The sequence below is a fragment of the Aythya marila genome (genome assembly GCF_965140915.1).
Source record: "Aythya marila genome assembly, chromosome: 1".
NCBI lineage: Eukaryota > Metazoa > Chordata > Aves > Anseriformes > Anatidae > Aythya > Aythya marila.
In genome coordinates, this window is record NC_139042.1 from 140,497,557 (window position 1) to 140,569,645 (window position 72,089).

Genomic DNA, 72,089 nt, shown 5'->3' on the forward strand with positions numbered 1-72,089 from the left:
ATTTTATTCTTCCCAATGGCATTGAATTGAATTTGTCTTCTGATTCTGTATTACAAGACAGTGAGAAAATAAGCTCTCTATATCTTAGTTACTGATACACATATTCAGGATTATCCATTTTATAAAGCACAGCCTTATTATCCTTATTCAAATAAGACACAACAATTTCAGGGATAGATGCAACGACTAGGAGATGAGCCATGCATACATTTTAAGCAACATCACCAGATTCATTTTCCTCCTTAATATTTGCTACTGTCACTGCCAACTTCCAAGAAAGTCTTACATCTACTGTCAGTGACCCACCACTTTACCCTTGCTATAGTGAGCCCTTCTCCTCTGACAACACTGGCTCCAAAGTCCAATAGAAATGTGGAAAGATTCCTATTGATTTCAAAAGCCTGGAATCAGTTCATGGTGGTGTAGAGCAGTTTTAAAGGGACAGGTTTCTTTTTTTTTTTTTTTTTTTCTTTTGTTTTTCTTCACTCTCTCTGTCCAGGATTTAGTTTTATTAAGGTGTGTAATGAGCTCTGCACTGGGAGGACAAAGGAAATACAGCTTGATGGCTGATGAATGTTTGAGTCTTTCTTCTTATGAGCAGGACTGTGATTTTTCTGTATTGCAGTAAAATGCTTAAAAGCTAATTTAGTCAGGATGTTGCTGGTGGTTAGATGTGGATGCTTGACCACTAAAAACTGAACTGGCAAGCTACACACTCCTTTCTCCTTAAAGTCACTTAAGAGAAGGAGAAATGATTATCTAGAGTGAGCTGTCAACCTTTATGCCAGCTTTCCTCCTGATATGATTTATAAAACAGCTAAGATAACCTCTTGGGGGGAGCTTTGCAATGGAAATAGCAAGTGATTCTTATTCTAATGAACATAACGCTGTCACAAGTTTAAAGTTCAAGTCTGAGGTATGAAGGTTTGGGGAAAAAAAAGAGCCCGTAAAATATGAATGTGACAGCATATGTGTTCATTGCCTGAACAGTGTATGAAACAGGAGAAATAGGCAAACTTCATATTTCTAATGAGGTTTAAAATATTTTTCAGCCTTTATCCAGCAGAAGTTCCTCAATACTGCCTCTTTTTTTTTTTTTTTTTTTTTTTTTTTTTTCTTCACACTTTCCCTTATGGAGACCAGGCATTTTTCTCAGAGCAAGTTTTGCACCCTTTGGTCCCTCAGCATTGCAAAATGTGCTGTCACGATTGGCACTCATTAAATAAGCCTTTGTTGATAGCTTCAGGCAGAGGACTGAATGGACTTTAAACTTGTGGAATTTAAACTCCTGGAGAGGGCTTGTCCTCACCAGCATTTAGAAACACCAGATGGGGATTTTTTGGAGAACTTATTTCCTCCCATTCTACTGGAAAACAACAACAAAGGAAGAGAAAGAATCCCATTATTGGGTGTCCATCATTAATATCTAGCTTACTTCAGAACTGCTTTAAAAGATGAAAGCAGACTTTTATAGAAACTGTTTCAGGCAATAAACACATATACACACACATATATATATACAAATATATACATATATATATATATAAAGTTTATGAGTCTATGGCAAGTTAACCTGCCCCCAAACTTACCCAATATATTTCTTATGACAAGAGCTGTATGAATACAATTTAGGTAGCTGGTGAACCATAGTATCCGCAGGTTTGCAGAGGCTGATAGCTTTACACTGTCTGATCAGCATCTTTCCAGCTCAAGGCTAGAGTTGCACTAGATCCTCACTGCCAGCTGGAGTAGAAAAGTTTGCGCTCAGTGGTGGTGCCAGGCACAGGATGGCCGTGATCGTATAGTGGTCAGTACTCTGCATTGTGGCAGCAGCAACCTTGGTTCGAATCCGAGTCACGGCAAAAATTTTTTGGGTTGTAAGGAACAGGTCATGTTGAATGCAATCACGCAGCCTATGTGGGACAGCTGGGGTATCAGGCCCAGCCAGCATGGATTCATGAAAGGCACATGTCCTGTCTGACCAACTTCTTCTACAACCAAGTCACCCAACTGGTGGATGAGGGAGAGGTTGTTGACATAGTCTACCTAGACTTCAGCAAGGCCTTTGACATGGTCTTCCCTAGTATTCTTCTGGAGAATCTGGCAGCCCTTGCCTTGGACAGTTACGCTCTCTGCTGGGTTAAAAACTGGCTGGGAGGCTGGGCCCAGAGAATGATGGTAAACAGAGTGAAATCCAGCTGGCGACCACTGACCAGTGGTGTTCCCCAGGGGTCAGTGTTGGGTGCCTATCCTCTTTAATATCTTTACTAATGATTTGGGTGAAGGAATTGAGTCCACCCTCAGTAAGTTTGCAGACAACACCAAGTTGGGGGGAAGTGTCAATCTGCCAGAGAGTAGGAAGGCCCTGCAGAGGGACCTGGACAGGATGGGTTGATGGGCAGAGGCCAATGGGATGAGGTTCAACATGGCTAAGTGCTGGGTCCTGCACATCTCCAGGAAACCCACACGTCCTTTTTGAATTTTTGAGAAAAAGGAACTTGAAGAGATCCTATCATACTCCAAATGACAGACACTGCCTCAGAATTAAGAGATTTTTATTTACTCTGGGAACCTGGTTGCATTATGGGATCTACCTGACTGACATTCAGGGAAAAATAGCCAGGGGACAAGCATCCTGTCCCTCAGTGGCAAAAAATGCACAGTGAGTAGAAACGATATAGCTTCGTATATCTTTTTATAATGACTCCTGAGATATGGTCAGCACAGCTGTGGATTAGGCAATAAAAAAGCTCAGTATCACAGCTTGTAGAGATTTTGGAAAAACATTGGTGAATCATTATTTAGGATTGTAGTTTCTCCTCTGATCTTATTTAAGATTCTTCATTTATATATGTGTCCCTGCTGTTGGTTTACAAGGGGACCACAAATTCTCTGGATCATAGTTGACCCATCTATAACATGGGAAATGACATTCCTTGCCTATCTGACAGAAATGTGCCAGACTTAATTAGCAACAATGTTTTGAAAAGTGACTAGTTAGAGATATCCTGTGAAAATTGAGGCTCTTGAAGACTATCAGGTTGAACCTCTGGATATACATACACATTAATAAAATCACAAGTAAATTTTTGAAAAGCAGTTGGTGCTCTGATAAGATGCATTTAAAACACTACTATAAATCATAGCAAATATATTAATGGCTACTTTCATACACATGTTCCAAAACCAAACTCTTATTCTTCCCCTTATTCAGTGCCAAGGACTTAAAAGCCTACCTGGTCTTAGTCATTGTATTCCATTTTCTCCATCTTTTGCAGGGAAAGGTAAACTCTGTCATACCTGCTGAGGCCAACCTCCAAAATCCAGAGGTAAAACACACTGTGACTATAAGCAGAAAAAAAGCTGTAAAACTTAAGATTCAGTCTTAGATCTTCTCAGGACTCTACAACTCCATGAAAGCATGCTTGTGTGACTGCCAAAATCTTTCACTGGGAAAAAAAAAAAAAAAATCATCATGATTTCATTACTGAACTGGAAGCAGCAGCCTCTTGTACAGCACACATATGTGCTATACAGAATTTTTCATTATGGATCTCTTGCTTGGTGACCTGATTTCAACTGGTGTCAGCTCAACACAGCACTGTAAACTTCTTTGGATGATTAGAAAACATTCCTCTGAAGTATGTGAACAAACATGAGCTGCAAGTACTGTGTTGGAGATTATCTTACAAATATAACATCTCTGCATCTCTGCATATAACATTGCTATTTTTTCCTCCATCAGCTGCCTGGATATTAACAGTTAGTTGCAATCACATTAAACATCTCCTCGCCATTTTTTCAGCAAGAAGCATAATTCTTTTCTCTTGGAAGAAGCCAGACCAAGTTATACGTGCTATCAATGATAAATAGATGTTTAAAAAAATCTGAATTCAGTGTTTATTTTGCTGTAGTGAGGTATGGTAATTTGGGAGACATAAGTTGCATATATTCCATGGAACCTGAAGCTGAAATTATGGAAAGTTGCTGGCACCAGCAGAGCTTTCCTCATCCCTTGAAACACTTGCCAAATATGCTAAATATGTGGCTGTACTTAGTAACTGTATAGTCCTCTGAAATCCCAGTTTTATATGCCCAGGAAGGATTGCTGGATCTTCACCTGCATCTTCAGAAGTTTTTATTTGCAAAGAATACACCCCATCCCCTCCCTGATCCTAAACATGTACCAGACCACATACAGCAGCTGCATGTGTTTTTGCTGGTTTTACTACTTCTGACCATCAGAAGGTGATGGAGCTCTGGGCACTGGAACACCGAGGAGGAAAACTCCATTTCCCAACTGTCCCAGATAGCACCCATGCAGCCTGCAGTGTGGAAAGGGTTAAAAAAAGTAGAGACAGAGTTAATCAATATTTTTGAAGTTGTGTTTGTGACAACTTTGAAAGACGGCCCCAAAATTTTAAGTTCTCACTGATGGAAGCAGCGTTCCCATCCTGGTGTGCTCCAGCTGTTCCAAACTCCAGCGGTTGGTCTGAACCCTGGTAGATGGTTAGAGCGATGTAGGCTCTGGGATATCTGTAATTCTTGACGGATAGAAGGCAGTCCAGCACCAGGCTGCCACAGGAGTGGCAGACATTGTTCTTAGAATTATTCTTTACAGAACTAAGAGAGGCCTCGAGATTAACTCCCCTTGTCCTTATGGGGGACTTCAACTTGCCAGACGTTAACTGGGAGTGCCACACAGCTGACACGAGCAAGTCCAGGAGGTTCATGAAGCACCTAGATGATAACTTCTTGGTGCAGGTGCTAACGGAGCCAACTAGGAAAGGTGCCCTCCTAGACCTGTTGCTAGAAAACAGAGAGGGTCTGGTGGGAGATGTGGTGATTGGTGGCCGCCTCGGTCATAGCGACCATGAAGTGGTTGAGTTCAAAATTTACGGTGACAGAAGGAAAAGTGCCACCAAAACCTCATCCCTAGATATGGGGAAAGCGGACTTCAGGCTGCTCAGGGAACTAGTCAGCAAGGTCCCCTGGGAAACTGCTCTTGAAGGCCTCGATGTCCACCAGTGCTGGTCATTCTTTAAGCGATGCCTCCTAGAAGCACAAGATCAGGCAATTCCTAAATATCGCAAGTCAGGCAGGTGGGGCAGGAGGCCGGTGTGGCTGACCAGGAACATTCTAATGGAGATTAGGCGGAAACAGAGAGTGTTTCGCTACTGGAAGGAGGGCCAGGTGTCATGGAAAGAATACAGGGATGCTGTTCGTGTTTGTAGGGAGAAAGTTCGTGTGGCCAAAGCACACCTAGAGTTGAAGCTGGCTGTGTCTGTGAGAGAAAATAAAAAGGGTTTTTTTAGATATGTGAATGGAAAAAGGAGAACTAAAGAATACATAGGGCTGCTCCTTGATAGGGAAGGTCTCCTCACAGACAATGACATAGGCAAAGCAGAGACGCTTAACACCTTCTTTGCCTCTGTCTTCAATGCCGATGATGGGCTTCGGGACCCAGGATGCCCTGAGCTGGAGGACCGGGACGGTGGGGATGACAAACTCCCAGCCGACCCTGAACGTGTGCGGGATTTGCTACTCCACCTGGATCCCTACAAGTCCATGGGTCCGGATGGGATTCATCCCCGGGTGCTGAAAGAGCTGGCGGATGTCATCGCGGAACCTCTCTCAATTATTTTTCAACAATCCTGGGAATTTGGAGAGGTCCCGGTAGACTGGAAGCTGGCAAATGTTGTGCCGATTTTCAAGAAGGGTCAGAAAGAAGACCCTAGCAATTACAGGCCTGTCAGTCTCACGTCAGTGCCTGGTAAAATCATGGAGAAGATGGTTCTCGAACTTATTGAGGCGCACCTGGGGGACAAAGCGGTCATTGGTCCCAGCCAGCATGGGTTTGTGAAGGGTAGGTCCTGCCTAACTAACCTGATTTCCTTTTATGATAAGATCACCCGTATGGTGGACCAAGGGAAACCAGCTGATGTGATTTTTTTGGACTTCAGCAAGGCTTTTGACACGGTTTCCCATAGGATCCTACTGGACAAAATGTCCACCATACAGCTAAATAAAAACATCATACGATGGGTGAGCAATTGGCTAATGGGCAGGGCCCAAAGGGTTATGGTAAATGGGGCTGCGTCAGGCTGGCGGGCGGTCACCAGTGGGGTCCCTCAAGGCTCCATTTTAGGGCCGGTACTTTTCAATATTTTTATAAACGATCTGGATGTAGGAATAGAAGGTATTTTGAGCAAGTTTGCTGATGACACCAAACTTGGAGGAGTTGTGGACTCGAATGAGGGTGTAAAGGCCTTGCAGAGGGATCTGGATAGGTTGGAGAGCTGGGCGATCACCAACCGCATGAAGTTCAATAAGAGCAAGTGCCGGGTCCTGCACCTGGGACGGGGAAACGCTGGCTGCACGTACAGACTGGGCAATGAGACGCTGGAGAGCAGCCTAGAAGAGAGGGATCTGGGGGTCGTGGTAGACAGCAAGTTGAATATGAGCCAGCAGTGTGCCCTGGCAGCCAGGAAGGCCAACTGTGTCCTGGGGTGCATCAAGCACGGCATCGCTAGTAGGTCAAGGGAGGTGATTGTCCCGCTCTACTCTGCACTGGTGCGGCCTCACCTCGAGTACTGTGTGTAGTTCTGGGCACCACAGTATAAAAAGGACATGAAACTGTTGGAAAGTGTCCAGAGGAGGGCTACAAAGATGGTGAAAGGCCTGGAGGGGAAGACATACGAAGAACGGCTGAGGTCACTGGGCCTTTTCAGCCTGGAGAAGAGGAGGCTGAGGGGAGACCTCATCACAGTCTACAACTTCCTCGTAAGGGGGTGTCGAGAGGCAGGAGACCTTTTCTCCATTAACACCAGTGACAGGACCCGCGGGAACGGGGTTAAGCTGAGGTAGGGGAAATTTAGGCTTGACGTCAGGAGGGGGTTCTTCACAGAGAGGGTGGTTGCACACTGGAACAGGCTCCCCAGGGAAGTGGTCACTGCACCAAGCCTGTCTGAATTTAAGAAGAGATTGGACTGTGCACTTAGTCACATGGTCTGAACTTTTGGGTAGACCTGTGCGGTGTCAAGAGTTGGACTTGATGATCCTTAAGGGTTCCTTCCAACTCAGGATATTCTATGATTCTATGATTCTATGACATGAAAGCAGGCAGGTTTTGCATGGAGTCTTGCCTGACAAGCATAATTCTGTCAGATTTTATACTACATGGACAAATATTGTAATCATTCAACTTTTAAAGTATAGTTATATTTAAGAAAATTAAATTCTCGGCAGCTTCTCTCTCTCCCTCTCTCTTTTTTTTTTTTTTTTTTTTTTTTTTTAACCTCTTTCTTTACCTCTCCATCCCCATCAAAGAAAAAGGAGAAATTCTGGATGTAGAATCGGAGAATTAAGTAAAAGGTAGTGAAAGGAGGAAGAAGGAGTCTGGGAATAGACTGAAGAGGAATAATGATGGAAAAAGGTGGAAGGTGGAAGGGAAAGATGGAAGTTGACTGGATCTCCTTAGTCAGAGAGTCAGTCCTTAGGGGTAAACCTTCCCACATCCTGCATAAAATAAAGTTGAGTTTTATAGAAACTCTAATTTCATGCCAGTTATCTTCAGAATAAACCCATCTTGTGCTTTGAGATTATTAAGAAATTTTATTCTTTAATTAAAAACTATTCACAATTTACACCAAAAAAAAAAAATCTGAACATATTCTGCACAGGTCATCCAAAGTTTAGCGCTTGCTGCTTCTAAAGTACTTGACTTAACGTCTCACTGTTTTCTTATGTATGTTTGTAGTGCTTTGTTTGGGCAAAAGGGACTGAAGGGGACTGAAGATAGAGAGATACTGCGGTGGTAAAATGAAACATAGTCTTTACAAAAACTCTGTTTGCAAGATGCTATGGTACTGGTTCCTTTTATACATGTACAGACTGATTTCTTGGGTCCCTTCCTGGCATATTTTTCTTACAGCCTGAGGTCTTACCTCCAAAATTCATGTGCACTCTTACACATGTAGAAAAGCAATCATTTTGGAGATATGACTATCATTACTGAACACTGTAGCCTATGTGATTCCTTTGTGCATTGCATTGCACCTAAGTTTCTATTTGACTTTTCCAATTTGGCCAGAGGAACTGGATAAGGAAATCAGAGGATCCTTTTGCTCTTCTTTCCTTGTTACATCCTGGTGTGATAACCAAAACCTGGTTTGCATTCCTCCACCTTCATTTGTTCAGCCACAAATAATAATTACTTGAGGTACGTCTCAGCAAGAGAATTCATATATAAAATCTTCAAAAAGTCTGTCAAGGAGAAAGCAAGAGGGAGGAAATCTAAGAAAGAGAGATGTGGTTTTAGGTCAATATGTAGTATGAACATGACAAAACTTTACTGAGGCACAAACACCTGTGTATCTAATTGTAAAATGTGAGCACCCAATACCAAATTTATTTCTCTTTGTCCTTCTTTTTCATTTTTTTCCCCTGTAACAGTATCAATTATTTTTCAATAGTGTCTTGCATCCCACTCTTTCTCATCTCTTTTTCAGTACTACCCTTTTCTCTGCTAAATCATCAAAGGTATTTTTGTTCCTTTACCTATTGTGGCAGAGTCTGTAAACACAATCTTACAAAGAGAATTTCTAAGTGTAAGCATTTGCACTAAAAGCTTTGAATTGCTATCTTTGATAAAGCTATTTGGTCTGATTATACTGTTTTGGAATCACACGTTCAAGCACACCTCTCTGGAAAAAAATAAAAAAGGGGGGGGGGGGGGACTCAAAATGTACTATACTGCGTACCTCAGGGTATTATTTTTAAATATTGTGTCATCCATGTAAACAATTGTATTTCTATCCTGAAACACAGAATCAATTAAGAATGAAAGTTAAAGTTCAGTGTTTAAAAACCAACAACACTTAATCTTAAGGCTGTATCAAACATAAAAATGTTAATAATAATTATTCCCGGTTTCATTCTCCCAAATTGCTTCCATGCTTTGAAGACTGAACAGACAGATATTGCAGGCAGTTCTTGTATCAACCATGACAAGCATTCTGCCTGAGCACTCAATAGCAGGTGTAACAGTCATTGATGGTTATAGTTTATATTTAAGCAGGAGATGAAAAAAAAATCCAAATACAAATTCAGATCTCACAGAGTGGAATTTAAATTGAAGTAATTATACGTTGGAAATGCAGTGATATCTTTCAACTGCTGTAAGTAGTCAGGAAAGCGTGCATTCAAGTCATCAAATAGCAGAGGCCAGAAGTACAGCCTGCTATGAAGTTACACGATGTATTGGTTTCACCATTTTAGGCATGGACAGATGTTCCTTTCATAAACCTTTGCAGCTGAAGACCTCACTACCTGGGACAGACATCCCAGCACCCATCGGTTCCACCAGTGGAAAGGATTATGTCAGCCTTCTTTAGTCTGTTTCAGTCAATATCAGCCAGGTTATGCAGTAACTGAAGCTGGAAAAGTTAATCCACTATGTTTAGGTTAAAATTTATTGTCAGGTTATTTTTTTCCACCTGCCATGTTCAGTGGCAAGACATCCAGAGGTATTAAATCTAGATACTGCCCATACTTACAAGTTAACAAAATTTTCTCAGTCTCATGTATCATCAGTGCAAACCACTGAACATACTGTCATAATGTCCACTGATTTTCAAGAGCACATTCCTGCTGGAGTTGAGCACACCTTACTGAGAATGCGAGGGTGCCTTTAAAATCATGCATTTGCAATAAGACTGCTTAGACATGTACTTATTTATTTTTATTATTTATATACTTTTGATAGCAACTTACTATTTTCCCTCTCTACTAACTTGCTGTCTGGCACTACTCTTCTGTTTCTACGTATTGATGATTTCAAAGCAAAGCAAATGACCTTATTTTAATGAAAAAGCGTGCTTTGGTTGAAAAGATAGCCAAATCACTTTTAGCATGTTACAGAAACTATTATGTCAGAGATCAGTAGCACACATGCTGCCTTAAAGACAACTCAGGTTGCTTTTTTATAAGCTTAGTTTTACTCCAGCTAACTAATGAAAGCTAGAGATCAGAGTGAATCGAAGTTTTTCTTCTCCTTTCACCTAGGTACAGTGTACTCAGCCTCCCCACTGAAATCTTTTTGGAGAACTGGAGGAAGAAAGCTTTAGATGGAATCAGTGACAGCATTTCAATATGTCATTTGTGAAACTCATAAACAATCAGCAGATGACTTGGTTTGTGTTGAAATATGGAGGTTTAGGTGACAAAAGATTGGTGTCTAAGGGCATCCTGTACCTTTCTGTGGGCACCAAGCAACCATTGTTTGGGTTTTATGTGAAAACTAGAAGTGCTTGAGTGCCTCTGACAAGGCAAGCCAGTTCCATGTTGAGGGTCATGCTTGGACCAAGGACATTGCCTTTTGCTGAGGTTCTTGTGTACAACTGGACTAATTTTTTGAGGCTGTAAAAATTCTAGAGGCCAATATGGAGAGATCTAGGCCTCTGCACAGCCCCTATCTCACTGTGCCATCCAGGGAGAAGATGAGCAGGAAGAAGGCTTCTTGTTAGAATGCATGTATATCTACATCTAACCATACAGGAGTAACATGAAACAAAACTCCTCAGCAAGTGGAGAAACTCCCAATGATCTACCTGTTGCAAATGAGGAATAAGCCTCATTCCCAGTCTCTGAGGAGTTTTAGATATAGAAGTTTTATTTGAGTTTATTTTTCTTCACAAGTGTTTCAGAAACACTGGATTAAAAACAGGAAAAACTCAACCTGAATTGTATTGTCAATAGTATCCTAACAGAGCTTTTCATTTCTTGTTTCCATAAGTAAAAGTATAGCTGTAGCTACATATTTACCCTTCCTTACACTGGATTAGATTCTATCAGTAGTATTTTGTACTATTTGTAGCTTGCTAACTGGGTGTGCTGGGACTTCAGCCAAAGGTCATGACAATAGTTAAATAAAGGTGACATAACCGTGTGCCAGAGAAACTTAAGAAATGTGCCTTCTCACTTCAGAAGCATGTAGTTTCTACATTAAATACCAAATATAAGAGAAAGCTTAAAGAAGTGCCTGCACTTGGAAGACTACATCAGGATCCAAACCTACCGAGACCGGTTCAGACTCAAGGTTTCAGTTCAGACCTAGATCTAGAAGATTGATCTTGAAACCATTAACGAAAAAAAAAAATAAAATCTGTGTTTGGATCACGCTTGGTACAAAATTTCAATCTGTTTGCCTTTATTTAAACTGTAAAAAATGCAGAAGCAAGAATAAAAGCTATTTTTAAAACACTAATAGCGTATATATCCCCTGATTTGGAGTATAACTTCAATGTCATTAATTTTAGGCAAATTTCTGACAATGGAGGATCTTGTACATAGTATGACACATATGTCCTTACCAGAGCTGAGCAGAGTGGAAGGACCACCTCCCTTGGCCTGCTGTCAATGCTGGCACCTTTCATAAAAACTGAAAACTCTGTTTTTCCATTAAAAAAAAAAAATAAGAAGAAGCAAATATTGGCCCTCATAAGAACAAGCATTATCAGCTCTGCCAGTTTCTTCCAGACCGCACAAGGTGCTACAGACAGGGTCTGTAGTAATTCACACAGTTTTCAGCTTTTTGGACATGTAGCATTGCAGCTGAATAAATAAGTTATGTGACGTTCTTTTCTGTATCAGTTTACAAGGCTGAAATGTGTATGAACAGATGAGGGAAACAAAATAGGTTTCAAGATGGCTATCTATCTGAAACATTCTGTTATCAACTTCTATGTGATCATCTGTTCATGAGATTTTCTTATGGACAGATGATCTGGGTTTCATATGACCACTGTCCCATCCCATGAAAATCTGTGAGATTCCAAATATTATTTCACAAACAAAACTGAAAACTTCCAAGTATTCCTTTTCCTTTTGTAAAAGGATGCTCTGCTGGCTCTTAGCATTCAGCTCTTATTTTCTACCATTCTCCAATGTGCCAAACTGTGTTTTTCTTGGATGGTGCTTTCTTGCTCCTGGCTGTTGAGGACTATTAATTTTGTTGACATAATTAACTATTCATTGACACAGGACCTTGAATTTGCTTCTCCCCACGTTACAGGAGGACAACCCTAATCTCTAGGTTACAAAGGCATCTTCCCTACCACTCATAAAGCTTTACTCTTTGTGTAACGGCTCCATCAGGAGAGGTTAAGAGACTGTCTGGGCAGTGTGGTGTTTGGAAAGCTCTTCAGTGAGGTGGGAGATCTACTGCCAATCCCCTATTCTGATGAATATTTGCTCCTAAAAAAGATGCTAACACCTTTTAACGGCTTCTCTGAAACCAGTTAGATTGGATCAGAGATGAATTTAGTGCAGAAACTCTCCCAATATGTACTACTTATACATGTATTTTAGAACACTAACCACAGTCTACTAAATGGACTTGAATATAAATGAACTGTCACTATGGGAGAATAGTTGAAATAATCTTGGATGTACTGATAACATTGTCTCTACTGTGCACACTGCTTTAGAATCTCATTTCAGTCTGTACCTAAAAATCTATATGTCAAAAGAAAATATCCTGAGTGCCATCTTCAAACTATAACATGACACAAAAAAGCCATCTTTCTATATGATAGAGCTACTTCTAATTTTCCCATTAGACCAAACGACATCATAAAGAATATCTGCCAACAACATGATATAAAACTGTACCATGCATCATGAAAAATAATTGCAATTCAATTACTCCTGAATTATAAAACCGTCAAATAGGTGTAATAAGACAAGAGCCTTAGAACATATGAAAAACTGCTTAGCATAGATAATTATATATGTTTGAACAAAATCCCCAAAATAAAAGATGTGCAGTTTGAAGGAACAGGGTAATCATGCCAAACAATTCTCATTTATAGCAATGGTTCAAGAATCAGCAATTTTAAAACCATCTCCCTGGGGAAAAAAAAAAAAAATAATAATAATAATAATAATAATAAATTAGGAAACCTTTCTCTCCATTTACTTAGGCCATACCCAACAATGGGACAAGAACCTATTTTCTTGCCTCCATTACCCTCTTCCTCAGATTCTAGTTTGGCAAAGTATTCAGTGTTGCTGCTTTGAATCACAGGATGCATAAGGTTGGGAGCACCTCTGGCAATCCTCCAGTCCATCACCCCCATCCAAATCAAAATCACCTGCAGCAGGTTGCCCAGCACTGTGTCAAGTTGGGTTTTGAATATCTCCAAGGATGAGGACTCCGCATACTTTCTGAGCAACCTCTTCTAGTGTTTGATGACCCCAGAAATTTTTATTTATTTTAAAATGAGTTTCCTGTAATTTAGTTTATGTCCTTTACCTCTTGTCCCATCACTAGACACCACTACAAAAAACATGGCCCCATCTTCTTTACATCCCCCACAACACACATTTATCCACCCTGATCAGATCCCCCTGAACATTCTCCAAGCTGAATAGCCTCTTTCAAAGAGATATGCTTCTCTCTCTTCATCCATCATCTTCATGACTCTTCACTGGACTCACTCCAGTATGTCCACATCTTGTGCTTTCTTGCATTTGCACTTGCTTAAGTACTTAATGATACATCTTGTCCGCTCTTTGACTGCCTTTGCAGCTTAGGCTTAGCATTGTTTATTCATAAAAATATTTTGTCTTTCCTTAATGCTCTCTATCTAAGAATTAGAAGGCCACTGTAAGTTTTAGTGAATTCAACCCTTAGCACCTCTGTGAAGTAATTCAAAGCAATTTCTGTTGTCAAGATGGAGAGAGCAAGATCCGAGCAAACTAACATGGCTTGTGTACAAACGGAGAGGCAAATCTGTGGAAAAAGCTATGGAGGTTTTGCTGGCTGTCAATTCTATCCTTTAGTCACACTTCATGCTTGAACAGGGGAAGAAGAAAGAAAAAAAAATAGACTAGGTAATATGTAGGACTCAGGGAGAAATGGCTGCATCACTCTTTCATAGAACAAGCAGAGAACAGTAAGCTTTTTGCAACAACGAGAAAGCTTTCTGCACTCCTACACATTCCTGAGAGAAAGGTTCAATTCACTTTCTTGGGGTGTTACCTTCTGGCAGAACAAAGAAAAAACATCTTTCCTACATCCTATTTAATTATGACTACAAAAGGAAAAATAAACAAATATACTTCTTAAAACATAGCCTTTCCATAAATAAAATTCTCATGCTGGTCTTGCACTTTCACAGACAAAAGTTGCCATGGAACAAGACAGTAGGAGTTACATCTCTCCTGCAGCAAGGCAGAACTGGGCTTGTGTTCCACGCTGCATCTCATTAAAGTGTGGAAAGTTTTACAAGAATAATTACTAAAGGGAGAATAAAGTTATCCAAGTGTGATGTGATACCATAGCTCCAGAACTCCCCAGAGAATTCCTCAAATGATCAAAAATTTTAATAACTGGTTCCTTCATTAATGCTATTTTTCAGCCTTCAAGGCATACTTTTACAACATGTAATACATCTTCATGAAATACAAAACAGTTTTATAAAAGTAGATTTGTTAATCTAACAGATTTCACAAATGAACTTTCTAAACCTCCTCATGACTGCATTTCAGTTTCTTAATTGACCTTTTACATTGTTGACAGAGCACTTGGGTTTTGTGTGCATTTGTTCTTCTAGTATGTAGTCAAGCAAATATTAGCCCACATTTTTTCTGATGCTCACAAAGTTCTTCAGAAGCATCAGATTTCAGATGCTGTGAACTCCCAAACACTATCATATTCTGGAATTGGTTCCTGCTCATCCCGGTACTGACTTATGGCTATCTGCACAGTAGTCCTCCGAGACTGCAGTGTAAGCCAGAGCAAAAATTTCTAAAGTGGTTGTCCAAGGAAAGATTTTAAGTAGAAGAAGTTTCATTAACACCTTGTGAAACAGGATATAATAAACAGGATATTGACCAAAGTAACACCAAATATTTTATTTTTTTTTTTTAGAGTTCGTATTGGAAGTTGAATCTATTTTTTTTTTTTTTGAATTTTTACTTTATGTAGTCCTACTGCCTCTTTTATTAAGGACAAGTGATTGCCAGGTGATTAAACTAAAGCTCAATTAAAACCACATCAAGGAACTAGATAACCTATAACTGCTGTAAAAGTGATTAAATAAATAAATCAAGAAAGATCACATTGTTCTAAGAAGTAGTACATGGTCTTAGCACTTAGGATGTTAACTAATTTATTGATTGTGATCTGTGACTGAACCACCACACCTATAACAGCCACATGCAAAGGTAATTCAAACTAAACAACAATGAAAATCACCCAGCTCCTCCTTACTATGTCATTTATAAGGATCAACCAATTGTTCCTTTTCCTTTGTTTGCTACCCAAAATTAGAGTAAATGCAACCACATGAGAACTAAGGTACAGTCATCCTAGCTAGTAACTCTGCTGTCTCTAGGGGTTCCCATGATATGATTCAGTTTGAATTGCTAACACCCATGAGAACAGGTAAACTTTACACTTCTAAAGAAAGCTATTTTGTAGGAAAACAGACTATTTAATGTTAAAATATCTATAGGAGTAAGAGTATAGTTATCCCAATTTTTTCTATCTGATTCTAAAATATAATCATACCTTCTTTTTAAAAAATAAAGGTTTTTCTTCATGAACAGTTAGATAAGAGTAGCTTCATGCAAAAAAAAAAAAAAAAACCAAAAAACAAAAAATCTACCTGCCTCTTAGTCAAAATGTTGTTGTCACTTGTATTTAGATTTAGAGTTTGCTTCACTAGGCTTTGATGGAGAAACTAAACTGAGTTATAAATGATTTTTAGGTTGGATTTATCTGCTTTGTTGGTCCAAATGATGATCACATCATCTTCTACAGGTGAGAAGACAGAAACAGTTCTTGGTTGTGCTACAAGCTACAGCCATTTTCATCCCCAACTGGATATCCTGGGGGGGTGGGTAAGAAAAGAAAAAGGAAATTATTTGGTGTCTGAGTTCTAGCTTCAGGTTTTATTGGATTAAACATATATTATTATTATTATTATTATTATTATTATTATTATTATTATTATTATTATTATTAATTTAGGGAACCATCTTTTGCTACTTTAGCCTAGGTTTCAGAACTTCCACTTTTTGCATTTGAGTCATGGATGCTTTAGAAACAAGATAGGGAAGTAAACCAGAACTTGACAGCAACATTCTGAGACTTTTTTGGAGGTAATTTTGGAATCTGTCTTTATCCATACTGAATATATACTATTGTGCATCTATTTTGGGATGTAGAAATCCTAATAGATCTGAGGATGTAAAACTTGAGTAGTTATATAGATGGATGGGAAAAAACAGCAGAGATGATATTTAAAAAATGCCATCAGTGGTTTTGAGAGCTCTGTTCAGAGAAGCAGGCCTGATCTACCGCTGCCTTGTATGCACTTATATTTGTGCAAAATGGATGCAAAATACTTCTCGTTCATATTTAGGACTATTTTGAACAAGTGTTAGTGATCTCAATGAACTGCATAAAAAGGAAAAAGTGATCTGGGAAATCTGCAAACTTCTCTGTGGATAAAATATTATCCACAGAAGCATTAAAAAGCATTATTTCTTTGGCTCTTTCTAATTTCCATTCAAGCTGGTGATTGCTTTTTGTTGAGTGTGTTGTTTGTGCTTCTGTCCCGTATAATGCATTGTAGCACAATATCTGGTTTCTAGAGAAATAGTTTTGGTTTAGTTTATTTTCAGATTGCTTTTTCTCTTTGGTAATGTATTTAACTTATTGTCTTTTAAACTTGCTTCTCTAATTTAAATGTAGTAGCATTACTTATTTTTACAATTAACTTTCTTATCTGAATTTCAACCAAATATAACAAATGTAATAGATTAGATGCTGTTAACCTTAAAAAAAAAAAAAAAAAAAAAAAAAAGTGCTTGCTTTTTCATTTGTTGTCTAATTAAAACACCATCTTATTTTATCCAAATTATTTTCTTGATCTATTATTTGAATTCCACTGAAATGTTAACTTTCCCATGTATTTAGACCTTTATCTTTAACATATGTATAGAGTTGCACATATGGTATCGTATTCACGTAATTTAAAGGGTAATACAATTTGGGGGAAAAATCTTTTTCATCCCCACATGGATTAATTAAATAAACTAATTGAATACCTGAATATTGCTAAATGTAGAAATTGAAATGTTGGTAGAGATCATTTACTTATTTAATGCTCTTTGATCCTATATGTAATGTCACAAATGTGACAGGTGCCTAGGAAATTGTAGTGGTGAAGTGTGGAATTCAAAGCGAGAGCCTTAACAGTTTGCTAATTGCAGTGGAAGAGAACAGAAGTATACCTGCAACTTAAGCTGCCCTACTCGGTCCACCCTGAAAAAGTCAAGCATGCCTGGTGCAGACAGTGGAGAGGTTCAAGAGAAGCAGCTTTGGGATGCTGCTGCTGACAAGGAGCAAAGACTGACACCCAGTAGACACAACCATGCTAGAAATGTGTCTCAGCCTGAGAAGAAACTCCAAGAGGCCATTTGTGTGCTGCTGGTGGAGCTGTGTGAGAGATTCACATTCTTTGGCATTGTCTGCAACATGATCCTCTTTTGCACTGTCAGACTTGGCTATCGCAACTACCAGGCAGCTATTGTCAATATGTGCTTTGTAGGCACCTCCATGTTGACGCCAGTGCTGGTTGGCTGGCTTGCCGAATGCCTTGTGGGAAGGACCAAGCTTGTGTGCATCTGCATGTTTCTACACTTCCTAGGTAGGTGACAGCCCGGTGACTATTTAATGTTTTAATAATTGTATTATAGAAAAACATTGCTGAACACTGTTTGAAATGTAATAATTTTCTCCAGCCTCATGGGCAACTTCACTAATAGCTAATTACTTCATTTTTCCTCTACAAACTGTCTTGTGGCTTTTTGTGTACGTCATTTTGTGTGTCAGTATTTTGAAAAAGACTAAGAAACATTTGCACATATGGCTTGTGGATAGCTGGCACATGAACTTTCCTGCTCTGAATTGGCTTAGCTATTCAGAGCAGAGATGCTCAGCTCTTTCTTAAATTGGTCATGATAACAAGCATACATTGTTACTAGTGTAACTAGTGTTTGGGGGCAAACGTGAGATATAAGTCAGTTTGAGAGAGAGATTGGAAATGGTTTCCCAGCTGTTGGTACCAACATTTTTATTGTATGTAAAGGTATATGACTATTGTAGTTGGACCAGTGGGAAAGATGCATTTAAGTACACATCGGTATAAACAAACATTGCTGTAAGTAAAGAGGTTATATCCTCATACCTATATTGAGAGTCTGGTTTCTGATAAAGTATTCTGAATCCTCCCCACCTGTTTTTCTGAAGATCTTTTGTATAAGAGCACTGCTTAAACTAAGTATGACTCTTCTGTAGCAATTAGTGCATTTCACAGCTGGTGGTTGTTCTGTTGGGTTAAACTGAGCAGATAGAAATTCGTCTTACTTGCACCAATTGTTGAGGATTAGCAGGTGTGACTTTTGCAATAGCCAGCCATGTTGTTTAGACATGCAACAAACTAAAGGGGAAGAAAAAAGTCATTCCTGAAATCATCTTCTCTAGTTTCCCAAGTGCCCTTGAGTTGACTGAAAAACCATTGTGTAAGCAGCCTGTAAAAATGACTGCAATTATGTTCCTTTGTTTGTTTGTTTTCCCTATGGGCTTCTGGGTTGGAATCTTCTGCAATTTGTCCTTTCAATACGCATCTTGAAGTAGGAGACCAGTGACACTGACAGAATTTGATGATTTCGGGTGTTGTTTTAAACTGTACTTTTGATGAAAACTTCTTTTTTTTTGATAGACCATTATATATTTCTGATCTGTTTGATGCACAGTCATAGTCTTAGTCTCACTAACATTGGTGGTGTTTGCACATTGCTATATTTTGAATTTAGCCTCCAATTAAAACTCAGAGAATCTGTAGCTGACCAAATCTGAAAGACTTGCTTTGCAGTCTAGAGCTGGTAAAAGCAATTCATTGCAGTGCTCCTATAGCTAAAGTTCTTGCGGAAGGGGCGGGGGAAATCCCCTGAAGCTGCAACAGAAAACGAGAAAATTCTCTTCCATCAAAACAAGCAAACAAAACAAAAACATGTTTGAGAATTTGTTTAAATTATAGTTCTTATTAAAAGTCTGGGTTAAAGAAGACACAAAACAGATTTTTGTTCCACAATGAGGGGCTTTTTGGCTGTTTTTTTTTTTTTGTCGGGCAAATTACATGCCTCAGCTGGTCCATTCTGCCAAGTGGAGAGCTACTGCCCTCTACACGCAGGCAATGGAGAAGGCACAATGTGAAGAGCTGCATTTCCAGAGTAAGCTCTTCCAGAGTAAGATTGGAGGACCTGAGTCCTTACAAGCATTTGGGGCAGAAAAGTGCTTTCTCAGAGGCCCTTAGTCATCTTGCCTTTCTGTATTTAGTGATACCCAGAAAGGTTCTAGATCTGTATGGGAGTAAGACCCTTTCTCTTTGCACTCATCTCTTGTCTTTGAATTTTTTTCCATGTCTTTTCAACATAATTGCTTATAAATTCTAATTTTTCAGTCTGATTTTAATCTATTTCAAATAATTTCCTTCCCATTCCAGGCACAGCCCTGCTACCTGTTGTGGCTTTCCCATTTGAAGACATTTACATTGACAGACGACACATTCTTCTTCATACGCTAACAAAAAAAGAGCAGAAAATAGTATTCTACTTTGCACTACTCACAGCTAGCCTGGGAATAGGAGGCATAAGAGCTATAGTTTGTCCATTAAGTGCATACAACCTTGAGGACTGTGGACCAAAGGAACTTCTTTCTTTTTTCAACTGGTTAGTAACTAAATGTTAGCTAAATATCTGTAGAGAATGATACAGCATTGCCTTGAAATTTATTTGCAGACTTACAAGACAGATTCCAAGATGGTGGATTTTGTTTTGGGATTTCTGTTTAAACTGCAGAAACTTTAGATTTTTGGAATAATTTCCAAGAGTTTCTGAAAAAAAAAAAAAAAAAACACCTTTTGCTATAGTTCTCATTTTGCTAAAGATGATCATCTATTTTGGCCTCCATCAGAAATCTTCAGTTGGAATTAGGATGAATTGATTTGCCCAAATATTCAGACTCAATAAGCTAGCTGCTGTTAGGAAAACCAAACGGAATACAATGTTCTACCTTTAACATGTCTATATCTTGAGGATATTTTGCTATTACTCACTGATGATGGCAAAATTCAATAATACGTTAAAATTTGCATAAGAATAAATTTTTAGAAGTGACAGCAGTAGTTCACTGGTTTATTGGAACTAAGAATTGTTAGTAGCCTCTAACTACTAAAATAAGTGTAAGGATTTGCTGTATTATTTCAGCTCAGCCACTGTGAAGATTTAGCATGAGATAAGCTATTTGACATTGGTGTTTCATTTGGAGTATTTCATATTTTTTTCAGAAAAACTTTGAGAAAAATTTCTGGGAGGTAAAATGCTTCCTAAAAAATCGGTTTTTTGTTTGTTTGTTTCAAATTAACTGTTCCTCTCTGTGTGTCAGAGGGGTCAATTTTGGTCATATATTTGTATTTATTTACCACTTTAATAGCACTAAACATTCACCTTTACTTCTGATTAAACTGTGGAATGAGGATCAAAGAAGTATCAGTGGGAACTTCTGGATTCCTGCTTTAAGGCAGGGTGAAACAAGCTCTAAACTGCCCCCTTTTCTTTCCCTTCCCTATGCATGCACACTTTTAGAATCAAAACTGAGCACATTTGCATATTGACAATATAATGCTGAGGAACCAATGAAGATTATGAATCAGTTCTCTCTTACTTTGGGGATGGCTCTCCTGGCTATTCTTTTTTCCTCCAATTATGTTAATATCAGAGTTTCGAATTAAATTCAAACTTGAGTGAATAAAGCAGCTTTACCAAAGGTGGATGAGACTATTTAGCTCCTTAGAGCAGATTCTGCCTCCTTGACCTGCCCATAGGAGAGATGGGAAAAAAAAAAATCCTTATTTTTTACTCTATTCTAAGTTTTAATCCTTAATTAGCAACATCATTTTGATTAAATAAGACTCTGGGAGATTAAGACTGGAGAGCAATCAGTTGTTCTGAAAGATAGCTCTAGAGAATTTAGTGTACTGTGGTCTTAGCCATTCAGAATTGTGTTTAATCAAAGTGACATTTCTCAGTGTTGATTACAAAGGAGACATAATATGAATAAAAAGTTCCTTGGGGGAATCCAGATGGGTCAATTTTGGGGGCTTTGGAAATATTAAGAAAGGCATGTGTGCGATTTTAAAGAAATAAAATAATTTTTGTGATGACATCCACAGAAGGGCTCCTTGATTGCAATCTCAAGATATTTTTTTTTTAAATAGGGTTATATTCCTAGTGATCTTAATCTTGTTATAATCTCTCAGAATATAATCATTATCCCTTGGTACCCTGTTTTCTATTGGTAGGTGTTTTTCACAGGATTGAATTTTAAAATAATAGATGAAAAGAGAGTGGTTGCATACTCTTGATTAGCCTATGTTCTTAACAAGTTCTATTTTTTTTTTTAAATCAGATATACTGTGTTAATGATAAAAGAAATAGTGAAGTACAAACTTGTAATTACCTATTGTCTTTGTGAATGGAATTAAACAACTGCTTTGTACATCAGGGCCTGGGCCTAACCTCTAGTATGATCTATGGCTGTGGCCACCTAAACAAATTGTGTCTACAGGAGTAGAGAATAAGTGCAAAGGATACAGTCCGAACTAAGGATAAGTTGTCAGTGTTGTCTTGTCTTACTGATTTGCTGAAAAACAAAACAAAACAAAAAAATCAGACAATATGGGACCAGTAGTGTTTCTCTTCTCTTTCATTCTACTCATTCTGTTTGTTTGGTTCACCTTGTCTTTTCAGAGAATTCCATAGTGCTTCTGAAAAAATTTAACCACCTCCTAAAAAGTTCTAGTACAGAAAAATATGTAGCTTGGATACTGTCCCATTCTCATTCTAGGTCTGAGTCTAGATAAATCAAAACTTAAATTGTTAGAGCTCAATGTGCTTAAAAAAATAAAAGCAAATAGTATTTCAAGTAGCAGGAATACTTATTCAGTACTCAAAATATATACTTATTCAGTATTCAGAATGAATCCAAAAAGTGTTGAAAATTCAATTTTAGAACATTTTCAAGGCTTTTTAAAATATAGATCTGTTTTCATTCATTGAGTTCATCTTCATTGTTTTATTAAGTAAAAAAAAAAAAAGTCCATACTCTATAAACATTAACAATACTCTTAAAAGTCACATGGATAATACTACTGAAGTTACCATAATGAATACATTCCCATAAGACATTCTAATAAAATTATTTTCTTCTGGGCATTTCACAATAACATTTCAGTTTGTATCAGAACTGCATTTTTGAGGAGACCTCAGAGTGCAGAAGTTGGGTACCTTTTAGAACACCTAACCACAACAATGATGATATATTTAGTACCCTCAAGCCACTAGCAGGCTTTGAGTCTGTAGGATCAGATTACAACAATAGTGAAGTAAAATTCTCAATGTATATAATGTGGACACTGGGTCCCTGATGCAAGGTAAATGGCTCTACAAATCCACTCCTTTTGTCTTGCAAATAAGATATAACACCAAGGATTTTCCAAAAGTATGGTGCAATATCTGAAAAGGGGTATCCTCAAAGCAGAAGCTTTTCACAATAAATTAATATTTTAATCAAAGTCCTCCATGGACTAAGGCTTTTTTTTTTTTTTTTTTTGGACTAAGACCGAAAGTGAAAGTCTACTACCAAGTGATTAAACTGTTGCATGACATTCACAGTACACAATTCACTGTTCCAGTCTGCATAATCCAGGCCAATAGATCAGAGCTACAAAACAATTCATACCCCAAGCAAGTTACCTGAACATTAGATCACTGGCTATTCTAAATATATGAAGTCCACCTCCCCCAAGTAGGAGGAAATATTTTATTTCACACCAGAGGAAATAATTGAAGGGTTGCTATATACACTGTTATTTCTCTGTTAAGCTTAAAATGTGGTTTCATTATTTTGCATACATACATCTTACATTATCAGGTATTAAAAGTGTAAATGGTAAATGCTGATTTAATTCTTCCTATCCAGAAGGATATTTTTGGTATCAGACTGATAATTTGTTCAGCTCCACTACCCTAGTACAGTTAGTTTAATTGTTTACCTCATGGACCTGAAACATTGAAGTGAAATTTGGTGCAACTTCTGTGTCAATGTGTGATGCTGTCTACAGTTGCTATATTTACTGTGCATTTAATTTATTGTTTTAAATTTTATATTCTGTAAAGTCTAAATTATTCAGCTTCTCCAATTTTGTCTCTTCTCTCTTTTTGTGTGTACTAGGTTTTATTGGTTGATTAACTTAAATTCAGCAGTTGTCTTTGTTAGTATCTCTTATATCCAGCAGTCTGTGGCTAGGAACCTTGGTTTCCTTATCCCTTTTGTGTCCATACTTATGGCCATGATCACAATTCACATGGTGCGTGGTGAAATGATTTACAAACCCAAAACAGGTAAGAAGCAACTGTCTCTTAGAAAGTATCTTTGGAGATTATTTTCATAGAAGAGATCACCTTGCACATATAAATAAGCTCTTTGACAATACCCTGTTTGGCTGTAGTTACTTGGGTCTCTATGTAACTGACAATATCCTCTGTAATGACAGACATGCAGATTCAGTATAGGCTGAAAAAATTGAGTATGGTGTCTAGTAAATTTATGTACACCTTCTGCAATGTCAAGACAGCTTCAGACCAGTTGTCTGTACAGGAGCAGGTACTATATGCATGCAAGGGAATGGATGCATAAACCAAGTACCTGGGAATATCAGAGTGATAAACTAGAAAAATTTAGTCAAAACAAACAAACCCAAAGAAATGAATTCCCTCTGTGTGCATGCACACACATGAAAAAAAAAAAAAATCATGATAATATCTGACTCAGGTCTCTACTTTAAAGGCCAGCATCAAATTAGGTAGCTTTTTGTAGAGAATGGTGGTTGTCTGGCTCTCTAGGACTCACTAAGGGTTTTACGACCTGAGAAGCTAAAAACATTTAGTATCTATCCCCAGGCTAAACTTTCATATGGACTAAATCTGTAGTAGTTTATCATCTAACTAGTTCAATTTTACTAAGTGAAGTAACAATCCTGAAGATAAGACATCATTAATCTGGATGACACTAATCATCCATAAATCAAGCAGAATATTTTTTCTCAAGAAATTTTTTTCCCCAATGAATTTTCCCTATGAACATTGTTCAATTTTTCATATATTTTCCACATTTCTGTAGAATGCCTATTTCTAGACTAACATCTGCAAAGTTTTTATCTTCATAGTCAAAATAAAAGATAATATACTTTGTAACTTCCAATAAGATGGTTAAATATGAAATTCATCATAACTGCTATTAAAATCCATAAGTGACCTTACAGGATTCTTATATATGCTACCTTTTTTATTTTAAGGTAGCTCTTCAAATATGGATCATGCATCCAATTATGTTCAGCTGTCAAGCATGGACTTCGTTTGCATTTCTTCCCACTGCTATAATTTTTAGGATTGGCAGATGACCAGAGATGAGGAAGAAATGTGCATCTACCATCTAGGGTGCAATATAGGATTCTTTATTTTTATTGTAATAAAGTAGCATAGATATTCATATTACATCAAGGTCGAAGTAGCAGAACATTAGAACCAAGGTCTGAAGTATAATGGAGAAGGAAAGTTGCTTTCTGAAAGTTTTTATATCTGTAGAGATGGATATTTTTAAGAAAACATTTGCAATATAAGTATAGAGTGCATGTTTAACTACTCAGTGTGTTCTTGAGTAATCTGAGTAATTCACTACTGTGGAGTTCTGTGGGATTTACTTATTTGCTTTTAAAGAACAGGTGAACAGTTAGAACTTATTCTAACTGTATAATTGGCAAAAACCTCTTGATATAGATTAGGTCTATGCATCGCTCAAGTTGCTATCTGAAATCTAATATCAAGCAGTTTATATCCTCTAGTAAACGAGGAAGATAAATCTGTTTAGAAATCCATGTTAAGAAATGCACCTAAATAATGTATTTTCCAGTTATAACTCATAAAAGTGATGTTTCCTAGGTATTTGACTGAAATTACATTCAAGAGGGCCCCAGCTAATCCATTAGGAAAGGCACTGATATGTCAGGATTTTATTTGTATTTTAGCCTTTCTTTCAATGAGAATAAGTAAGGAAGAACCTGTCCTACATATTCCAATCCAAAGGAAAAGAGATGGTCATAACTGTATTTGAGACTAGGACAGAGCTGTTGTATTGCTTTGTCTGAGAGATCCACTGTATCTGCTTGGGGGTACTCTGAGCATGTCCTAATTTCAACTCTGACTGGGTCCAAATATTCATAGAGTGGTAATAGCACTGCATAATTTCATTTAATTCTTTCTTCATGAATGTTCAGCCTGTCACAGAGGATGAAGCAAGAGATTATCACTCCTTTGACCAAAACCATGTAATTACTAGCTATGCCAATAATTTGAGTTGATACAGATTTTTTTCTGCTACCATTTTTTTTTTTTTTACTTCTGAAAACAAATTGACTTTGATAAGATCCCTAAGTCCCACTTATTTTCTGATTATCTTCTTAGTCAATTCACCCTGGAAGTCTAAAGACTACTTTGTCTTCAGGTTCATTCTTGAAAGGTTCGTTTTTGAAATATTCTAGATCCTAAACTCTAGCAACATTTACAGTGAACAGTAAGAATACTTGCCTAATACAGTCACAGAGTAAAATCTGTATCCACTTTTTGTTTTGATAATGCTCTCTATTTCAGATTTCATTCAACAACATCAACAGTCCACAGGTTAATGCCAAACAGTTAGTTTAATTACATTTATATTTAATTTCCTTACCTTAGTACTCTCAGTATTTGAAGAACTTACAATAGGTGTTAGATGGACACTTCTAGAAAATATATTCTCCACCAGAAATAGTGTAGACGCTTTTTTTTTTCTTCTACAATCTTTTTGGTTCACCTTAATGTTTAGACAGCATGTATTAAAAAAAAAAAAAAAAGTTACTGTAGTGTTTAAACACTTCAGAAACGCAGAGAGACATGCTACAACCCCAACTCTCACGGATGGGCAACTTACCAAAAGTAAATGAGTCTGCATCTTTGAGCCCAAAGCTAATATGTTTTATTTCTGTTTCTACTGTCTCAGGAATAAGTAAGCAATTCCCAAGCCCAGTAACCTGTGGGCAAATTTTAATATGAAAAAAAAAATAAAATAAAATAAAATAAAATACATTGGAAACTTTTCCTCTCCCACTGCGTGCTACTTGGAAGTCCTGAGATAACATTTCTGGCTTTAAAATGCATCCCTCAAGATTTTCTATCCCATCAGCTCTGTTTAGGACTCCCTTTCCTTCTCATTTTGTTACTGCTGTCTCCTTGCTGTACTCCAGCAGATATGCAATATTTCATTGTTGTCTTGAATTGAAAACTAACATCATTCAATCGATAGAAAGCAAAAGCAAAGGAGGGTAATACTTTACCTTCTCAACCACAACAACAAATTGCCATGGTGCCTTAAATAACTGCTAGTAAAAGGCACTTTCTTCTGTCTCTGTGGATGCTCAGCTGCATTACTTTTTTTTTTCCTCTTAAGTAGTGAATCAAATGATTTCAAAACAGAATGCTTTTGAACAGATCCAGACTTATTTTCTTCCCCCTTTCCCAAAGACATAAGGGCAAATATGTTGGATTATATTTTCTATTCCAAAGTGATTTGTTTGTCTTGTTTATTTTGACATCAAATAGAAATAAACCAATGGCTAATATCTCTGTTTTCAGACAGTTCCCTTCTGACGACTTTTGGGGTAATTGCTAGTGCACTGAAAACTTGCTGTGTGCGGTATCGCTACTTTGGTGGAGGTGTAACAAACTGGCTAGATCACGCCAAGGAAAACTATGGTGGTCATTACAGCGAGATTCAAGTGGAAAGCACAAAGTCACTTGCCAGGCTTTTCCCACTGTTTGCTTTCCAAATTTTATACAGAACGTGTATTATGCAGGTGAGTAAACAGATTAAAAAAAAAATAAAATCAAATTGATAAAGATTAATGTGTTTAGTACAGTGTTTCCAGGCATGTTTTTTAACTGTTTCTTTGCCAGCTGAACCACTTTCCAGAGTACTATTGTCTGAGATGATACTTTATTTCCTCTAACCTCATTAAATAAGCAAAATCACCTTCATCAAGACTTGTGAAGGAGCTTGTTTGGCTTCTTGCTGCTCATTTATATGCATCCTTATTGGTTGAAACATCTAGTGCTAGGGAGTCTTGTGCTCCTCATACTGCTTTGTTATGTTATTGGAGACTCAGGTTCAGCATTCTTCTAAGAAACTGGGAAATTATGTTTTTCAAATGTTTACTCACTTTGGGGCAAGACATAAATCTTTCTTAGCTGTTTTAGTTGCATATTTCATCTACTGTTTTGGTGGGATTATGCAGCTGGTGTACCTATGCTGTATATGGATGGTTTTCCATCTGTGGAAAGAAACAGTCCTTTCAAAGCCTCTCTTCCAGGTTATGTGACTCTTTCCACTTTTAAGTCTTACCACTTTTGAGTGTATGTAATGTAAATGTGTCAGGAAGTTACTTAAGCTGACATGATTCCTTCAGATTAATTTCTGACTGGATGATCCTGGCTAAGCAGGAGTTTGAAGCAGCTTACCTTTTGGCAACTGGCATAACAAATTTGAGCTGGTTTAGTAATTCATTTTTACTTATTTGTTTTAAAATGCGTGCATAGGCTGCTTAAGGAAATTTTTACAAATATGTAACACATACTGTTTTATTGACACTTTCTTGACATCATTCTACATTCCTATCCATCTGCTTCATTCTTTCTTCTTTTCCCCCATCCATGCCAGGAATTTAAAAGAGAGGAAAGGGAAGGAGGAAAAAAAATATATATATATATATCCCTCCCCATGGCTGAAGTGATGCATTAATGACTAGATAAAAAACAAAACCAGGTATCAATAAATCAGAGCTGTAATATCCAGGAATATATTTCAGAAAGAGAAGACTATTTGCACTACTGAAAGAGTACTTTCAGCAGAATTTCTGTTACGTCTAAGGCTCTTTCTTAAACTAGGCAATTGATCAATGTTTTTTTCATAAAGATTAATATTTTCTACATATTATTAAGTTAACAGATTTCATTGCCTGTGATTCACATTGATGATAATTTAATTCCTATTAATAAGTCAATTCTGATTTGCAATAGGAAATGGAAATGAGGAATCAGCAAAATTTGACTTGGTTCTGATTTTTCACAGTTCTGTTGCCATTTATTCATCCTTTTTACAATTTATATTTCTTTCTAGAGGTGAAATATAAGTGAAAATATTTTTATTAAGAGCTAGCACTTGAGTAATTCTTTGTCACTGAACAGACTTCCAGTGACCAGGGTTGAATATAGCTGTTGATGGGTAACCCTTGATGAACTGCATTATAAACTATACTTGAATTTTCAGACAGCTATAAATAATATTCTAACTGTATTTGTCATTGCCAGTCATGCTGAAATGCCATGCAGGATACTGCAGAAATCTATAGTGTACTGAAAGCAGAAATGAGAATACAGAAATCAGTTCTACATCCAGCTCTGTCAAGACTGAATTGCTCAAGTTACCTCTTTTTCCCATTGGTCTGTGAAATGGAGTGGGTTGTAACTGTGTGTTTCACATGGTGAATTAAGCATTGAAATTTCAAGCTTCCTCAAACACAAGCAGAAAAATTGGTTGGTAGAACCAAATGTGGGCTTTTATACATGTATAAATAAACTCAACAGATCTGTAGGCTCACACAAGCAGGAAGAGCTATTCGCTCTTGGAATGAGAGAGGGTCTCACAAGTCTACGTAACTTCATAGATGATTGCCATTGGTGGGTTGCTCATCTTCTGATGATTGGTTTCTGGTTTTAAGTTCCAGAGGTAAAATGAAGCCCTTTGTATACCTGCTATGGCTGTCAGTCACACTAAGCTGCTTCTAAGACTGTGGCCAAATCCATGTAGATTTTAAAGCCATGTGCTGGCAAGAGCATCTAAAAATTTCTCTGACCTAGAGCACACAATTAGAAATTCAAAACATCTTTGTATCCTGTTATTCTCAAATGAAAAGGGAATTCTGTTCTGTTAGTGACTTCTTCACAGAGTGTTTAAAGCACTGAGCAGAATTATTTAGTGTGTTAACTGATAGCTTATTTGATCATTCCTAGTTAGAGCTAATATGAACTGACGGGCTGATGCTTAGATTTTTTTTATTTTTTTTTTTTTTAAGCGAGGAGTAAAGGAAATAAGTTAAAAATGTTAAATCCTAGCAGAGAATGAGAATATTACCATTTGAAAGTCTTTTTATCGTGAATGGTTGTTCCATTTGGTCGATAGGTAATTGATTTTCTGACTTTTTCAGAAGGAAAAGGGTTAGAGAAGTTTCAAAACATAACAATCCTATCCATGAAAGGTAACTGGTATACTAATGAAGTTGGTTTGTATTCCATAATACAGATTCCGTCAGGATATTATCTTCAAACCATGAATTCCAACTTGAACTTCAGTGGATTTGTCTTGCCAATTGCAGCAATGAATGTAATAAGCATCGTGCCACTACTGATTCTTGTTCCTATTTTGGAATGCATTAACTCATGTCTCTTCAGTTCCAAGGGAAGTGGACGTTCTCCTACAATTTATATTGGTACGTTAGAAAACCCATGTGTTTACACAGTTTTTATATGCATTGTTTCTTGGAAGAGAAACTTTGTTAGGTGATAATGATCTTATACAATTATTTCAAATTATAGATATTAAGCTAGACTTGTTTGGGGATGGCTTTGGGATGAATGTTTCAAAGAAATTTTAGTAAACAGTCCTATTAAAAAAATATATATATTAAGGAAAAAATGCATAACTCTTGTTTAGGAAGGTGATAAATACTCTTCTGACCAATACAAGGCATTGAAACAAACACTTGAAGATAGTTAGAAGTCATCTTGAGGAGCTGGTGAGAAAAACAGTACTAACCATTTTAACTTGGGACTTCAACTTGGTTATCTTCTACGTGTTTACATAGCCTTTAACTTTGGAAAGTTTATTTTCTTCAGAAGGTGGTGTGTTTTTTATTTTTGATGGGGAAGGGGTTCTTTCAGTTAGTAGCTCTCTGATATCTTAAGAAAGGTACTGTTCCTTAAAATGGTGAATTTGATTAATTAAGCTACACAAAGAGGCTATCTTTGCATATTTTATGCTGACTTTATATTAGGAGTGCAGCTTTTAAGAAAGAAACTGTTGTCACCGCTATAGTTCATTCCAGACTCTTTAGCTGAATCCAAAGTGTGTGTGGGGGGGGGGACGGGGGGGGACGACTTTTGTCTAGTTCTGTCTGCAATATGTGTTTTTAGAACTGGCAAGCAATAGTAAACATACAGACAGTTGTCTAAAACAAACCAATGTGTATCACTGGGCTGCTGTTCTCAGTGAGCAGGCTCAACATCTGAAATGGAAGTGCTTCTCTAGCACTATAATTTTAATTTGAATATCCAATATGGAATACTTGTCTAGGTGTCCAGGATTTTAATAAACAAAATTATTAAACTGAAACTTAACTTAAACACATCTTGCATGCTTCACTTCCATAACGTGAAGCAGAGGGGGATCTCCAGAGCTGAAGTGTTATCTTTTTCTCATAGAAATAGTGTGAAGTCTTCTCTTTTATTAGTTCCAACATTTTCATCAGTAATCATGTAAGCTCAGACTTGTGGATTGGAGCTCATCTCACAGAAATTCATAGCCTAGAAGCAATGATGGCTTTAATATGGGTGGTGCCCTACAAAGTCGGGCTTCTTTCCTTTGACATTACTGTCTTTCCATTGCCCTGTCCCTGACCCCAGACCTCCGATGTTCTGGGATCTGGAGGGATCCTAAACATTTACCTACTGATATCAGCTACATCTAATTGTACTAGAAAAGCAGCTTCCATTCTACGTTTGTTTAAAACTATTCTTTTTTGGAGATACTCATTAAACTTCCTACATGTTTTATCATCTGGCCTGCATTATAAAACTCAGACAAAAATATTTATAAACGACTATTTTCTCAGTGTGCTACTATTAATTCTGTGCCCCATGGCAAGCAGCACAGTGAGTACTGACACACACAGGTATTAATCTGACTAAATTAGCCTAATTAAGAGTGTTATTAAGTTTTATATAAACCAGATGCATATAACGCAGCAGGTTGCAATTACCCTAGTTTTTAAAATAACATCTGCATTAAACCACAAAAAGCACATTCAGATTATAGTTTTTTCTTAAAACCAAGGAAACTTCAAGTTACTATTAATGTTGTATCCTGTTATGTTAAACAGAAGTAGAATATATGCAGTGGTTTATCCTTAATAGCTTCATTTATTAAAATACCCTCCTGTTAGAGGTGATAAATTACCTGAGGCATAAAATATACCCATGAGTACAGGCAATGCCTTCAGATATCCAAGCATATGACTGCAACTGCAAATATGGTAGACCTCTAAGTGCCAGTATTTTTGCCAACAGTTAATTAGGTTCACAATTATTTTCAGGAGAAAAAAAAAAAAAAAAAGAAATTATAAATAGGATGTTGGTGTTAAGCCAGTTTACAACTACACTTTAATGCAAGCTTTGAAATAGAGGGAAGTTTGAAGACTTATATTCTTAACATACTGAAAGTTTCAGGAAATTATTCAAGGATGAGCCATAAGACAATGTTGAACTATCTGATTGCTCTGTAATAAGATCCATGTGAAAACTGCAATCTATGTTACTTTCTCTGAAATTGCTGGTTTATTTGTAAATTTGGTATGATACAACAAATATGAAAAATCTTAAAGTGAATTTAGATTGTGTTGCAAATATATTGAGTACTTGGACATGAAAAATTAGTTTTTGGAAAATTTAGGGCTTTTCCACTTTTTAGATTATTATGCTGCTTGATTTAACCAGCAGTACAGAAGATTCAGCAGAGAATGGATCGTGTCTTTGCTGGATAGCTGTCCATCAGTTACAGTCAATTTGTTCACTAAGGAGGACATGTTTGGTAGCTCAAAACCACAGGATACTGGACTGCTGCAGCTTTGCTCTTCCTATAGCCAGGCCTTTCATTGCTTCCCTACAGCCAATGTTGATGCTTTTGTGATTACATGGAGAGTTAAGGGAGTAGATCATTCTTACTGAAACTGTAGCTAGACATTTTAAAAACAAAAACAACCAAAAAAACAACAAAAATTGTGGGAGCATGGAGAGATTTATTAGTACCAAGTGAGAAGCACATGACTTCTGACATGGGAACTGTGGTCTCCATTGTCTAGAAATGACAAAAGGAGGGAAACGTACAAAGTTCCAATTCCAGCAGGCTTTCTGATAACACAAATGTAGCTGATATATTTTCCAGGCTGATGGTACCCACACCAAGGTGGCATATAGCTAAGGAGCCTTAGCCTTGAATTTTCTGCCCCTTCTGTCCTAATGCCCAAAGAGTCAGACTTCAGTACATAATATAAATATAAAATGAAACAAAACTTTTGATTGTCAATGTCAGAGCTAATAAGTGTAACTGTTACCAGTCATGAAGTGAGATGAGTCCTCTTAAGAGGGAAACAATATGTGGTCTGGGTATTTGAGCCAAAGTTGTCAAAAGAAAACAAATCCTCATGTCTGTACTTATATCATAGCTTTTAAGGGCTGAGGAATTGCAAAGTTATTCAAAATCAATGGGAGATCAAAACATTAGAAGGTTAAATGTTTCAGGTTAAAGCAATTCTAGATCCTTTTGGTAGCTTATTGGAAGTTTTGTCTTGCACTGAGGCTACACATGCAGCTTTTTTCCCTGTCCTTTGTTCCTGTGCTTGTGTGGTGCTTATGCCTTACCACTAAGGCAGCTGGTATCACTCCATGATTTGCATGTACAGTAATATATTGAACACGGTATTTTGGATCATGCGCTGATACTTCAGCACAACTGAAGAAAAGAGGCAACTAATGTCTTAGGTGCAAGCACTTAAAAAGCAGAAGATTCTCTCTTCTAGTAATGCAGCTGATCCTAAGATGTTAAACAGCCCATCAAATGCATTAACACTTTCAAACACAGGTCAGAACTCTAGTGGAGGGAAAGGGAAAAATGTAGGAACACTTGATCTCCTGATATGTGGTCTGCAGTGATTAACTTTTTCTCTCCCACCTACAATGGCGTGCAACTCTAGTAGCTTAAGTGACTGGACTACTATTTTTTGTACAGAAAACAAAGGGATAAAGCATACAGTGTATATGTATATTTCAGAATTTTACAGCTGCTTGAACTGGAGAATTTCCCTCTGCTTTTGGTACCCAATCCTTTGTGATATCTGGAAAAACTGCCTTCCCTTCTTGCTCTCTTCTCTTCTTAACTCACATAGTCTTTAAAAATTACAGTTATGAAATCTTCTTTTTGAGTTTGTTCTTCAGAGAGGTTTTTCCTCTCATGTTTGTTCTGCATCACTACATTCTTTGTGTGCTGAGCTGCTGTCCTTTTATCATAGATTTAGAATTAAGCTTGCAGATGTAGGACATACTTTCTAATCTGTTTCTTTGTGCAGAGAATTAAAACAAAACCAACAACATAAAAAAAATATCTTACACTACTTTTGCATGCACTGGGTCTCTGACTCACTGTAAATATGTGGTAATCCTGTAACTGTAAACTTAGTGAATACTCTCTGTGCTCTTTACCCAGTTGTAGGTCAGTTATCTGCTGCACTTTCTGTGATGGTTGCTGGTTTCTCTGAAATACACCGAAAGCATTTCCCTCAGGTGGAACAGACCCTTTCTGAGGAGATTCTCCTGGTCTCCTCCATGCCTTGCTTCCACTTAACTCCTCAGTATGTCTTACTCGGAGTGGCAGAAGCCTTGGTAACACCTTCCTGTAAGTAAAAATTAATAGGTTATAGCCAGTGTGTCCTGGTTCTCAAAGAATGATATCAATTCTTAAAAGTAATTAGACTATCATGTAATATTTTTATCCCTGACTCTATTCCACAGGCTTAATGAGCAGATCTATGCTCTACCTGCTTGAAGTAACATGGTTTGTCTTGCTGGATGTAATGCAGAGTGAGCAATGTTGTTCCAAATTAACTGGAAGGTTCTGTAGCAGACCAGCCAGATGTAATCCACCACTGGGGGGGGGGGCAGAAGGGGATGATGAGAGTGGTGGGATCTGGAACTTGAAGTGGAAGCTGGTCAGGCAGTGGGATGATTCAAATGAGCTCCTGAGGTCTCTTCATCTTGTCTGTTCTCAACTATTTTGTAACTGATTTTCCTGAGACTGAACAAACACATGTGTGACAATTGAGCTGTGGTTATAGTCTTTGAGCCCTTTCAGGCCACAGCCAAAGCAAGGTGAAGTAATTTAGCTTAACCCTTTTCATTTGAGAACCCAGCTAATAAAATTACAGTTTTTCATTAACATAGAGCATATGCAGGTGGGTACCACAATTCAATTGACGTGGACTTGAGGAATATTGTAGGTAGATGCAGGACTTGTGTTTGTGCTACAGTCAGGAGTCATGTAAAGATGCCTACACAGAGCATGATGTCTTAGTTTATGTAATGGAGCTAGAGATAAACATTCCTGTTTCGCAGAGCACAGGCACAGCTTATCTCTCACTTACCATCCATAGACTATGTAGACATACTCCTGATTACAAATATGAACCTTCTTTTCCTTCTATAACTTATCTTTCCAAAACTGCACTGGCATTCCAGAGATTTGTTTCCTAAGGAGCACACAGTCTTTACCAGTGTTCTACCATCCAGAGGTTACTTTTGTAATACTGATCTCTTTTTTTAATCTAATCAACATTCATTTAAATAGACACAGGTAAAGTTATGAACTAGCTGATTTCCATAAGCATTTAATTTTACAGGTTGTGTCTGTTGTTCCAGTACAACCACAGAAATATTCAAATCTATTTTCTGCTCTTAAAAAAATCTTAGCTTCATTATTATACTGTAAGACTACTTAGAGCAGGTCATGGTCTGCCACTAAAAGGGTAATTTCCCTAGTTTTAAATACTCAACACTTTTCAATAATGCCTCTTCATCAGATAGCTCTGAAGTACTTAACAGAGACAGGTTTCTTGACAGGTTATGTGGTTTCTAGGTTACAGGCTGAGTTTAAAAAAAAAAAAAAAAGTGACCACTGTTTAGCTTAACAACAACAAAAGGTAGGAGGTGGCTTGCTTACAGTCTTCTCATGCTTCTGCATGAAAATAAAATTTCTGTTAGAATAAGGCTCTTATCTAGCACAATGGGACAGAACAAAAGTTCAATGACTGGAAGATGACGTTAGCCTTTAGAAGAGGCTTGATACTGTGTTTTTGTTGTTGTTTGTTTGTTTTTTAAAGATGATCATTAGAGTGTGGTAGGAAGCAAAGTAGTGCATTCCCTGTTAAAATAAAGACTAAGCATCTTATGAAATGCTGCAGTTATAGGTGTGATTCAAGAACACTGTGGCTAAGTCTGAGTTTGAGATTTGCATGGAAAAAAAAAAATAAAGGTAGGTACCTGAAATTTGCTACTTCTGTAGTAGTACTGTGGTCAGTGGAGATGCAGGCCTACATTAATTTGCCCACAGGTAGATGTCTGGCACCTTTTATGATGGAGCATCAAAGATGTGCACATGGGGCAAGCAGGTTCCTGATGTTACTACCTTGGCCTCCAGCTGCTGCTAGAGTAGAGCACGGTTCTGCAATACGTTCTGCATCTTATGGGGCAGCACCATGCAGATGGCTGAGGCACACTAGAGCATTTTGGGTAGCAGTGGGCATCTGTATTCCTGCAACTAAACTGAGCTCTAGTTTTCTACTTCAGTTTGAACTGAATTGCTGTTGAGGAACCATTCACTGAATCTGCATCAATGTTAATGACAGCCTAGACACTGAAATAGTTGTTTCACCTTTCCTGACATTTTACTGCTGTATTATGCAGAAGGTCAAATTCAATTATCATAATAATTTACTTGGCCTGGAAGTACATGATCCAAGTTGAAGACAGAAATGTTCGCACCCGTAATTAGAAGGAAGTGAGGAAGTATCTTGGTTTTGAAGTGCTTAGTTAGAGGAGCTAGATTTGACATATTGAACTCTTTATCTACATTTGAGCTCTGATACTTACAATTGTGTTTATATGATTTATTTCATTATCTTGTTGATAGGAGGTTTGCATAATCACCTGCCTTGAGTAGCATGTGTATCTTTAAGAATACATAATACCAGTATTTTAATGTTTTGCTAATGCTGAAGTTCTGTTATAAAGAAATAAATAAAATGATAATAGAACTCTTCTCCTGCACAGTGTTAGAATTTAAGATAACACAGCTTGAATTTGCAACCATAGCTTGTTTTGAAGAAGGAAATTACTTTCCTGAAGCTTAGTGCTTAAAAAAGAGGGGGTTGAGGGAGTGTTGTCTGTCTGGTGGAACACTGCAGCAGGCATTTGCTACCACAGTGCATGAGGTTGGTGATGTGGAGCTGTCCTGCTGGCCACAGCAGCTGTGGTGCACTGCCAGTATTCAAGCAATCAGGTGCACTGTAGCTGCTTGCCCTACAAAGGGTTAGCAGGTTTCTCCAGAGAGAACATTTCTGCCTGTCATCATTCCTCAAAGCAGTTAGAAATGGGAAGCCTTGTAACAAAGTGCTCTGTTAGTTAAAGGATATATTGGGGATCACTTCACCCACCAACAAAGTGCAATAATCTCCAGGGTGAAATGCAGCAGCTGGTTAATAGTTCACAGCAGCACTGTGGGAGAAGTGAGGAATAGAGCATGCAATTGAAACAGCAGGGATAATTTACATAAGTAGGATACAATTACCAAGCAGAACTTGGTCAAGATGAATGCTTTGCACCCCTGGTTTGGGGGAGAATGAGGGAAACAAACAAAGAAAAAGCACAGCCCAGCACCTTCTAGGCTCTTAGAGACTTTTAAAGTAGCTAGGACACTGACTGTCCAATGTTTCAGACCGTACTGTTGTTCCTACAGATGGTGTCCTAGGCTCACCTGTTTTCTCTTGTCCTCAGGCTTTTGGTTCCTATTATGAATGAGGAAAAAGCACTGCCCATGGTACTTTTGAAAATTTTTTTAATGTTTCCAATGCTCTCATTTGGACATCCAAATTTAAAAGGGTGGGAGATGGTAATTTTCAAGTTTCATTTGTATTCAGTAATGCTTCAGGCAACTCAGCATCTAAATAGGCTTTTCTGCTAACAAGTTTCTCAGGCTGGAGGTCATTCAAAGTTGAGTAATAAAGCAGATTGGGAGACACTGGGGCTTGGGGCTTGGAGAGCTAGTGTGGTTGAGAGCTCAAGGTGTGAGATAAGGAAGTGAGAGGCTTTGACCAGGGAAAGCTGCTCAAAGAGAACAGCTGTTAGAAATGCTTACTGTTACTCTAACCTAGTTTAGCCAAACTACAACTGGTGGGACTATAGTAATCCATACTACTATTGCATGCTACAGCTACCCCCCCCCCCCCCCAGGTTGGTGCTTTTTCAGGTTTAGTCTTCTGACAAGAAAGACAACAGCTCTTAAAGTAGCTAGTGACCCGTGGGGGTTCTGTATGGGATTTTTATCCAGCTTTAACTAAGGCAAATTAACTACCCAAGTTAAGGCATGCTCTGAACTTCAGAAGCATTCACCAGTGGCCTTGCTGCATTGGCTCTTGCATGTAAGGTCCTGTAGTTAAATATGCCATCTGCTTTCTTTACCCCTCATGACTGTGATGGTGGTTTTCTTCGTCTTCGTAAGCTTCAGGTTTTTAAAAGGTGAAAGTGAATGGGTGAAAACTTATGTGCTTGTGAATATCATTAGTGGTATATAGGGTGGTTTATTATGGAGATTTATTTGAACAGTTTAGATAATCCATTTTAATAGTGTACATACCTACACATGACTGCCCTTCTGCTTCAGGTAGGTTCTATTGGTAAAATGTCGGAAGTCCCCACTTTGGATTTTTTTTTCCTCTCATCGATCTTCTACTATCACTTAAAACAAAAACAGCAAAAACAACCTGTAACTGTATTTGCTTCCTTTTTAAAGGTTCATTGCTATCATTCTGGCTTGTGCCAGAAAGAATTCGAGGTATTTCCATGCATTTTTTAACTCTCTTCAATGGAGCTGGCTGCTTTATGGGAGCTTTCTTTGTTCAGACAGCCCACACAGGCACTCAAGGTAAGAGCATGCCCATGACTGGTGTTCCTGAGCAGTTTGCTAATCCCATTGATTATTGATTTGGAGAATTAGACATCAGAATTAAAGGAGATGCCAAAGTTGATTTGCTTTCACAATTAAGATGGAATTAAGATAGGAAATAGCCTTGCAGCTGTATTCATCCAATTTTAATGAGTTATCTTAGTTTTGGTAGGTGGAGTAATTAATGAGTGGCACCATGCAGGAAGCCCTCACCTCTAACCTCTATACTTCTCTGGAACACAAGAAAATAAATGTTCTTGTATCCATCTTTTTATGTTCATGGCCAAGTATGATCATGTTAGCCAGGCTCACATGGAAGTTTCTGGCCACAAGAGCATGATTACTGCTTTAGCAAATGGACTCTTTTCCCCAGCTACTGGAAGAACAAGAATCTGTGACAAGATAGTTTCACTGTTTTCACCCTTCTCCAGACAAATATCTGCCATTCTCAGATAAATTGATGTTTCAAGATGAGTTATTTCAGATTCATCCTGTTAAAGAGTATTTAATGCAAGCCCTGAACTAGAAACTTCTCTGGGTTGCTGACTTTGAAGAAAGGCAAAGGGTTTAAGCTTTTTTTTTCCCTTGCTGATAAATCTTCTTTCAATACATAGAAGACTTGTTTCAGAAGTAAATTAAAAAAATAATGCACTTGAGTCCTTGAGCTGAAGGACAAGGATACCTTTGTTTACATATCTGAAATAGGGCCTGTTCTTAAATTCACACTTCAATTAAATACTTTAAATACCAGGCACAAAAGCGTCACCTGGAGATGGTTAAAAAGCAGGAATGCTTACCCAAATGAATCAGGCAAAGAACCATTAAGTACTAAGACATTATGGCAGAGAGCAGAGCTGCTTGAATTTCCATAGTAGAATAAATTTTTCATTGAATAATGAGGGTTCAACAAAATTAACATTTCGAGAAAGATTGTGTTAACTTTTTTCCCCTCTATTTTCCTCTCCCCCAAAAGTAAGGAAGCTATTAATTTTGATAAAATTGAAACATTTTGTTCCAAAGTTGATATTTCACTTCATTTTTATTTTTGATAGAATTAAAAATTTTTTTAAAAAAAGCATGATGTCTGCATCAAAACATTTTGACTATGTGGTGCAACGTATGTCATTTATTCTTTCATAGAATATTTATATAAAGCACCAGAGGAAACTTGGCATTTGTATTTGGTTTACAATTTGGTAGATTTTGTCCAACTCTATATCATTGATTTTTTTTTTCCTGTAAGTCTATATGAAAATAATTATTCAAAAAGAAAATGTTTCTTTCCAGAAGAAACATCCAGAGCTCTCGAATTTTTATCCTGAGTGAGGCCAAATAAACTTGTCAGAATGCAATTCCATGTTCTAACCCTTTTTGCTCAAGATTCTCAAGCAAACTGGGGAAGTTTTTTTTTTTCTTTTTTCTAAAATACTTCTCACTTTTAAGAAGTTGTATGGCAAAGATCTCCACTTAGCTTATAGGGGGAAAAATGAAAGATTTAACTTATGCCTTTGGGCATATATTGGCAGACATGCCCTGCTACTCCTATATTCCTATCCACTACTGTAGGTGGACTAATCACACTGTCATCCTGAGCAAAAGTCACTCTTAGAGTTTCCAAAGATATTCAGCAATAGTTTGTATTCAGATTAAGGTGTTGACTGAATAAACCCCTAAACAGAGAAACTCCACTGCAAAACATGAAAAGTTACAGGGAAAATATAATGAAAGATGTTTCATGATTGCTCTGTTCCTCTAGTTAGGAAAAGTAACCTCTAAGGCTTCTATTAGTATGTAAACAAACATATTATTGGCCTCTTTTTTTTTTCTAAAAATATATAGAACCTCACTGGGTATCTCTTTCCTGGTTTGCACCTGCTAGAGTGAGATAAACTGTTCCAAGCTGCCACAGTTCACAGCTTGATAATAGTGGAAATATTCCTGTATCTTACTTTGTTATAATCCTCCAGACTGAAGAGATCTCACCCCAAGAGACTTTTTGTCTTGGTGAGTCATAGGTCAAAGTAGGCCTGGGATCAGCCTTCTGAAGCTGGGTAGAGTGTAACAAAACCAGAGATGTTTAGACTTGGTTTTGTTTTTCTTCTAGTTTGAAAGAAAACATTTCCTATGAAATTCACTTGTTCTGTATTTCTTCAAACTCTTCCATTGTGCTTCTTATGGGGTGTTCTTTGATGCTTGTGGTGAAAATCTTAACATGAGCAAAGTAATAATTATTTAATTTATAAAGACTAATGGTTACTTAACAAAACTTCTTAAAGTCACCACTTCAGAGAATAAAATGGCTCTCTGAAGCCAGATAAGGTCAAATGACATAAATTAAGCTCTTACTCTTTGCATTTATTTTTCCAGCTCTGTTTTAAGAGCTTCTAAAACACTCAGTACTTGGACAATTTATGAAACCTGGGTGTAAGAAAACCATTCTGATTTTTTTCTGAAAAGCTAAACTGTTTTAATTATACCGAAAGATCAAAATGATCCTGAAAGAAGATGAGTGTTTATGCAATGTTTTTTTTTTTTTTTTTTTTTTTTTTTTTGTTGTTGTTGGTTTTTTTTTTTTGTAAGACTTAACAAGGCTTAGCATGTGACTCTTGGGCTATGGGTGCTTTTGCCTCATCCAAAGATTCTTGTTTCACTAGAACCTGAGCCAAGGCTATTCTTGGTTCTCCCATATCTAAGCAATGCAACCATGATTGCTATGAAGCAATTCAGGATACAGTGAAGAATATCCTCCTGTGTATATTTTGAAGAACAGCATGTTGAGAAAATTATTTAAACCTTTTTATATCCTATTTCATGTCACTAGTTTAGAATTTTATTTAGGTTTTTATTGGCAAAGTTGATCAAATATCAGTCACAGTCAAAGCTGCATTAATCATTTTTAACGCATCTATGGAGGATGGTGTGAATACGATAAAATAAGACTTAAAAAAAAAAAATAATCTGACGAGTGCAAACAGATGATGGGTGACAGTGATATTTTCAGTACAAGCTGGGAAACTGCTTTCTTTTGGATCTCTTACCTCTCCTAACATTTTAACAGAAGATGCAAGACACAACCTGTCCTGCTATGCCAATCATTTCAAAATACTTTTCTCTAAAAATATTAATGTAAATATGGGGGGGGGAATGTCAGAGGAAGGAAACTGCCCCAGACACATTTGTATGTAGATAAAGTTTTTTTTTCTATTTCCAGTTTGGAGCCTTGTGTGATTCTAAATACCAGTGATGATATTGCTTGCAGTCCAGATGGTGGTGTCCACTGGTGCCTATTTAGCTATTAAGGATTAGAGGCAGACTGAGACTTTAATTTGGATATGATTAAACATGAAATATATACCTGCTAACTTGTTGAAGTGATGGAAGGAGATACAATTATTTTCTAAGACCTGAATTACATTTTTCTATAGTTACAGTCTAGGTTGCGGGATTATGTTAAATGTGGGAATTGTACATAACAGGCTAACCTCTGCCTTATGTTTCTTTTGCTGTCTTCTCAATTTTTCCCAATGCTAAATATGATGATATTCAGAAAGCGAACCCTTTCTTATGTAACTTTGGGCTTCATTATGAATCCCTTGAAAACTTTAAGGGTGTCATCATCATAACAGTTCCCTTGTGTGTACTAGTATATGTGGAAAAACTGGGCTATGGTCATTTCCACAGAACTTTTCATGGCTTATACCAGTATCTGACTGTCAGTATTTGTCATCCACCACCAGCAGCATAGGAAAATGCTCTTGTGTTTGTCCCAGTCGCTGCTTCACCTACTTCTCTGCCTGTGTTGGTAGGATCAGGTGTTTTTTTCAGTGTTGTATAATATTCTTCCTTGTACTGTCTGAGCATTTTTGATATAAAATTGATAGGACTGCTTAATGTCAGTGGAAGTTTACCAGGCATTTTATTTTAACAATGTATGGTAGCAGGCTTGAGGAACTTAGGCTCTCCCCAGGCTTAGTCTTCTAATTTATTCTAAATTTGCCATGAAATGCATAACCAATTCACCTCTAGCCAACAGCAAAAGGCTCTTTAAAATACTTGGCTAAAGGAAACTTCTGATTCTGTGGTGATTCATGCTACTGAGCATTTCCATTGTTGGAATAAAAATGGAAATCAGGAGCTTGTTGTAGAAAGTTTAATTCCCAGTGAGCAATTATCTATGTGACAAACCAACCTTGTAATTGGCACTTCTGTTGGCAATCTCCATAGAAAAGTAAAGGATTGACAGAACCCAAAGGCAGTGTCTTTTGGGGAAAAGTGAATTGTTAGCATATTGCATGCTGATTGAAGGATGCGAATGTTCAGAAATCTTCAAACACAATAGTGTCAAAAACATCTTATTCCATCAAAAACAAACAAACTGGCCCAATAAGTTCTTGATGCTAATGGCTTAGAGTAAAATCCTGAAAATACGAACCAAACCCCCAGCCAGTGACCCATAAGGTCTGCAGATGGCTTGTGGAAGCTTTTAGTGGGGCAAGGAGTAAGGTGCCTAAATGTAGTTTCACTGCCTGAAACACCTGGTTGAAGCTGCAGTGTGGATGGCTGTTCTCCCAAGGCTTCGTGCCAGCAGAGGATTCTCTGCGCAATGTATCTAAGTAGAAGAAAATGTAGTCCAGGTCAGCCCCCTCTTCTGTGGAAAACCAACAGCCTTTAAAAAGAAAAAGATCGGAGAACCAAATACTTTTGGTTGAAACCTGGAAATTATTAAATTTATCTTGTCTGTACCCACTGATGAAAGTGCCTATTGATCAATCATCTTTGACCCAGGTCCTGGAAGGGGCCAGTGGTAAAGCGGGGGCAGAACCCAGATCTCTTAACGCCCAGGCTGCCATTTCACCGTGATAAAAGCAACCAATCTCCCTTTCAATGTTTCAGTGTGGCACCTTTCCTAGTATTAAAACAGTTTCCAAGGTCCATTTCACTCTGTCCTCTTAGAAGCTGCTAAATATATATATAAATATATATAGCTCAGAACTATTTTTAACTGCATATTTTCCTGTTCAGATTCCATTGTAAACTCCATTCCATTAGGAAACTCCTGCTGCTCATATAGTTAGGCTAGCCAATGTAAATAACCTAGCAGACAGTGTGAACTCTGCTTTGACAAGCTGTAGCACCGAACCCCATGCATGCTTTCCCTTTCATCAGATACACGTGCTCTCTCTGTGAGCTCTATTGGCCACTGGGGGATGTGAAATGAAAAACTGCCTGATTGTGAATTATGACAGTACAAGTTTATAAGCTACTAAAATGAAGTTATAGCACATAGGAGCTCAGTCGACTGACAATGTTAAATGATACGTTTTAAAACTGGCTTTGAGATAATGCTACAAAAGACACTGCACGCGCAGGTGAGGTGGTGCTGCACTGTGACAGGCAGAAAGGTGACATGGCACAGAGCAAGCTGCGGAGGAGTTGGGAGAAAACTGCTGCACTGATGGCAGGTGTTCCCTGTAAATCCCAGGAGAGCTAGAGGTAACTGCTTTGAAAAGAAATGTGTTTACAATGCCAAGATGTGGAGGAAAAGAGAAGAATGTACATGTGTGTATGCATAATCCTTTGATTGCTTTTTCTCTCCAAATCTAATTAGAATAAATTGACAAGATAAGAATGGCATTGGATAGCTAAAGATGGTATTAGTGGTCCAAAGATTGGTTAAGACTATTTGATTTTTATGGGACAGCTATGCCATAGAAGGCTATTTTTCTTCCTCTCCCTTTTAAGCTAGTTAAAATGGTGAATAGCTATTCTAAGTAGATAGGAAGGACTTGGTACCAGAATTTGAGGGAACGAAGAAGGGAGTCTTTGGGTGCATCAGTGCTAGTGTGTTAGTTCAGATCAGGAGTGTTCTTTTGATTTGAATCTCCTGATGATGTGTTTGTGCATTGATTTGCATCACTGTGGTCTTGAACCACAAAAAAATCTTCTGGATGAAACGAAACTCCCTAAATGTCTGTGCTGGATGCGTTCCAGCTGTTAACAGGAATTAGCTTGATACAACCCTTCTAAGCTGTGTGTAGTGTGGACATCAGATTTTCAGCTCCAGCCGATTGCTCCTGTTGTACTTCACTACTTGCTAATGAAGACAGCCTCTCCTTCTTCAAAGGCAACTTGTACTACCAAATAACATAAGTTGTTATGGCAGTGTACACCTTTCTCTGATGTTCTGTATCTACTGTAGTTTCTTTTTCACCTTGGTTTTGTTTTACTGTAGTTGATTAGAGTACTTCAGGTACTGATCGTCTTCAGATGTAGACAGACTGGGGATTGCTTTCCTGTTAAGCATCTTGATTTCCATTGTAATCATTTATCACCTGAGCTTGAATTTGTAAGGAGCAACATGGAAAGCTGACAAGAATTTAGGTATGAGAGATTCTGGATGTATATATAGGTATGTGCATATGTATATGTCACTATCCTCTGCTGAAAGGAGTCTATGCTGCCAGAATGTCACAGACACTGTTGCCTAAAGCCTTGGTAAGCAAAAGGTCTGTGATTCGTGCAAAACAAATGTGTGGAAGACAAGCACATGTTGCAGATTCTCAGTTAAAGGCAATAAAAGGTAAAGTAAAATGTCAGGTAGCATCTTGGTAATGGAGTACCACCCAAGGCACTAAAAAATGCTTTTTTTTTGAAAAGGGGCCTGTTAAAAGCATGGGAGATGTAAATAAAGACCTTAATTCTAGCACTTCTAAAACTTGTGTATAAATAGGTACAGAAGGGTTCAAGACAACTGTGACTATCTTATACAGACTTATCTTCATGCCTTTCACACAAGCCACATCTTATCCTGCAAGGTAAACTAATTCTATTTCAAATGTCTGCTTTGCCAGGCAACTGGTTTCCCCACTTGCTACATGAAGGTAAATTGGAGAGATTCTTCTTCTTCTTGGCTTCCTTAATGATGGTGAACACCCTGGGGTTCTGGACCATTGCACACAGGTATGTGTGAAGAAATGAACACTTGATGTTTCATGTGTAGATAGGGGTAGAAATGCTTGTGAAACCTCTATGTTAGTGTGTAATAAGGAAATGGTAGTGATAGATCATACGGTGATGTTCAGGATTCAGTGTTGTTTTCTGCCTTGATGGCAGAGAGAGAGAGATCACAGTAAAAATCACAATAAGACTTAAAAAAAAAAAAAAAAAAAAAAAAAAAAGTAATTGGCTTTAAATATTTAAGAGGCCTTACATGTATTAATACCAAAATAAAAATACCTCCAAGAAAGAAGAGAATTCTTTCCTTTCCTAAAGGACATAAATATGTTGTCATGAGATTAAAACTACAGCACTTGGCACTGTACCAAAATGTGGTAAACATTGCTATTGCCCCCGTGAGCTTGCATCTTTAGCATTGGACAGTAGGTGAGGGGCTTGCAAGAAAACATCAGAATGCTTCTGGTTAATGCTTTGTGCAGTGGTATCAACAGAGTGATGCTGAAATATTTTCTGATGCTCTGCTGGATAATGAGATAAATGCAACTTTCTGCTGCAGACTGGAATTGCTCAGCCCCCATACAGAAAGTAATTTTATGTCACCTGTGGAGCCTATTTTTAAGGCCCACTCTTTGCCTGTAAAATGCAAGGAATTCACATTTGTATTCCCCTTTTACATCCAAAATGGCTTCTGAGTTGGCCTGCCTCCTGTATTCTGGAATATTTAATCATAGCTAACTTTGTTGTCAGTGTTATAAGCAATACTTGTGGCTAAGATCAGAGAGGGAAGCAACCCAGGTCATGTGCAAGTGGCATTCTCTCCTACACGCTGGGCTGCAGTTCTATGAAAATATTTCAGAAACCTTGACAAAGTAGTGATTTGATAATGACAATAATAGAAAATTTTCAAGGGCGTTGTACTTCTAGAACTCTTTTTAAAAAAAAAAAAAAAAAAAAAAAAACACAAACAAAAAAAACACTTTCCTGTTACTTATTAGTCTAACTTTGCAGCAGCAAAGATTACTGTAGCATCTTCTCAATCACTTCAATGTAACCTGAGGCTCAAGTGTTCATTTATATAGTTAGCTAGTTCTCAGTTCTGCTTTTTAACTGTGACCTGAGTCATGGTTAGAAATGTTTCTCTTCTGTGTACTTTGTCTTGTCCTTTTACAAAATGGGTTCTTACTCTTCTGTAAAATTAAATTTTCACTTATCATTTACCATTGAAAACTGAAGGGTTTTAGCTGTCAAAAAGTGGTCATAAAATTAGGTTGAGCTCAACAAATAATTTTGCCACAAATTAACATGTTTTTGAAAGTCAACAAATTTCTTTGTCTTCCTATTTTATCTATATCAAGTTATTTACATTTTATTATATATTTTTTAAAAAAAATTAATTTCAAATTGGCACTTCACTTCCTTACTTACTTTTCAGTAAGGCAACCAAAACCAAGATAATATATGTCTTTTAAGGTTAAATGTTATTTATCCATTTTGTACCAAGTAAAATTCACCTGATCGCAGTTTTACAGAGGGGAGGAAAAAAAGACTCTGAGGAAATTATCCTTTAAAAATCAGAATTACAGTAGACTAAAACTTCTGAGTAAAGCATGCTTGCAAAACACTGAGTATCTTTTGTATTACTCCAGATATTGTTGTTTCTTTTTATAATCTATTTAAATTATGAATTATTACTATTATTAAAGTGCATCCAGTTTGGCACTTCTCATCATGATGTTCTGAACAATTCTAAGAAAGTAAAATAAATAAAAACAGGGTAACAATATGTACTGCTTAGAAACCCAGGATAGAGATGGCACTCTAACTTGCAAAATATTACCTGATAAACAATGAGTGAAATTGATACCATAAATGAAGATTGTTTTAGCATTTTCCTTCCATATCCTCCCTCACAGATACAATAATCTGAATCAGGAATCCACCAGTGAGTTCAGAGAAGCTCTTCCTGAGGAAAGACTTCTGAAGCATGACAAAGACATCAAGCACTATGATAGTATCCTGGATTGCTCTCCCATTTTGTCTCCTGTGGAGACAACTTGATCAAGTTTCCCCCTTGTTGAACTCGATTTTGATTGTGTTACCTACCAGCTTTCTAATGATAAATTATCTAGTGTACCTTAGTTGAATAGCTAATGTATTTATTAATCATGTTAGCACTAATAGTATTATTTATAAATTTATAAAAGAGCAGTTGGCATTGGATTTGGCCTTGTAGGATGCTGCACTGTCGTAATACATGTCGAGGACAATGAGAGCTCACTGCTTGGCATGGTTGATGGAGATAGGCTTTTAATCTGTACAGGGAAATAGATGGGTATTCACACATTTGTACTTAGTTAAAAAATTAATAAACTCATGTATACATTTGTTTAGCAAATTACTTTGTGACAATATGATTTGAAAACAATTTTGGAGGCAGTGTCCACTGGTTGATATTTGAGAAGTGGGAGCCTCATGTGTGATGTCTGACTCTATCTGATGTCCAGCCCTCATCAAGTTGCTTCTTCACCTTAGTTTCCCCCCGCAGGAAAATGGCCACTGCATACTAACATTCTTGGGAAATTGCCTTGATCTACTAGAAACATGCTGAAATTTGTGAAACATTTGTGAAACATATGTGCTGAGGTAGCCTTTGCTTTGTCAGAAGCATGATGAGATTTGTCATTCTTAAAGGATGATATACAGGAAACTTGCTAGTGGGAGAACAGGAGACTAGAAATTTTTTAGATCAAAATTATTAATTGTAGCACAAGTGAAGAGGATGAAAGGAACTGAGAAGAGTAGGAAAGGGTAGATACAGTTGGAAGTGGGGGAAGAAATAATTAGCATTCCATCTTAAGAATCTGCTAAGTTACACATTCCCAAAATTGTCTCACTTGGGCATTGTGAGTGATGCTAATCAAGCTACTAATGCTTTTTATAAAAGTCATTACTAAAGAGAATGAAGAAAGAATTAGGGTCCTTGTCTGATAAAGAAGCATACTGAACCCAAAAACTAAAGGAATTCTTAACTGTAAAGATGATTGTATTCTTAACTCTAAAGATGATTGTATTGGAATAGAAGTCAAGTCAGACTGCTGCTAGATATGAGGAATGCTCTACCACAGAAGAAACTACACTGAAAGCATACAACTTGCTGAAGTGATCCAAAGAGTAGTTTGAGCTGAAAATTATGAAATCATGATGATGAAGGAAATCAACTCTCTATTGTTAAGCATGCTGCAACTATAGGATGGGAGTTGGAGTGGGGGGAAGCAAAATGTAGTAACTACATCTAAGAAGCAGGAAGGAAGGCAGTTAGGACAGCCTCAGAGCTGTTAGTTTGATCTCACTAGTATTTAAGGTTTTGTAAAATTTTAAAAGAGAATATTTAAAGTCATGAGATAAAAGGAAAATTGAATAAAATACAACACAGATGTATCAAAGGTAGATTTTCCAGGCTACCTTAATGTCTGCATGTAATGAGAATTCATTTTCTAAACAAAACATAGTAGATATGATCTGCCTTGATTTCAGCAATGCTTTTGACATATGTCTCAAGGGAAATAACTTATGACAGTGGAGATGAGGGTCAGCAGAAGGTGGCAACAGATAATGCAGAAAGGGGAGGCACCCATCTGGAAGCAAATTTTTTGTGGAACTTGTTAAATATCTCTCTTTGTGGTAAATACAAATGTGATCCTGAGATACACTGGTGGAGATGAAAGAAGCAAGCATCTTCGTACAAGCTTGTATGAAATGATTGTTCATGTCTGAGATGTGCATTCTGGCCAATGTGGGATTCTGACTTGATAACTTGATAACAGAGCTGAGAAAGGCTGCCTACTTCCCTTGTCCTGACTCCTGTCCTGCTAGCCTAGCAAGAGACAGTCTCTATCCCCAAAAGTGTCTGCGTAAGTTGGGCTGGCACACAAACTGTGGGCAGTGGGTGGGGAGTGGTGCTCTGGTTGAAGCCAAGCTTTCAGCGTAGAAGAGGAGGAGACTCCAGGGGTCCTAGAAGAGACCTTGGAGTTTGCACAACCAAGGGAACATTTGGCCAACAAGGACAGTAAGGCTAAAAGAACTAGCCTCCAAGGAGAGTAGAAACTGGCGAAGTAGGCTAATTTTCATACACAAGTAAATCTGTACATCCTACCTGGCAGTTACTTGCTTGTAGCATATCGTTTTCTAAATAGTATTTGCATTGCGATAAACCCACCTTTAAGCCACAGACACTCCAAGCTTCTTACTGTAAAGATAAAGCGGGAAACTCCTGAATCCTTGGCTTGATCTCTGACTGGGCAGAGAAAAACTGTAGAAATGTTGAATGTAGTTTGCTGGAGAGAGGTATGTGGTCCTTGTCAATGCATTTTAGGGTTGTACACAACAGAAGGAGAACTATGTAACAAGTGGATAAAATCTAAGATCTGAGCCAGTGTGTAAAATTGGTCTGGAGACGCTTTTAATACTTAATGGTACTAATTTTTTTTTTAACCTACAAAAATAACATTTTACATCAAGAATAGAAGAACAAGAAAACTAACTTGTTTTTAAGACAGAAGTTAAAATTATTATTGGAGACTTGTTTGGTGTACTTGCCTCTGGCAAAGAAGGTTCTTTCTTAGGCTTTTAGATGCCACACAGCTGTGCTGAGCACATGTGGGTATGCTCTCAAATGACCTGCATGTCCCTTTGTCCCTGGAGTGTGAGACTGGCATATCACTGGTTAGTACTTCTCCTCTTTACAGTCTTTGAACTTCCTAGGAAAAACGTTTGATGGTAAGAAAGCTGAAGGCACAAATACTGTTGGGTCTAAGATAAACAGTCTGAATAAGTTTTCTTCTGAGTTTTATATTTTTCTCTGGTCAACTGTGTGAAATGGAATTTGACTCACATTTTTGAATGGCGTAGGATGAGAATGCTGAATTTGCATAGTATGGATTTAGGAAAAAGGTGATTTTTTTTTTTTTGTTTTTGTTTTTTTGTTTTGAAATGGAACTCAATACAGAATTAGACTCTAAAACTTGGTCATGTCTCCTTTTGAGACCTGACAGCAGACGGATTTCCTGGGTCATCAAGTCAGGTTCCTAGTTGGTGAATTTCACACAATCTCATTAATTAACTTAGCATTTTATATTATAAAGCCATGAGTCTTAGTTGGACTACTCCACTTTGTCATTGTTTTGATCGGGTTTCTCCAAGGAGAGAGAGCTTTCCAACACAGAAGATAATCTTTTTAGGTCTCTGGGACCTGGTCTGTGAAATTCAGTTTTTGTGCTCATTTGTTCTTGAAGATTAAGTGTAGATTCTGCATGTTAGGGGTGTGGGCATGGCCTTCTTAATGTGTTAGCTTAATGGTTTCTGTCCAACTAATATGTGGAGGCAAAACTTACTTAGCTCCTGTGGTGATAAGATCAACTTGTAGAAACCTGTGGTCTGGCGATCCTGAGTTCAGTTCCACATTCTGAATATCTGCATTTCTTCTGATCATGCTTAGGCTGAATGGCCTCGAACTTCCTAAGACTGCTTTTTCTCAGAAATCAAAATATGAATACAGATCACAGCACAGAACATAAAAAGTTTAATTGTCTGATGAAGATCTGTCATTCTGAATGCTGAAAAAAAAAAAAAAAGTATTAGCTAACTCCCTGTAAAGAAGGATCTCCCTAGAATGCAGTCATGTAAAAAAGCTTTCAGCAATGGAGAAAAAACAGATAGGGCAGCCTTCATAAAGATGTATTAGAGTTGTATGGATTAGAATGGGCTTTGGGATGAATATTTGACAACTGAAAACTGCCTTTTTCGTATGGACTGGAGGAAAACTTTTTCTATCAGACTTAGTTAAGTATTTGGCCTTTTGGGTGGTTGGAAAGGGCTACTGATTGCTGGATATTGACTAATTTCAGCTGGTGGTGCAGAGGAAGAAGTATGAAAAAGTCTATCGATCATGCTCACTGTTATGACAGAGCAATTTAGCAGTTATACCCCAACAGACAGGGATGCTTGTTGAACTGGAGCATTTGGCACTGTATACAAACCTAATGGAATTCTTTGTACTTTCAGAACATTGCCTAAATCTTATAAATCTTGTCCCAGCACACAGAAAAATTAATGTAAAGGAATCTGTAGATTCAATCTTGACTTTGAAAGAAGCTGCTTTTTACATCTGGGTACATTAGAGGAGGAAAAAAAAAAAAAAAAAAAAAAAACACAGGAGGAGAGAATAAATAAGGTAGTGTATATGCATATGAAATAATGTAATAAACAGCTGCAAAATGTTGAAATAGCCTTTTTTTCAGTATTTTATTTATCTGTGACAGTTTTGACAATTTTCACGAGAGAAAAACATTCAGATTTCATTGTCTGTGCTTGAGATCACCTGTTCATGTTGAATTGTACAAAGTAAAGGCCTATATATGTTTTAATCCTTATCAAGGACTGTAGTTTTTGAAATAGTGTGGAAGAAGTTACCTCTGAAGGGAGACTCACAGGCTGTGAGTGAACAGAAACATCCCAGTTCAGTTTTGTAGTTTGAGTACTACCTAAGTTTTCCCAATCTTGCCTCAACACACAAATTAGTATAAAGGACTCTGTAGTCTTGACCTTGAAAGAAGCTGCCTCTTTACTGTCTACCATCTCTGGTTATAACTATTGGAAACTATTGGAGTAGTTGTATTCCATATAGTTATATAACAAGGTGTTGTGCTCAGAGGAGGTCATTACTAATATTGAATAGCCATTTGCATTGCTGATTACTGGCATAGCTGTGTGTTTTGTGTTTGTTTTTTTTTTTTTTTTTTTTTTTTTTTAAGGGCTAAATGTGTTTTTTATTCTGTATTCATGTATGCACATAAGAAAAAAAAGTTCCAGACAGTTCACTGAGCACCCCAGCTAAGTCTAAATGTATGGGACACAATTTTGAGTACGGGAGGGTGAAGAAAGCTTTCTGGTGAGAATTAAGATCTCCATCTGTTAAGTTTGCATTGATGATAAAACACATGCTCCCAGTTGGAACAAGATGCATTAAAAGAGCAATTTCACTTCTACTGCCTAGCAACAATGTCATTGAGCACCTGCAATAGTTTAAACATTAAGCATAATTGGCTTTGCTTGATATAAATCTGTAGTTTTGTAAATAAGAGCAGTTGAGTTTCCATGTAATACCAATTAGCTATAAGGAATGCTTTGTTTGCTGAAGCCTGCAGCTTTGCAGAGGGAAGAGGGAGCTGTTAAGACTCAGCAGTATTAGTCAGAAGATAGAACCCAGATCAGACATTACATAGACTTCACAAGCGTCCTTGTGCAAATTATTTAATCTGATTTGGGTTCCCTGTTTGTGAAAGGAAGAATAACATTTGGAACTTTTTTTGTAAAGACCCCTGTGTCTGATTGTAAAATTACTTGCAAGTAATTTTACAGCATTAAATTGAGCTCTGTGGGTCTGTGCTGGATTTCTTTTCCATTCTTTTAGATGGAGCTAATATTGCTTCTGGAAAGGTTGTGTAACTTCTCTAGAATTGCTCGCTTTCTGCCAATTTCAGCAAAGAGAGGTACACAACCCACCTGATACGAAAATCAGTCTTGTTCAGCATCTGTGGGAAATCATAGTTTGAAAGATGCAGCCTTACTCATGTCGCCAAAGCAGAGCTGCGGAGCAGAACTAAGTCTTTTAGGCTTCAGCTTGGTGTCTGTTTGCTTCAACATAAACTAAGTGTACCTTGGTGGGAACAAACATAACTTCCAGAGGGTATTTTAAAAGACTGCTTGTATTTAATCTTTAAAAACAAAAATAGGTCCTCAAATCTCCTCACCACATCTCTATTCTTAACAGAGTAAAAAATTACCTCTTGCTTTATTCCTACTTGGTGTCTGTGAAGTCTTACTACAGAAGTAATATTTCATTGCTTTAGTACTTCAAATTATTCCAGCTTTGGTCTTTATAACCCTAAGTATAGATTTTCTTAATTCAGAGAAAGTTGACATCTGAACGTTTTGTAGTCTGCCAGTACTGGTGCTGGATTAAAAAAGTTAGTTAATCAGTTCTTATAAACAGTGGGAGCTGAATTAATGGGAGCCATTAATTTCTCTGATAATGGTTCTTCTGTGTTTTGGGGATGCTTCATCTCTGCAGAGTTCTAGAGAATGCACACAAAGAGAAACAAATTGTAAATACAAGCCATGCTTTTGTTGGGGGTGTGCATGCTCTCAAAAAGAAAAGCAAAAATGTTCTTAAAGTGACTTAAATGTTCTTAGGTGCAAAAAAAAATTCTTAAAATATTCTTATTTTTTCAAACAAAAAAAAGTATACCTACAGTTTGACTGGAGAGTAGTTTACCCTCTTTCCAAACACCAGGATTTTTGTGTAGAGCCAATATACATGTATGTTCAGTTCAACCATCTAATACCCTTCTGAGGGAAGAACACATCTCTACAAAGTATTTCAGTTATTAACTTTACAGCTTGGGAACTAGCATCCTTTCCTGTTACTCCTGAAACTCCTGTTAGAGTTCTTGCTCTGTCACATCTGGTACAGTATAGATTAGAACAGTGGTTGGAAACTGAGTCTTATACCAGTTGGATGAAGATCAAATGTGGGTGTGTATATGTTCTGAGACTACTCTTTTATTTAATGAGAAATAAAATTATTTTTCCTTTGTTCAACTCAGAAGAAATGTTTTGAAATCTGAAACAAACAAAAAAGCAGTGACCAGGAAACAAAGAAAGAAAAACACTAAGCAGTCAACACTTGTCCTACCTGCTTTTATAGCCTGTGAAAAAGCATCTTTTGAAAACAGATCCTGAATACTTTCATTGTCATGTCATGTGAACTTCAGAAGCAAGACCTCTGATAAGGTTGGGGATGGTAGTTATAGGTGCACTTTAGTCTGCAGAAAAATAAAGTAAAAAAACACAGCAAGATCTTTCAGCTTTGCTTTTGAGATGGTCAATGAATGCAAGATGAAGATACTGTCTATTTAGCTAGCTGGCAGGAAGAAGGAACCTTTCGTATCAAATGAAATCATAAATTCAAAGCAAATCTTGAACAGAACAGCAAAGGTTGCCAGAGGGTGTTGCTTGAAAGCTAATCCAGTATTACCTGCAATTCTGAATTTCTTTACATTGGCTCATGGTATTTTCCTGTTGTCTTAAAATTGTTCTTTTTAAAATGTTCAGTATATCAGTTAAATGTAGAAGCCTGAGATAATTTAATAACTTGCTGACAGATGATAACCCCTTCGACAAGCTTTGTCACTGTTTATAAAGAGTTGTCACTTAATGGAAACTCTTCTTAAGCTTCAAATCTTTAAACTTTAGTGTTGGGTTTACTGTATAAAACCTTAAACACCATGAAGTTCTGCATGTATATTCTGTGAAAAAGAGGTAAAGGAACATTCATCACTTTAAGGGAGACACTTCACAGAAGAGATCCAAATACACAAATTATGCAGGTTTTGTAAAATAAGCAAATACCTTCAGCAACAGCAGCATACTGTACTAACAAGAAGAAGAGGGTTATTACTGATTCACAAATGATGTTGCTTCATTATGGAAGAGCTTTCAGTGCTGTTTGGAATAAGAGATTCATTTTTATCAGAGTACGTGAGAGTGAATGAAGGTTACAATGCACAGATTTTATTATTTTTAAGAGTAAATACAGTGGCAGTGAGGGAACACAAAATATATATTTTTTATACATGAACTTAAGAAGGATAGTTTTGTAGTGTTGCCTGAAATAGTTGTAGGGTATACCTTAATTTAAAAAAAAAAAAAAAAAAAAAAAAAAAAAGTTGTATCTATTTATTTTAACTTTTTCCTATGGTTCCAATGTGAATTATCAGTTAGGAGAAAATTCTTCACTCAGAGAGTGGTGAGGCACTGGCACAGGCTGCCCAGAGAAGCAGTGGATGCTCCATCCCTGGAGGTGCTCAAGGCCAGGCTGGATGGGGTTTTGAGCATCCTGGTCTGGTGGGAGGTGTCCATGCCCATGGCAGGGGGGTTGGAACTAGGTCCCTTGATCTTTAAGATCCCTTCCAACCCAAACCAATCTGTGATTCTGTGACTGATGAACAAAGTTTGTTCATCTGATTAATAGCTTAGGTGAACTGTTCTCTGCTCAGTATTTACAGCAGTTCCTGTTTTAAATATAGTTAACTACATCACGATGACTGTTTTGGTTCCTTCTCCTAGTTAGCTTGTTCAAGCAGTCTTCCCATGCAGTAGTGATTGTTACGCCTACCTTTCAACATTCTTTAGAAAACAATTCTCACTTTCATCAAGCCGTTTTTAAGATGCAGTGAGTTTTAAATAATCACTTCTGCAGGTACTTAATTTTTTTTGTGATATTAATGCGGTTCCAAAACAAGCTCAGGCATGTAGATCCTTCAAAAATGCTCAAAGTGGCCCAATTTAAATTATCTATTGAATGCTCAAACACAAATTGCACATGAAATCCCCAAGCTTCAAGGATCTCTGGCAGGTCACATCCTACCAGTCACTCAAACGTTTAGTCAGTGCTACCCCCATGCACCTATGAAACTGAGGCTGTTTGACACCTCTGAGAATATTTCTCATGTTAGATCTGTTGTAAATGAGCACATGGTCCAGAATAATTAATGGTAACACTTCAGTCCTTTTTTGACAGAGTTGTGTTTCTTATGCAGTTTGTGCTGGTCTGTCTATTTAACTGCAATCAGCCATGCCTGAAAGACAGGAAAGAACAAGACGGACAAGTGTGTCAGTGAGCGAACCTCTTTTCTGTAATTAGAAATGCACAGGGAATAAATTATTCTCTAATTCAAGCTGTCCAGCTCACACTAATAATAACAACCCAAGAAGCAATCTGTTTATAAAAATTAAATCTGAATTTGTGAGACTAGTGCAAGACGGGTTTTGCTGTGTAGTCTTGTTCTAGTTTATCATGCTTACAGGGCTCTGTCAGGGCATTATAAGTGCTGCTGGCTGCACTACACCGTGATTTCATGTACGCTTTTTCTACCATGTAAGATTAGCTAAAACTGCTTTAATCAGAGTTTAGCTCTAGCAACTCTGGGCCAAATTCTTCCCTGCTATATTAACAGTAGGTAAGGAACAGCATTTGAGCATACTTGGCCGAAGTCTTTTTTTCTTCTTTTGTGGACATCTTTTGATACTACTGCATTCATTTGTCTTCTAACTTGTATGGTGCAACATATTTTTTGTGGAGGTACTGCAAAGAAGCCTAGCAATGGTTCGGTTCTTACTTAGTTTTGTTGTCATAAATATAATTTATCTGAGATTATTTGTATCTCTAATGACTAAGGGTTTTATGTAAATTACTCGAGAGTGTGCCTTACAATGTTTCAGCAAATTCCTCAAATTAAAATTTGAGGAATCAAGGAGGTTCTGAAGGCTACTAATATCACAGCCATAAGACTAATATATAAACTCTTCCTTCTCTGGGTTCTTCAGAGGGTCTTGAACTTTTGGGCCCCAAAGTATTTGACTCATTGGACTTCAACTCTTTATTTTTTTTTCTTTTTCTAAACTTGTATAGGCCTTAATGATGTTTACCTTCTAATTGTAGCACCTGATTAAGAACAGAAAGGCTGAATGCTGGAGAGCACAAAGCATGCTTACTTGACTTAAGCTTGGGTTTAAATAGAAATCTAACTCCTTGAGGGTAGAGGAGGTGCCAGTTACCTTTCCAGCAGACAGTCTGAAAATGAGTGTGCAGTCTCCATTTTAAAACTGGAAAAGTAATCAGGTTTGGGGATTAGATATGTTACTTATGCTCCTTTAGAGCCAAAAGCTATAAAGAAACTGCTCAGAATATGAACAGCTGTCATAAAGCATCCCTGACATTTTTAAGCAATCTCAGATCTTTGGATGAAGAGTCATGATAGTAAACTCTTATTTTTGGAATGCTGAAACATACACAATGAATTCTCTCTGTCAGACAACATGTTTCAGAAGAGAGTATTGACTACAAGTCAGCATAACAGGTATCCTTTTTTTTTATTATTATTGTTAAATCTCAGCAAATAACTTCAGCCATTTTGTTTTTCATACGAAGCATATATGTTATGGTCAGTTGTTGATCTGAAAGTACAGATGAGATCCAAAGGAGAGAACAAAAGCTATATAAGTTTTTTTTTGGCTTATTTAGATATATATATATCACTTCAAACCAAGTAGAACGAGCTAGAAGTATGCTTTGAATCACTGGTCAGTAATTCAGAGTACCTAATTAATTTAATTGCAAACCATGAAATTCTCAAATTAATTTATTATTCAAATATATTCATGCACTTCCCTTCCCCAGGGCTTTCCCCCTTTAAAAAAAAAAAAAAAAAAAAAGCCTTTTCAGTGCATTTCAGTTTTGTGAACATCTGAAACGTGAACAAAAGAATAGCCACAGTGTCAGACCTGTGATCTAACTGCATGTGAGGGAAATACATGGAGGAGAACTTGACACCCTTCTTGTTATGCCTTGCCAGGCACTCAGGCTGAAAGAGTCATCCTAAATTCTGTGTTTCTGGTCATCCCAATAGTTTATGTAACTAATCTTGATACTAATATGAATTAAACATCATACAAATGGCCAGTTTACCGTGTTCTAGTGAAATGTGTTATTTAAGATACTTGTTTGCAGTTTGGTTTCAGTATCTCTCTGCTAGCTACCTGTGCTCTTGCAGGTTTCTATGCCTTGGTTTTGAAGTCAGTGATGGCCTAGGCTTTTAAAAGTGGTAAGAAGTGCAAAAAGGGTGAAGAAGAGGCAGTAAGTGCACAGATCGCTTACCTTTACTCTTCAAATACTACTGTATGGACAATTTTTGTATGGATAACCCTTCCCATGGCTTTGTACTTTAATGCCTAACATCAACTAACAAAAGGAATTGGGGACAGAGGAGGGGCCTGGGGCTTCTCCTAGTGTAACCTCTCACTGAAGGCATTAAATAAGTCATGTGCTGTCAGAGCTTGAGCTCTAAAAGTCTGCAAAAAAAATAAATAAAGGAATGGGTGATTTGAAATTTGCCTTTAAATCTATTAGTAGGGAATCCCTTCCAAGAAAATATAGCTTGATCTCATTCTTTTTGTTGTAGTAAGCAAGGCACTTCTTTTTCGATGGCAGAATTGGGTCTGACCTTTTGTCATATGACAGAATAAATAAGGATGAGATGATGCTAACATCTCAGCTTCCTACAACTTCATGTGAACCTAAATCTCTCATATGACCTGACCTCAATATAGGACATGTAGAAGTAGACTTCCTAGAGTATTTCTTGTTTTGTCTTCCCTTGCCTTGTTCAGCTTTCATCCCACCAGTGCCCTCAGACCTTTGATATGAAGAGCACCCCATGGAATTACAGATATTCTCTTGTTATTTTGGTTCCTTTGGATGCTTTTGACTGGCAGCTGCTCAGAGGTCTTGTGCTGGCATCCCTGTTCCTGCTTGCCTGTCCTCTCACCTGTTATGACACAAGGGTCTTTTCTATTTGCCCTGTTGCACGCCCTGCTCCAATCCAGGCATTCTGCACATCTCATCAGAAGCAATTCTGCTTTCCCACCTCCCTCCGAGGATCTGTCACCCAGCCTTGCTCCTCACTGCATTATTAAGCACGCAGCAGATGCCAAGCGAACTTGGTAGAAACTGTATTCAAAGAGTGTTTCTCTTTTGGAACCTGTGGTCTGCTGTTCCCCTGCTCTCCAGTTTTCTTCTGTACACACAGGTGTGTGTGTTTTTGTCTGTGCACATTGGGGATTGGGCTACAGTGGGAATCATCACTACCTGTGTCCTTGCACATTCCCCGCTCTTTGTCAAATCTGCTGGTTTTTTTCTATCTGCCAGCTAGATGATGTCTCTACTGCATTTGAGGAACAGTGGGGACATCCAGTGGTCACATGGGTTAAAATTAATTACTCCGGATCCTGTCAGCAAGATCAGATTTCCAAGCTTTCTTGTTTTCTCTGTGTTTGACTTGTTTTTCATCATAGCTCATTATGCTGTAAAGTCCCGCCTGACAGAAGGTTGGGATGACTTACTTCTCTTGTCTTTTTCTCTCCCCCCCCATGTGATGATGTTTCATATCTATCAACAACTGAAATCAGGAAATTGTGTCTTTTCTTAGAAGAAAATGGAAATATCTTTTAATTGCGTTTCAAATGGAGAATTTGGGAGAAAGAGTAAGTGAAATATTAGCTACTGTCCTGAATGCATAACACTGGAATAATGAGAAAATATGTTATTGCTAGAGGGGATAGGCATTTAAAAAAAAAAAAAAAAAAAAAAAGTTTTGACGAGAAGTAATCATTACTCAAACTTTTTATGGAGCTTTTTCAATTTACCTCATATAAAATTCATGCATACACCGGTTCATCCTCTAGTTTGTAATGAGACAGAGGAGCTGTCTCATTCCCTCTTCTGAATGTGGTGGTGATCATATTCAGTCCCTTAGTGCCATTTCTGGAGCTACTAATCTTCTAGATAGTAGAAGAAGCATCAGAACAAGAAAATGTCTATCTGCTGTGCATCGGTGTAGCCAAATTTGATGCTATCTAGTTTTGTTCAGATATATATAAAAAAAAAAAGAATATCACCAACACACCCCACCCCAATTGTAGAGAACACAAGAAAATCTAATTTCATTCTTTTCTTTTCATTAGAAAAAAAGATAATTTTCCATAATATTACTATAATCCTCTTAGCCCACTTGATTCTGGAAGCATTGTTTTTTGTTGTTTTCAAACTGCAAATTAATTTAAATAAAATCTGATTGCTCCTGTGCAGTTTCTTGTTTTTATGTTAAGATAAAATTTGTGGAAGCTATGGGAGAAATTATTGTAGAGGCCACTGGCTGAATCATAAAATGTCTTTTAAAAATTTTATGGTCCTTTAATGGAGTACTGTTGGGTAATTCCTCCTGGAAAGGATCTAGCTCTGTAATAAACCCTTGTGAAGGAGCATTGTAACTTTTGGTACCACTCTCAACAACTTCTTCCTAGATTTGCCTAAGGTACCTAGGTGGCAGTGACCAGTAAAGATGTCTTAAATATTTGCCAAAATAAAATGCACAAATGGAGCAAGGGAAAGGTAATGGATTTAAAACATATTGACAAAAGATTTTGATTTACTCATTTAAATAATGAGTAAAGTTCTTTTAAGGAAAAAGCATTTATATGAAATGCGTATCATCTGAGCAAGTTGCATTAAATTATGTCCACTTAATTTGTGAAATGGTAGTTGGCTTCTGCCAGTGTATCATGACGGTCAAATTTCAACAGATCTTAATTCTACTTGCGTAATGAAGATGGTGGGAATGTCAGACTGAAAAAGTTGTGTTGTTCTCCCATCTTCTGTTCTATTTCTGCCCATGTTCTCCCATGCAAATTCATCTTCAATCTCTGCTTCAAATATTTGGACAAACATCATAAAGTAAATGATAGGCATGACTGAATTCGTTAGAAATATGCATTTGTATACCTACCTGAATTCCTAAAACCAAGTTCCTCTTTAGGTCAGTCCTGCACCTTTTATTGTCTGATGGAAATCTTGCTGATATTATTCCTACTGACACCAGGCTTTGAAAGAAATTGTTTCTAAGGGCAGAATAAATTTTACGTACGTATTTTTTTACACGTCACTGACAATGCAATGTTGACCATTCTCACTAATTCTTTAAAATAAAATGGCATAGTAGGACATTTGAAGGGATAGTCAGGAAATTTCAGGGCTATCCAACTTGTGTATTTGGCTATAAATCGGTTCAGAAGCAGAGTTTAGGACTATGAGGCAGCTTACATGTTTCCTCCTCCGCTTCTTTCTGGAGGGAGCTTCTGCTTATACTTAACATCTCCAAACAACCTACGGTAATATGCATTTGAAGTTCTGCCAAAGGAAAATGTAACAGCATTTGACAGTAGCAGATATTGTGAAGATAGGAAGGGTTTTTGTTTGTTTTTTCATTTCTTGAGATGAGCCTTTCCGTTTTTGCTTGAAGTTTTGCTTGATTAATGCATTCATTAAAGAGAAGTGACGGTAATGATTAAACAAAAACATCTTCAAAATGCAGAGTTCATTTCAACCCATTTGGTTTTGTTGCACATAAATTGGATTGGCATTGCATCCTGCACAGCAGGTACTCCACTTGAAATCAAAGACAGATGCTTTTATAGGATTAGAAAGGATATCTTGAGAGGTGGAGGAAGAGATTGAGGTTGGGGGTTTCTGTTGCTTTCTTTTCTTTTCTTTTTTTTTCCTACTTTTTAGCAATAATGGTAAATGAATAGTGATAATACTGCTGTTTTGTCTGCCTTGAGAACTAATAATATTGTTTGCTTACAATTAAAAGGAAATAAAAGCTCCATTGTAGCTTGAATTGTTAACAAATCAAGAATACTTAATAGAGAATCTTTCCCTCATAAATAGCTAATGACACCTGCATCTATTTGAATTTTAATGCTAAATATCTCTGAATGAAAATATTTGACTGCTGAATCATATCAGGCAGGCACATTAAATCATTTTTTTTTTATTATTATCCTGCAGTGTACATGTCTTTAAGAGATACCCAGAGTTTAACCTAGTATATGCTCAAACAGAAGCCTATGAGGGAACTGCAGTTTGGAAGGGATTGTCACTGGTTATCGTAAATAAAATCATAGCCTGTTTCTGGTATAGGTGTTCTCGGAGACTGAGCTGTGAGCAGAAGTGCCGAAGGTGCTGATCTTCCTCTGTTGCCCTGTAGACTAAGAAAGAGTCTAAGACTAAGGAAGCAAAGAGAAAGACAGGCCTTGGGTCACTTCTACAATTCTGGTGATACCTTCGACTTAAAATGCACATTTTGAACACTTTTTAAGAGGTGCTACCTACACGAGTCATGAGCACCCTATAAAAATCAAGTTTGGGTGAAGCATAACCTCAAGCACCCAGCTCCCATTTGTTAGCAAACAACAAGTCAGCATTTTCTGCAGAACATCTTAAGATTGCTTGGTAAGAAAAATGGTTGCATCACATCACGTTGACTCTGGTTTCCTGAGCTGGAGTACATTCCTACTATTCTGTTGTGCCTAATCACCAAAATTGCCGCACGTTATAGCCTTTCTAATGGTGACTACTGTAGTTTGCACTGTTCTCTATTTTACACACATCCATTCCATATTTATAGCTTTCCAAAATATTTAATCTTTCTAAGGCTTAGTTTGACGAGCTGTTTCTGCCTCTTTCACCACAAAGCATCAAAAAGATTAGCTTTTCCCATGGTAAACATACTTTATTTCTTTTAATTCTGTATTATCTTTAGTCAAATATTAGCCTGGCCAGTTTTAAGAGAGTGGAAGGGAGGAGCAGCTTGCTGTGGAAATTTACTTTTTTTTTTTTTTTAATTATTTTAGTATTGTTGTTAATTTCCTTAATGTATCCAAAGATTCCGATTACATTCAGGGTTCACTTCTGTGTGTTATTCAAATACCACACATGGAGGTTTGCTAACCCCAGAAAAGAAAATTGCTGGTGCATTTTAAAACAAAGAAAAGAATACTGAGAAACTAGAAATACCATGTAATCCAAGCAATTCATATTTTTAATCAGTTAATATCTTTTGATAACATCATTTCATGTCCTTTCACTTTTGTATTGCTTGTTAAATGATATCAGTTACTTATGTATCATGAGAATCATGACTGTGATGGACTCCTGCTTCAGCTTTAATACCTGGTTTCATTTTTGCTGCCTGATTTAGCAGAGGGGATCTGACATGTCCAGTACAGTTTGTATGAGTGTACTGTGACCCATGTGACTTTTTTTAATCATGGAGTCCTAAAAGGGGTGCATGGGAGGTGTGGGAGGGTGGGGGTTCTTCTTCCTATTATTTATTTTTTTACATTTCCTAAATTTTATCATTAACTTATATAGTTTACAGAACGTAATAATTACATTTAGATTCTGATTATCATACCATATTAAGGATAGCATTTTGTCACTCATGACTTCACTGCTGCAGAAATATTCTTAAGCTTGAAATTATAATTATAGCCTCAGACTCTTACCTGACTTTATTTTCAAAGCTGATCTCTATTGTGAGTTTAACCATGTATTTTTCTCTTACTTAAAGGCTTTTTAAAGTTTGTCTAGCAGTAAAATTCTTTGTTGCATATGTTGAAATGAATTTTCACTTGTGTTACTTTTTTGTTCTTTTTTTTTTTTTTTTTTTTTGGAATAAAGGATCAGTGTTAACCTATATAGTGCACGTAGCCTGGACCAAGGGAATAAATCAAACTGCTTCTGTTCCTTATTTTTTTCTTGTCCTACTTGAGAAATAAACTTTGTCATTTAGCTATATGTAGAGCAATAAATGTCTTTTTTTTTTGTAGTGATTCTTATTCAATTCTCAAATCAAGCTCCAGATTCCCAAGGAAGGTGTTCAATCCTGGAAATTAATAGACAGGTTGAAAGCAAAAATACAGATGAGGAATTAAAGGTAGTTTTTCTATTCCTAGCAGATAATAATGATCAATGTTTTTGCATAAGAAGAGTCAGGTTGCTTTTTCTGCTGTCATTATTGGTATACAAGCTATTTAGATGGTTGAGATTTTCAAGAACTCCTCTGTAGTAAAATGTTTGCTTTCCATTGAACTTTTGTAAGAGAGATTTTTGATGCATTCTTTTAAATTCATGAACAGAGAAACAGTTTGCTTACTCAAAAACAGTATCCCCATTAAGAAAAGATGTGGTATTTATCATTTAGCAATCAACTTAATTGCCTTCGATTATGAAATTGGCTTGGATTTTTGGGTTTCCGCCATCACAGTTTTTAATAGCATAAATGAATTTTTCATAGAATGAGAATGAAAAAAGTTCAAAAATTATGAATTCTGAGATACATTTTCCCACTGTGCATTCTTCTGGACTCCTGCTGGAAATCACTGAGTCATATGTTGTTATTGCTTGTCAGAAGACCCATCCAGATGGGAAGTCTTTCTATTTTGTATTAGCAGAGGCTGTAGGAAGCCAGAAATAGGGAAATGGGGACAAGCCTGAGATCTCCCAAATGTGAAAATATGAAGCACATGATCAGCCTCACACAGAGACTTCAGAAGGAATTTTACTCCTGCCTGGCTTCAGTAGGAGCTCAGCTATCAATATAGTCATGATACTGTGAGCCTTCTTCCTGATCCACACAAGTTTTTAAGCTAATTTTCTCCATTATTGAGCAGTCTACCACAGGTGGGGCAATTCCCTTCTCATCTTGGAAATGGGCCACTTCAGGTCCTCAACAGCAAAATGAGACAAATTGTTTATATGCATGGTTACAGAAATGTAGGTAGGCAGATCTGGGGAGAATTACATTCTCTGAAGTACATTTCCAACTTCCCCCTCATTCTTTCCGATTCCCTCTGTGTGAGAACCATGTGCTTCCTGTTCGGTTGATCTGAGTGCTTACTAATTGCAAAAATGAAATCTGAGTGAGTGGCAGAACCAACAGAAGAAATATGGATGCTTTCCTGAAGGCACCCTTTTCCTTCGTCATGTCACTAAGTACCTGAGAATCTTTACTTTTGTCAACTTGAAGGTGTTTTTGAATACAAAATATGTAGGTCTTTCAGTATCTCTCTTATTAATGCAGTAGGGTAGTTTTCTCATAGATATAAAGGTAACTTCTGTCAGTATAGATTTTTTTTCCACATTGGAGGAAAATCTAAAATAGTTTATGACAATTTAACCATGACCAATTTATGGTTTATTGTATCATAGCTATTTCATTAAAAAAAAAAAAAAAAATAGTTGCAAAACACCCCTTAACTTTCTGTACTAGCAAATTTTGGTTACTTGTAATCTGCTAAAGGATCTAGTATTCATAAATAGCATTTGGCTTCATAACTCACGTATTGTTTTCACAGTCTTTCTCTGCTCCTGTGGCCTGAATGCTAACATATCACTAGAGTTAATTTTTAGAGATTCAGGAGATTTTCTAAAAATAAACAAGTATTGAGAATAATGTGGAGTTTAAAAACAACAAAAACAAAACCAAACACCTTTATGTTGCCCTTTCTGTTTTGAGCATTGATTTCCTGGTTGGATTTTTTTTTTTTGGGGGGGGGGGGGGGGGAGGGGTGTTAATGTGTTTGTTTTGTTTTTAGTAGCCAATTTATCATGCATTTTGTTAATGCCACTGGTTATCATGGTTATGTGAAAGACTAATCAGAAGAATGTATTTCTCTATGTATTTGAAAACTGTTATTTAATTCTAAATAAAACTTAAATTCTCCCTGTGGAAGACAGGGATGAAAACAAAGGTCGCTATTGGATTTCATGTTCTCTATTACAGAAGAGAAAAATGTGAAAGCATCACTGCAATAATGTTTTATGTTTCTTTTTCCTATTTTTGGGGGAAGTGGAAGTTGGCCTGAGGAAGATGGAAATAGTTGCAAATATGAATGTATATAAATCTATTTAAAAGATTAAAAGTAAAATTTTTAGGTTATCTTCAAAATGATCAGAATCTGCATTTGTCTAAATTTCTCTAAAAATTAATTCTGAGGCCAACATAATTTAGGAATTTTATAATCTAGGAAAACTAAGTTGCTATCTGACACCCACTAGTAAATACTGACTTCTCCCAGCGGTAACTGCTGTGTGTACTTGTAGCTGTCATGAGATCACGCGGATGAGTTGTCTGATAATAGTTGTATTTGTGACTTACCTGTCAAATTTGAGAGGAGGTATTGACGGTATGTGTGGTTCAAAAGGGATGGATATGTATGTATAAAGTGTATGTCTAACAAAGACAGCTGGAAATGTATGAGTTAATTGTATAATGTTTTGTACTAGGGTAAATTTTTAATCCTATTGCAAATGTACTTTTTCAGTGAAGGAAGTAATTGATATTTGGGACACAGAGGGACATAAATATTTTATTCAATCTCCTAAAAATAAAAGGAGTCATGTGGGTTCTTTCATGAACTTATATGTTTATAAGGTTTAAGATGAAGGAATTTATTCATGAATGTCGAGAAGCAAAGATACCACCAGCAACAACAGCATCCTAAATCAGTTGAGACAGTAGTGACTTACACAGTTTTGTTTTAGATGTGCTTTTACTTTTGTGGGAAGGGAGCTTGTAAACACTCACTCTTTTGAAAATAAGTAAAAATCTCTGCAGGTGGTGACACACCTTTTTCTCTTAGCTTACTAAATCCCATCACTAATTCCTGTGTTCCCGTCCCTCTTTGACACTGACAATGTGGTATAGAGGTACCAATATGATCTGGAAAAAAAGATGGGATTTTTTTTTTTCTGAAGGAACTTTTTTTTCTGAGACACTAATTGGTCCTTTCTTGACAGAGCAAAAGTGGCTCAAGTTAACTGCATAGTACTTGGTGTTCGTTTTCTTGAAATTGAGTGTGTTTTTTTTTTTCTAAAAAAAAAAATAAAAAAAAAGCAAAACACAGTACTGAGGCTTTTTGTAGATTGAAAAACCTTGTTATTGCTGAAACCATGACTGGAGCTTCTGGACACAAATGTGCCAGTAGCATCATGTACCTTATGTGGTTGTTGGTTGTTTTTTAAAGCTTTGTATTCAAGTATCTAAAAGCCAAAACATCAAAATGACATAGTAGTCTTGTATTTAGTCACACAGCCAGCAGAGTTGTGTCAGGTTAGATGCAAGTGGTGCATGACACTGATCATTCTGAGTTAGAGACTCAAAGCATCCTCCCAATCCACCTAACTTTTATTCCAAATTTCCCTAAGAAACTTCCTCTGGCATTTCCTAACACACCCACACACCATTTTTTCTTTTAAATGAAAACAGAAATGTGAAGGGGGTACATGAAACACAGCTTTTGCCTGTGTTCATGCCAGCTGTGCTAACCCCATTTGTAAGCCACAGCGAAGCACAACCATCGTTTGCCCTGCTGTACCTGGGGCAGAGCTGGTACCCACCACCAGCATCTCTTTAGGGACAGCCATGACTAGAGTGGTAATCCTAAATAATGTAGCAGAAAAAAAAAAAAAAAAAAAAAAAGGTTGGAAGTGCCTTCAGGTCACTGCATTTTCCCCTTTCTTTAAAAATTACCCACTGACAATCCTTGTCTGTGCATGTGTGAACACAGAGTGGGGCACGGCCCCAGTCTGACTTGAGAGGAAGAGGAGAAGTAGTGCAGGTGCAGGTGTGATGTGGAGGCGTGAGCATCATCCTGAGCATGGTTAGCAGGGGGTTGTCAGCCTTGTCAGAGCCTGTCCTCCACCCCCAGTAATACAGAGAGGGTAAATCAAGAATTGTTTTGAAAAAGCTCACCAAAAGCAAGTATAATAGGTTCACTAAATTTGATCAGTGCATTGCACCGTCTGCTCCCTGTTTATCCAACTTTGATAATGTTATCATCAATCCCTCGTTTTAAGCAAAAAAAAAATTTTTGCTTAAAATCTGTGGTGTAGCCCTCAGTTCTTTTTTTTTTTTTTTTTTTTTTTTTTTTTTTTTTTTTCCCTCTCGTACTGCTTGCTGCCATTTGAGCACAGCACATTATTTAAAAACATTGAAAATATAGATTGGATGATCTGTCTCTTTTAGACCATTCAGTGATGAAATTTCTACTGTACTACTTTATTGTGACATTACCTGACTAGATAAAGCCATTTTCTGTCTGAGAAAGGAGAGAAGCTGGCAGTGTCTACATAAATCATGTTACTTGTTTCATGCTGAGACAGGGGTTCCCAAAGGGAGACCCTTGGGGACACTTCCCTCCTCAACAGAAAACAAACAGAGACACAGCCCGTTTCTGAGGGACGGGGCTGATCAGTTTTATAATGCTGTTGTTACTGCAATAACCATTTCTGGTCCAAATATTGCTGTTCAGTTTAACAGATAGCCCAATAGCTATTAAAAAGTAATGCACGTATGAAAGAAATACACCCTCCTCCCACCTGCAGCTTTTCCCCAAGCTTTTAGCATCATCATTAGGCTCTAGTTCCATAGGAATGAATGGATATCTTAAAATAATAAAACACCGGTCTCTTAATGCTAAAATTATGGCCCAGTTGAATATTATTGTGCAGTATTAGTGTGGTAGATGTCAGATCAGTTTGCAAAAGAAGCAGTTTTGATAACTCCTTTTTTGTGAACTCTTCTCCCCTCAATCCTAATTTGCTTCATAAAATGCAGGTAAAATTCTTATCCTTGTTTTGCAGATAGAGGACTGTGGTCTTTAGAGATAACTGAATGGTGGAGCTGGACAGGATTTCTGGCAAAAACTACTTTTTGTCAGAAAACATTGATTCATTAAAGCTCTTTTGCAGAAGCATATGCTTTGGTGAAACTCCTGGCACAAAGTCTTCCCTATGTGTGGAACAGAATTTAAAGACAGAATTTCTGTTCTAGTAGAGAAATGAGCATAGACCTTCCTCTGTTACTGTGCGAGGTCTCCTGTTGGAGCTGTCACACCCGTGGAAGTGACCACCCACAAAACTTGGAGTCTGTGTAGCTCAGTGGTGAGCTCACCTCCTCGGTTCGGGCACTACATGGACATGAACTGGGATCTCCTGTTTCCCATGAGAACATCCTAAGCTCCAAGCTTTTGCTGCGATGCATGTTTTTTTTCCCTCACTGATTTTTAAAATTGTCTTTTTGCTAAGAACCTGCAGCTTCCCTCCCCCTCCCCCCTAGTTTTTTTCTTAAGCCTCTTATGACATCTGCATAAGAGCTGAAAAGAGAGTCCTTCCAATGCACTTAGCTGCTGGAGAAGGCCATCTCTTCACTGTAGAGCCAACCATTATGCACCATGCTGCTTGCCACTGCCTCCAGCAGGGACACCACAGACTCATCTAGGTTGGAAATGACCTTCAAGATCATCAGGTCCAATCATCAACCTGACCTACCGAGTCCCATCATTAAACCATGTCCCTAACACCACATCTCTTAAATAGGGATGGGGACTCCACCACTTCCCTGGGCAGCCTGTTGCAATGTTTGACCACCCTCTCTGTGAAATTCTTCCTAATGTCCAATCTAAACCTCCCCTGGCACTACTTGAGGCCATTTTCTCACCTCCTATCACTTGTCACTTGAGAAAAAAGACAGACATTCACCTTTTTACAGGCTCCTTTCAGGTAAATGTAGAGAGTGACAAGGTCTCCCCTCAGCCTCCTTTTCTCCAGACTAAACAACCCCCATTCCCTCAGTCACTCCTTATGTCTTGTTTTCTAGTCCCTTCACAAGCTTCGTGGCTCTACTCTGTAGCAATCAACCACCTCAGTGTGGTCCTTCAGAGCAGAGCCATGGGGTAGCCCAGCCCAACCTATGGTTCTGCCAGGCACTGCAGCTGAAGGCATGGTGCTACCTGTGGCTCCGTTTTGCTGTCCCCTCCAGGTCCTGTGCTTTGGGTCCCCTCTGTGTGGCAGGGAGTGAGGAAGGGGTCACTTTTCCAGAGTATCCTTTGCAAGAAGGACATGTGGTCTGACCCTTCCCTGCAGGCCTTTTTGAGGCTTTCCTTACACCCTTGCCAAGCAAGTATTTGGAATCACACTGTGGACAAATGCAAAGCAGTGTAACAGTGCAAAGCCATGTAGGCTGAAGATCTAGCTAGAACTCAGAAGAATTAATTCATACTTGGCAGAGAAAACACTTTGTTCTGTCCTTCCCATAGTTACTGGGAAGAAACTACTGGCAACATCCTAGAAATCAATAACTCTGTGCACACACAGTATTTCTGGTGAAGTTGTACGAATATCCTTACTGCCATTCTGAGCCTCTACACAAAGGATCTGTTGGAGGCTTTGATCTGCAATGAACTGCCACAACACTAACAACAGTATTCTGTACTTTTTAGTACCTGCTACCCAACTCACAACTCCTGTGTGGAGACTGAACGAAACAACCTGATGTGCCTGAACAGCAGGCAGGTTAGTCTGTCTTTCCACAAGTGGGGGAAGCGGAGATCTGAAAGACTAGGTGATGTGCCCATGGTCACATGGGAGGCCTGCTGCACACCAGAGACCGAGCGCAGGAGCGTCGGCTCCTGTGGCATGCAGAGTGTGCTTGGCACCTTGCAGGAGAGCACTGCAAGTCTCCCGATGGATGCTCTGTTCCCTGCCTTGCCCACATTACCACATCCCCACCTAGAGGCTCAGAACTTTAGGAAGAAATTAAAATGTAAAAAATATGCTACCTCTCACAGCTGGTTTTGTTTCTGTGTTTTAAACACTTTTTTTTTTTATTTTCTTTTCTTTTTTGTGCTTGTACACCCACTTTGTTCTCCAGCTCCATCCAAAATACCCAGGACTCTGTAGTCGGCTGATTAGTGTCTTCTGGGGTCTTTTCTCCTTTGATAAAATGCTGCTGGCTGTTCTGTACCTGCTATTTTATGTCCTTCCCCCCTCTCATATATAGCTACCTATATCATATGGAAAGGATCAAACAGTTTTGATTTTTCCCAATGATACTGAGAAATGCAATATTTATCACAGGTTACTCACAGAGAAGAAGAAAGGAGAATCTACGAATGTTCCCTTCAGCTGTGTTTCTGTCAAGGCACTGTGTACGTCCCAGTCCACCTCTGTTTTGCTCAGTGTGTTAGTTCTGCTCACTACAAGGTGTAATGCAGCAAGACTGATCAAGTCGGTTGCCCACTGGCCATGCGAAGGAGGAAAAACAACCAAAGCTGGTTGTTAGTTATCCCCACTAAAGTGCTAAACAAATCTCCCAGCAGCTAAACTCCCTTCCCTTTTTATTACTTACAGTACCTTGTAAATCAAATATTTATTAACTGAAAACAGCTTTGCTCACTGACTGATCTTGCAAACATGGGACAAATCCGCTGCAGCTGGCTACTAGCCAATTGCTTATTCAGGCTGCTAAAGGAAATCAGCCTGCTGGAAAGATAAACTATGTGATGATTTTTCTCCCCCTCCTCCCTTCCCCATTACTGCACAGGAACAAACTGCTGGCATCACTACTTTGCCTGCCGTCTTTACCTTTCATGAAAGCAAGTGAGTTTGAATGAGGTCACTACTACTCTTTTGAAGAGGACCTTATTTCCACCGTGCCTGTGTCAAAACTGAGCTTTTGTGGTTTGAACTTGCAGGAGTATGCACAGATACTGTTTCAATTAGCATATCAGGTCCATCATACAGTGAAATGAAAAGATCCTTTAAGTATCTCCTCCCATAATTGCCGTCTGATCATCTCTTACCATCTATCGTCTTCTGCCTGCGTGTTAATCCATGGGGTCCTCAACAGTCCAGCTGTAGCAAGCTGAAGCCCTTGGATGCTGAGAGATAACAGTGTACAAAGAACAAAACTAAATTCACCCTCACTTTCTCTTTCTCTGGAAGCATTGCTGGTAAACTTGAAAGATTTTTACATCACTTCAGGCTTCGCATTTTGTTGCCCTAATGAAGGTGATTTGCTGGCCGTTGTCTAATAAATATCCCTGGGGACCCGAGTGAAAATGCAGTTGCACGCAGTCACTGAAAAGGAAGCAACAAAACAAATAGGGACTGCAGGCATTTAAGCAACTCTAAAAGGAGTCACTCCTGGGTGCTATTTCCCCCCCCAGCAACACCAGAGTCGACATCTGCAAGCATGCATGTTGCAATAAACACATACAGCTGGCTAAGTGTTGTCAGCAAGTCACAAGGATCTGCACCTCATACCCTGAAGTTTTGCTCAGGAGCTCTGCAGTGATGCTCCTGTCTTCTGCATTTGCATCAATTTCACTGGTTATTACCAAAAGGACTTCAGATCTTATTAACGCTTTGTGTAATTATCTTCGTTCTCTCCCTAGCACTAATTGAAAGGGGTAAGCAGAGGTCCACAGCAGCACTTTCATCCAGTCT

General features: G+C 37.7%; 1 protein-coding gene across 1 annotated transcript; it reads left to right on the forward strand.

Annotated features, from left to right (window-relative positions):
- Positions 1-17,353: 17,353 nt before the first annotated feature.
- On the forward strand, positions 17,354-47,341 carry SLC15A5 (solute carrier family 15 member 5; the record flags this gene model as incomplete). Its single annotated transcript, XM_082751798.1, has 9 exons — positions 17,354-17,723; positions 19,581-19,806; positions 23,369-23,538; positions 26,863-27,083; positions 29,585-29,771; positions 33,818-34,006; positions 38,174-38,305; positions 45,178-45,286; positions 47,197-47,341. The coding sequence occupies 9 exons, from the start codon at positions 17,354-17,356 to the stop codon at positions 47,339-47,341; spliced, it is 1,749 nt and encodes a 582-aa protein (XP_082607924.1).
- Positions 47,342-72,089: the final 24,748 nt, after the last annotated feature.